This window comes from Pyrus communis, chromosome 3 (genome assembly GCF_041283825.1).
Source record: "Pyrus communis isolate YQ-2024b chromosome 3, ASM4128382v1, whole genome shotgun sequence".
Lineage (NCBI taxonomy): Eukaryota > Viridiplantae > Streptophyta > Magnoliopsida > Rosales > Rosaceae > Pyrus > Pyrus communis.
The window spans coordinates 24,332,205-24,393,152 of NC_142567.1; the positions used below are offsets into that span (position 1 = coordinate 24,332,205).

The 60,948-nt window shown below is 37.8% G+C and overlaps 4 protein-coding genes, 1 long non-coding RNA gene and 2 pseudogenes across 12 annotated transcripts in view; 3 read left to right on the plus strand and 4 right to left on the minus strand.

Annotated features, from left to right (window-relative positions):
- LOC137714267 ((R)-mandelonitrile lyase 1-like) overlaps positions 1 to 6,167 on the minus strand; it is an 18,087-nt pseudogene extending 11,920 nt beyond the window's left edge. Inside the window, exons 1-3 of the transcript XR_015960348.1 lie at positions 6,041 to 6,167; positions 5,257 to 5,917; positions 4,097 to 4,940 (exon numbers count right to left, since the gene is read on the minus strand). The product of XR_015960348.1 is annotated as a (R)-mandelonitrile lyase 1-like (transcript). The remainder of the gene's footprint in view (positions 1 to 4,096; positions 4,941 to 5,256; positions 5,918 to 6,040) is intronic.
- Positions 6,168 to 10,345: 4,178 nt separating this feature from the next.
- Positions 10,346 to 10,892, plus strand: LOC148698185 (uncharacterized). Its single transcript, XR_015960349.1, has 2 exons — positions 10,346 to 10,534; positions 10,628 to 10,892. It is a non-coding gene; the product is annotated as an uncharacterized LOC148698185 (long non-coding RNA).
- A 536-nt stretch (positions 10,893 to 11,428) lies between these two features.
- Positions 11,429 to 14,660, plus strand: LOC137716410 (protein ACCELERATED CELL DEATH 6-like). 6 transcript variants are annotated; one of them, XR_015960929.1, is made up of 6 exons: positions 11,508 to 11,779; positions 11,912 to 12,408; positions 12,534 to 12,701; positions 12,991 to 13,412; positions 13,480 to 13,541; positions 13,865 to 14,660. XR_015960929.1 is itself a non-coding variant. In XM_088691445.1 (5 exons), the coding sequence occupies exons 1-5, from the start codon at positions 11,625 to 11,627 to the stop codon at positions 13,916 to 13,918; spliced, it is 1,425 nt and encodes a 474-aa protein (XP_088547571.1). In that variant the 5' UTR covers positions 11,510 to 11,624; the 3' UTR covers positions 13,919 to 14,660. The 6 variants fall into 6 exon arrangements, 3 of the variants coding, with proteins under 3 accessions (XP_068311959.2, XP_088547571.1, XP_088547569.1); XR_015960928.1 differs by having other exon boundaries at positions 11,509 to 12,408; positions 12,564 to 12,701; XM_088691445.1 differs by having other exon boundaries at positions 11,510 to 11,779; positions 12,991 to 13,541.
- Positions 14,661 to 20,545: 5,885 nt separating this feature from the next.
- Positions 20,546 to 24,712, plus strand: LOC137716383 (uncharacterized). Of its 2 annotated transcripts, none has more exons than XM_068455830.2 (3): positions 20,546 to 21,138; positions 21,313 to 21,447; positions 24,061 to 24,712. In XM_068455830.2, exons 1-3 carry the CDS (start codon positions 21,130 to 21,132, stop codon positions 24,577 to 24,579), a joined length of 663 nt encoding a protein of 220 aa, XP_068311931.1. In that variant the 5' UTR covers positions 20,546 to 21,129; the 3' UTR covers positions 24,580 to 24,712. The 2 variants fall into 2 exon arrangements, with proteins under 2 accessions (XP_068311931.1, XP_068311930.1); XM_068455829.2 differs by having other exon boundaries at positions 20,693 to 21,138; positions 21,290 to 21,447.
- An 872-nt stretch (positions 24,713 to 25,584) lies between these two features.
- On the minus strand, positions 25,585 to 29,114 carry LOC137715531 (expansin-A6). Its single transcript, XM_068454883.2, has 3 exons — positions 28,861 to 29,114; positions 28,230 to 28,548; positions 25,585 to 26,264 (listed from the first exon to the last, which is right to left on the minus strand). The coding sequence occupies exons 1-3, from the start codon at positions 29,012 to 29,014 to the stop codon at positions 25,955 to 25,957; spliced, it is 783 nt and encodes a 260-aa protein (XP_068310984.2). The 5' UTR covers positions 29,015 to 29,114; the 3' UTR covers positions 25,585 to 25,954.
- An 18,865-nt stretch (positions 29,115 to 47,979) lies between these two features.
- On the minus strand, positions 47,980 to 50,873 carry LOC148698186 (putative LRR receptor-like serine/threonine-protein kinase At3g47570; annotated as a pseudogene).
- Positions 50,874 to 52,577: 1,704 nt separating this feature from the next.
- Positions 52,578 to 60,310, minus strand: LOC137714132 (putative receptor-like protein kinase At3g47110). The gene is made up of 3 exons (XM_088690266.1): positions 59,367 to 60,310; positions 53,265 to 54,384; positions 52,578 to 53,160 (listed from the first exon to the last, which is right to left on the minus strand). The coding sequence occupies exons 1-3, from the start codon at positions 59,919 to 59,921 to the stop codon at positions 52,793 to 52,795; spliced, it is 2,043 nt and encodes a 680-aa protein (XP_088546392.1). The 5' UTR covers positions 59,922 to 60,310; the 3' UTR covers positions 52,578 to 52,792.
- Between the last annotated feature and the right edge of the window lie 638 nt (positions 60,311 to 60,948).

Consider the following 60,948-nt stretch of genomic DNA (forward strand, 5'->3'; position numbering starts at 1 on the left):
TATCCGTTTTTCCTCGTCGGCCGTGAGGCCGAAGGGCGATACAGCCGAGAAGACTTCGAAATGATAACGTAAATGCTAAAGGTCTTCGAGCGAAAAGGGTAATTCGGCGACGTCGATATCTGTATAAGGATCGACCTCAAAACCAAGGACCCGAGCCTCCCGTATATGTTGGAACCTAGCTTTAATTGCTGGGTCAAAAGTTTTCTGGATAATTTGCTCGGCATCAGGGCAAGTTAGAGCTAAGTCAAGGGCTTCCTGACATGCCTTGGGTAGTCCGTACAAGTCATTTGCGGAGTATTTCTTATGAAACTCTTGCATGTATTCCAGAGATTCACCGAGGAATGAAAGGTGTAAGTTACGCCGTATTTTGATAAATGGCTCGCGCGATGGTAACGGAGAAAGTTTCCTTTCGGCCTCTTGTCTAAAGTGCTCTAGACGAGCTCTCGTTTCCCCAGGCCGGAGAAGGATCTTGATACGTTTCTCAGACTCCTCAATGGTGGTTTCGAAACTGGCAGCTGCTACTTTCTTCCCTTCGGCTAACTCAGTCATGATAGTCGGGGTTGGCCGTTCACTAATGTCTTCCACGGCCTTTTTTGGTTGCCAATGGTTGGCCGGGCTGGCCTGCGCTTCTCGTCGCCGAGCCATGCAATCTATCCGTTGACGACGACGTTTTTGGGATTTGGACAGCGCTGTATATAAGCCAGTCGGAGAATTGTAACTGTACCAGCGTTGATCCGATGTCCTGGGTGGTTTGAAAGTTTTGCGATCGGCTGGTGAGCCCGAACTGTTGGTATTGCGCGAGTAATAATCCTCATTGTAGAAAGGTGCGTTGAAATCCAAACGCCGCCTGACCGAGGTCTGGTCTTTCGACCGTACTTGTGGGCCGAGTCGATCAAACACTTGACGTCGTGGACCAAATCCCTTTAGTGATGTTGTAGGGGCCGTGGGTGGTGTTGAAGATGTCTTCTTCTCAGGTTCAACTGGTGTTTTACAATGGTCACATAAAACCTTTGATCCATGAGTTTCGTCGAATCTTGGCCTCGTCATATGCTCATCGGCGGGTAGCCCCGATTGTTCCGTTGGTGGTGCATTTGAAAATAAATCAAGCTTTAGTCTTGTTCGACCATTCCGTTGACGGATATGCTGCACCGGGACATATTCGGCCTTACCTTTGTTTTTAGGAAGATGAGCATCTACCATACCAATTGTTGTTGAAGGGAAGGGATTGACGTTGACCGCCATTTGCTTTTCCGGAAACTTCAACTTTCCTTTCTCGATCCAACTTTGAATTGTGTCCCGGAACACAACACAATTATTGGTTGCATGCTTATTAGAATTATGATACTTGCAGTATATCTTTCCTTTTAATTCATCGGCCTTGGGGATAGTATGTCCCGGCCGAAGCTTGATGATTTTTGCTGCCAATAATTGATCGAAGATTGCATCAGCTTTGGTGATATCGAAAGTGTATACTTTCGATGACTTACTCATTTCCTCGGCGGCTGAACGGGTTTTAGTATCTTTAGAATTTACTTGAGCCAAAGCCTTGCAAACGTAGGGTTTGTCTATTACTATCTCGGCCGCATCCACACTAGCATACTGGGGATCTTCACTCTCGGCCGATGCATAGCTAACCGTGGGATTCTTATACAATGTCCCCCGAGATGGTGACTTTGATATCTTTTCTTCTCGGAGCAGATAATCATATTGTTCAACGTGTTGAGCAAGTTCGTACATATCTCGAATATTTGCCCCCAGAAACTTCTTTTTGTACTCCACGTCTAATCCGTTGAGGGCGATCATGACGAATTCCACTTCGGGGAGTGGTACTCGGCACCAATTCCTGGCCGACTTAAACCTTGTTAAGTATTCCATAGGAGATTCGTCGGATGCTTGAGCCATCCTGGCCAACGATGATACGGACATCTCCATCCCTGGCCAATAGAATTGTTCATGGAACTTTTCGACTAACTCTTCCCAACTCTGCACGGAGTTGGGTGGAAGATTAATGTACCAGGCGAAGGCTGAGCCTGTCAGTGAAAAATTAAACAGCTGTAACTTGTAAAAGTCGCTATTGACGTCTCCACACTGCGCTGTGAACCGAGCCACATGTTCTAATGAGGATAAAGACGATTCCCCGGCGAAGAGGCTGAAATCAGGGATCTTAAATCCTCGAGGGTATTCAAACCTTTCTACATAAGCCGGGTATGGATGGATGAATTTTGGAAACTTCGGCCCTTTCTTCAGGGCCGAATCAATCATTCTTTGGACTTCGGTCACGTTTACGGAAGCGGCTTCTTCTCCCTGGCTTGGTCCCTCGGAACTATTTCCTGGTCCACATCTTCTTTCTAAGGTGATTGGTTGCGGCCGAGCGGACCCTCTCTCGGCTGGTATGGGCACATTCGTCGAAAGCTGCAGAGGTTGGCCGACCTGGCCATCTTCGAAGGCTTTACTAACCAATAGTTCAAGTATTCTGGTCTGTGTATCGTTGTTACTTCGTATTGCTTCTAGCAAATCATTCATCTTTTGACCAATCGACTGCTCGACCTGACGATATTGTTCATCCAGTCGTCTCCTAAGGAATGTCCTAGTTGGTGGATCGGAACCTTCCCCACCATCGTCGTCACAATCTTCCATTATCCCTTCCACAAACATGCCTGCCGTTTGATTCGGGACTGCTGAGTTGTGAGGTTGTCCGCCGAGACAGATTTCATTTTCTCGGCGTGTTACACTTGTGGCCTCGGGCGGCGCAACAATGATCGGATTTTTTGTAGGGTGCAAATCCTGCACAAGGCCTTGCACTGGCAAGTCAGTTGTTGACTTTCCCATGGTTGTTTTCTTCTTTGTAGACCGTGTTTCAACGGTCATGAACCCCGAAGGTTTAGCACAAAGGTCCCACCGGGCGTGCCAAAATGTTGACTCTAAAAATTACAAAACCTACGTAGCGCGCAGGCCGAGTAACTAATAAGCTAACTACGTCATTCGGTTGAATGCGGGGCGTGCCAACTCGTCGGCCGAGCTTGGCCGAGGAGCAAAATTTGTTGATGTCGCTTCGAGCGCGTCGCTGACTTCTCTATCTTGCGATTGCGACCGAGGAAGGAACACTCTCGGTCTCTGGGTTCTACAGCCTGAAGACAAGGCTACTATTTCTGCGGAGTTCACAAGTCGTCGGAGCCCGATTCGGTCACTGTGATTATATTCGTAAGAGTATAAGCACGTCGAATCGAGACCAAACTATATGGGCACAGGTACTCGAACATGATGTATGTCTTGATGGTAAACGTAGTTCGGCCGTCGGAATGCCGAACCCTGAAACTCACTTGCGAGTATCCAATCATAAAATCACTCGGCGACCAGTACGCCGAGCAGTGCAATTCGTAACACCTGACTATGCCGAGAAGGCTAGCAAGGTGACCTCTGCCAACAAAGGTTCGAAAACCCTTCTCAGCCGAGACTTAGATAGATAACCGGTCGACCACGACGCAGTGCTGTTTATCCAAATTGAAGGTGCTTCTTGGTCGGCTGATTCTGCGGCAGCAGTGCTGTTTATCCAAACTGAAGATGCTCGCCGGGTGCTTTCACAGCGCTGTTTATCCAAACTGAAGGTGTGTCGGCAGGAAAAGAAAAGGAAAAATCTCAAGGTGTTTGAGAGGTTTTGCGCAGGGCAATTGTATGCTGATTTTGGAGGGCTTTTCTGTTGCATGATTTCTTGTATTTATAGTACCCCATTCCTTGAAACCAATTCTGATTTGGATTGGGAGTCCTTGTCCCATTTCGACTCTAACTCGAACAAAACCCACTCCCACTGGGATTCTGAATTTTCCTTCTTTTCGAGACTCCATTCCTTGCCGGTCGAGAATCCTGGTCGCACCAGGACTTCCTCGACCTTTCCTATTCATCCGGACTACTTAGGATAGGATTTGGCCGACCCTGCCAGCTGGCCCAGGATTTATTATTCGGCCCATAGTATTTGTCATCACCTTGGGCCGAGTACATCCTGCTGCTCAGCCCAACAATAGTATTTTGGGCCCAAACAATTATGTACAGGCAATTTCTTGTGGTTGTGTACTTAAATGTACTTGTGTAACATGCATACCTGCCCAACATCATAAGAGTGGCTTGAGGATTGGTCCCTGGTGATAAATTGAATACAGATCCATCATCAACACGTAATGCCTTGATCCCCATGACCCGCAAATCTTCATCAACTACCTTTCCGACCAGGCATCCACCATGGTAGTGCCAAAATGTGGCTACTGTATCTCGACAAAAGGTTTCAAATGATGCATCGTCTGATTGGTTCATTGGTAAAGGCAGTCCAAAAAGGTTGAAACCTTCTAGACCTGGCAAATCTTAAGACTTATACAGTTTCAATGAGTTTGTTTTTAATAAATCACCCATTTTCCTCACAGCACTAACACAACGAGAAAGGTTTGCCTCCTGTGCGAAGTAGTTGAATTTGACATTTGGAGCAACTTTGACATCATAGGATGATTGCAGTTTAAGAGAACCATAGGACAAGGGTCCTGGAAATTTGGCAGCAATTTGCCCGAAACTTGAATTTATGGTCATGGGAATGGTTGGACTAGGGAAAAAACTAAAGGCCTGAGTAGAATATGGCAAGCCGGAGTTAGTCTCTATGTAATAATCACTTGTGATACCAACAACCTGTGTAGGAGAAGGTTCTACTTGAAACGGGGGCAAAATGGTAATGTAATTACGAGGATTATCACGCATAAACTGCCTAATGTAAGGTTGTGGGTGAACAACTGGGATTTTAAGAGATAAAAGGTAAGATTTTGGGCCAACACCACTAAGCAGTAGAAGTTGAGGACTTCCAATTGCACCTGCACTCAATATAACCTCACCCTTACCACGTATCAATGCCCGATGAGACCTCCCGTTAGAATCACTGTATATGATTCCTTTAGCTGACAAACCTACATAAAATCGATATTAGAATTGGACATATATTTAATTTACAAGTAAACAGAATAGATTCAAATCCTTCAAATGTATCAAAGATTCTTTCTTTTTAATGCCATGATAGATTCAATTTTTGTTTTATGGAAATATTGTTGAGAATAAATCATATATTGATGGAATGAGGTATTAACCAATGACACATGGCAAGCAAATATGAGTAATAAGTAAATTGAGCTACTTCCCGTATAGTCAATTGGTTTTATGGTTGAACCTCAACTTTCTTCAAATTTAAATGACCTATAATTGCATATATCAAATGTGTTTGGATACTTGATGCTTTGGAAGAGAAAATGATCCTCTCTACGGTGGCATGAATTGCAACTCTCAGGTTTTTTGGATGTCCTTTATTCAGCAGTTCCACAACTCCATGTCTTTTTCCACGATTGTCAAAGAGCGCACCCGTGACTTTACTTCCCAGAATGTGATCCAAAGTCAGTCCATTGTCTGGACGAACACCAGCTTCTAACATCGCATCTTTCACAACAGATTGCCAGTGTGCTAAATTCGGACGAAATGCTACAGTGTTTTCAACCCATTCATATGAATTATTGACTAAGTTCATGTCCAATTTAATTCCTGATTTCTCGTAGAATTCACTGTCGGCTCTTGAGTATAAACCAATATTGATCATACTTGACCCGCCTAGAACCGGTCCTCTTACATTAGCTACACCATCTTCTGATGTGAACCTCTGGACCGGCGTCTTACCGTCATCTTCTTGCATGAAATTTGCAAATGTCCCATTGACACGCAACACATTTGGATATGCTGATGGAATATTTCCCCTTTCTAGAAGGAGCACGGAGTAGTTTGCAGATAAAGTTGTTGCCAAAGGGCACCCTGCCGTGCTCCCTCCCACAACAATGTAGTCATATTCTTCTTGTAATGGTATATCAGTTGCGTTATTGTACAAATTTCAAGTAGCTAAAATCTGCATTATATGAACAAAAGAGATGAGGAAAAAAGTTTATATAAGGAGAACTGTTTTTTTATTAAATTTATTTGTCATGTAAGTTACTTTGAAAAACCAATGAGACTTTCAAACTATATTTACCAAGGTCATCGAATGGATTGGCGAATGAGGGAACCCCTGGTTGAGGGCAGAACCCAAAAAAGTACAAGAGCAATAATATAGCAGCAGTTGTTGATTTCTCCATTTTGTTTTCGAAGCTAAATATACTTCTTTCTATTTGAAAATAAAATATATACAAAAAAAAGGTTAGTTTCATGCCAGGTTTTTTCATATAGAAATAATACCATGCTTATTGATAATATCTGGTTATTGTAAAAAAAAAAAAAAAAAAGAAATTTGGAGAACAAGTAATGAAATCTTGGCCATGATTAGTTGAGAACATTTCACAATGCTCACAGATGACTCATCATTAACGGTAAGTTGTTTTAAAGCACGCACATATATCATATCATAAACAAGAGACAAGATTTACCGTAGGCCAAAATATTGCCTTTGGTTTTGAAGCTATTTCCAATAACTCCTTAATCACAATTAGGCTTGGCAATTTCTGACACTACCCCGTTAACCCGACACGACACGACACGAAATTAACAGTTGTTTGGATCGATACGATAACGAATTGGGTCGTTATCGGGTAACCCGATAAGCACCTGTTAAGATAGTGGGTTGATTCGGGTATACACGTGGGTAACACAATACACGATAAGCAGAATATTATTTTTATAATTTTATAACCCTAAAAAAATACTGTAATAATTATATATATTAATTTAACAATTTTATACCCCTAAAAACTATAATATATATATATATATATTAAATTAACTATAAAGTCTATAATAATTATATATACTATAATAATTATACCCCCAAAATATTAACTATCTATAATAATATTATATATATATATATATATATATTAAATTTTGAATTAAATTTTATAAAAACTATAATAATTATTAATTAATATGCATCCATTGATTTGATTCCATAATTGATAATTTCATTCCATTTCTGCCGCCCTTTTTGAAAAAAAAGGGAGGGAAAATGAAAATGTGAAGAAAAGTTGAAAAGGAAACAAAAAAGAGAGGGAATTAGGGAAAGATGCCGGAGGGAAAAGTGAATATTATAAGAAAAGTTAAAAAAGAAACAAAAAAGAGAGGGAAAAATGAAAATTAATAGAAGTGGTGAGAATTTTTTTTTTTTTTTAAGTTATTAACTTTTTATCACACATATGACATATCTTACTATTTTTATAATGACACACGTGATGTACTACTCCGTGTACCAGTCAATTATACATACAAAATAAATAGATTTAAATCTACTTAATAAATAAATAAATACACACACACACCGTTGGAACTTGATGGGATACGAATTCTCCGAAACTAATTTCAACGATCCCAACCGTCAAACTTGTTTGTATATGCTTTGAGATCACATCAACAAAAAATCGCAAAAAACAAACATTCAGAGATCAAGTGACGGGACAAAACTTTTCGACGGTTATAAACGAAAAATCACGATTTAACAGTTATTTTAACTTCGATTTTGATAATTTTTTATATCTACACTCCTTGACCCTATATGAATACAATGAATGAATTCGATCTTCAATTTAAAATATTTACACAAGTGAATACCACAAAATCTTATGTTATACTTGATGAAAGTATAAATAAACCCTAAGTGTTAGTTAATCTATTGTTTTTATGGGATACTAATTCTCTTAAACTAATTTCAACGATCCCAACCGTCAAACTTATTTGTATATGCTTTGAGATCACATCAACAAAAAATCACAAAAAATAAAATATTCAGAGATCAAGTAACGGGACAAAGCTTTTCGACGGTTATAAACGAAAAATCACGATTTAATGGTTATTTTAACTCTGATTTTGATGATTTTTTACAGCCACACTCCTTGACCCTATATGAATACAATGAATGAATTCGATCTTCAATTTAAAATATTTACACAAGTGGATACCACAAAATCTTATGTTATACTTAATGAAAGTATAAATAAACTCTAAGTGTTAGTCAATCTATCGTTTTAATGGGATACGAATTCTTCAAAACTAATTTCAACGATCCTAACCGTCAAACTTGTTTGTATATGCTTCGAGATCACATTAGCAAAAAATCACAAAAACAAACATTCAGAGATGAAGTAACAGGACAAAGCTTTTCGACGGTTACAAACGAAAAATCACGATTTAACGGTTATTTTAACTCCGATTTTGATGATTTTTTAAAGCTACATTCCTTGACCCTATATGAATACAATGAATGAATTCAATCTTCAATTTAAAATATTTACACAAGTGGATACCACAAAATCTTATGTTATACTTAATGAAAGTATAAATAAACTCTAAGTGTTAGTCAATCTATCGTTTTGATGGAATATGAATTCTTCGAAACTAATTTCAATGATCTAAACCGTCAAACTTGTTTCTATATGCTTCGAGATCACATCAGCAAAAAATTGCAAAAAACAAACATTCAGGGATCAAGCAACGGGACAAAATTTTTCGACGGTTATAAACGAAAAATCACGATTTAACGGTTATTTTAACTCCGATTTTGATGATTTTTTACAGCTACACTCCTTGACCCTATATGAATACAAAGAATGAATTTGATCTTCAATTTAAAATATTTACACTAGTGGATGTGGATATCTCAAAATCTTATGTTATATACTTAATAAAAGTATGAATCAACTATAATATTAATAATTATATACATTAATTTAACAATTTTATACCCCTAAAAAGTAAAAACTATAATAATTATATATATTAAATTTAATTTAAAAAATTGATGACCATTAGATCGACTGAGATTAAATCTCAGCCATCCATTTCATAATTATATATATATATATATATTTTTTTTATTAAATTTTAAAAAATTGATAACCATTGGATTGGCTGAGATTTAATCTCAGCCGTCCATTGTAGGCTATTACTCTTCTCTCTCATTAACTCAGACTCAAAATCACTCTCTGTTTCTCTCTCAAATCCTCGATCGACTTCGTCTTCGACTTCGAGACCTCACGCTGTCACGAGGGCACGGCGCCTCCCCCTCCTCACGGGCCCTCTCACCTCACCTCAGTCTCAGATCAGTGACCTCACTCTCCTCGTCATCCTCGAGTCTTGACCTTACCCAGACTATCACCCTCCTCACTCAGTCACTCAGTCAGTCTCCTCACTCCTCACCGGTTCACCCACTCTATCACCCTCCTCACTCTTCAGTCCGCACTCCTCCTCACTGCACAACATAAGAAATTCCCACAATAAACTCAAGGGTTTCTGAATTAGGGCTTTTCGAATTAGGAATTTCTGAAATTAGGGTTTCTAAATTAAGGCTTTTGGAATTAGGAATTTCTGAAATTCAGGTTTCTGAATTAGGGATTTTGAATAGGGACTCTGAATTAGGGCTTTTGGAATTCAGAATTTCTAAAATTCATGTTTCTGAATTAGGAGTTTTGAATAGGGACTCTGAATTAGGGCTTTTGGGATTTTGTTATTTCCTTCTTTGTTCTTTTTCATTTTAATGGTTTAAGATAGAAAGAGGAGATGTTAGGGACAAATTTATCGCAATTGACTCCAAGATGTCATCTCAGGTCCTCAAAGGACTCCAATACGATTTTGAACAAATATTAATCAAATTAAGGACGGCCATTACTTTTTTTTTTACCAAAAAATGTAAAGCTATGAATTCACTTTTACTCCTTGATCGATTTGTGCTTTCTGCAACAAAGAAATGGCTCAACATTTAACACCCATTTGCTTTATCTACACACTGCTATCAGCATCACTGCAAAACAAGAGTGTGTAGTGATTGTAAATGTCATCTTTCTCTTGTGCTCTTATAAGAAATGAGTGTGTGGTGATTTCTTTGGAGTGTTAGTTAAATTTGCCAATACATTCATTTACAAGTCTTATCTTAATCGTTATTACATGTGAATCGATGATGTATTGCTGGCTATGTAGCTTACCAAGTAATAGGGAATGATGATAAATGGTAGGGTAGGAAGAAAATATACTCATTATAGAAGTGGGCATGCATTTTGTATGGCCTAAGACTAACCTTTTTCGGAGTGGGAAATGAGGGAAGTGCTTACATACGCATGCATGTTTCAACAGCCCTAGTTGAAATATAATATTATTCCAAAAGTCACCACTTGCATTGCCAATCATGATGATAAAGCATCTTCTCTTGCCATCGTGGTTTATATTATAGGGCCTACTAATTTAGTCAAAATCATTCGATATTCCATTATTTGCTTACTATTTGCTTACTGTTTGAGTGCAGTTATATATGTGAAATTGAAATAGATATGTGAATTTGAAATGGATATGGTATGAAATTGGTATGAGTAAGATTTTAAAATTTTGTTTTTTTTTCTTGAAGCAATGGATGTTGTAGAGCAAGATTTTACGAATCTTAATGATGGAGGGTCAGTGGAAGTGACAATGGGAATGCAACCTCATCATGGAAGTGATAATACAAAAGATACAAATACAAGTCCGGCAAAGAAAAAGGCTAGAGTTTTATATGGTATAATATTATTATTTTATTTCTTTTCATAATTATTTTGGTAAACTTCTCATAATTTGAATGATTTTTAATGTTTGGTTTTTCTATATTTAGTTTATGCGAAAGAGAGTTCTGACGTGGAAAACCTTATCTTCAACATAACTCTTGAAGGCAATCGATCAAGCCAAAGTTCCAATGCAATTTCATGATGATCGATGTAAATTGAAGATTTTGTAAATGAAGGTGTAAACTTTTGAGAAAGACTTACAATCTTGAAAACAAAAACTCTTTCATTTTGCACATCCTTGCACATTTAATATTTGTAATAGATTAGTAGTGTATGTATTATTTTTTTATTAAGCTCTTATTTTCGAGTGTAGATATAGTACTTAAACGACAAATGTTTTAATGTTTTGAAGTAATATTTATGTGGCAATGTGTGGTATGTGCAAATTTCAAAAAAAAAAATTTTTCTTAACGGGTCATAACGGGTCAGGTCACTTTACCTGTTGGGTAAAGTGACCCGACCTGTTAAGGACCTATTAAGATAACGGGTGTGACACGACACAACCCGTTAAGATAACAGGTGTTACACGAAAACGAAACTAACACGACAGACATGACCTGTTTGCCAGGCCTAATGACACGTAACGTGACAAGATTGGTTAAAAATCCTATCTGAAATTAAAACAATTTTATTTATTTATTATTTTATAAAAAAATTAATAATATTTTAAATAGGCTGGGTGCCAGAATATTTTGTAGGGGTGGAGATCATTTGTGTCATCGCATTTTTAGACTAGGTGCCAACGCATTTGTTTAGGGGTGGAAATGCTTTGGTCTATTACTGTTCATTGGAGTATATTATTGTTCACTGAAGTGGATAAATGAGCTGGATACTCGCACAAAGTCCTTAAGAGTGAAACTGCGTTTTTGGTCGGTTCGTATATGATTGTTCCGCAACTTGCGTTGGAAGGCAACAATAGTCTTCCACATGGAGGACCCCCCTCAAAATTAAATGCGCAAGACTCAAGATTCCAGAAATCGTACAGTAAACAAAAGTCATATTTTCTCCGTGGAAAAAGCACCTATATAGCTAATCTGCAAATTAATGGCTGCTTCCAGTTTAAGACAAGGTGAAATAGCAATGGAGGATGTTGGCTGGAGTTCAAGACAAGATGATCAAATAACTGGCGAGGGTGCTCATGAGAACGCTGCAGGAGACACCGAGGCAGGCGACACGCGCATGGATCCTAAACTATACAGGTATGCAACGATGCCTAAATCAGGACGTCAAGAGTTTATATGGGCTATGCGCACAAAGTATTTTGCCAGAGCCACATGTGCAATACCTATATGTAATATTCCTGATCAAATAGTATCGCTGGTCCTAAGTAGTGAAAACAAAGTAAGCACCCGTGGGAACACGGTGCTTCACCTTGCTGCAAATACAGGCCACGTGCAGCTTATCCAACTAATTACCCTAAATTTCCCGGGGCTTCTCCGCAAACAAAATGATGATGGACAACTTCCGCTACATGTAGCCGCATCCGCTGGCCATCTATCCGCAGTTCGTTGTTTGGTAGACACGGCTCAAGGTAATACGTTTAATGAAAAGGACGGGAGAGGGAACACTGCGTTGCATGTCGCTGTGGAAAATAATCACCAAGATGTGGCTATGTTTTTGGTTGGCAAAGATGGATCCACGTCGCATTCTACAAATAACTCCGGTAAGAATCCCTTGTGCATGGCCGCTGAAACTGCCAATCTTGAACTCGTTAAAGCAATGGTAGCCAACACGCCAAATAGAACAGCAGACGCTAATTCTGGTAATTTTTGGCAAGGATCGAACGGCAACTCAATTCTTCTTAGTGCGATCATATGGAGGAAACAGGGTAAATATTAAGCATTTGCAGTTACCTTTTTCCTTTTGGGTATACTCGCGAGTACTTTTTGTTTTTGGTACATATAGCTAGTAATGAGTATTCTTTTTAAATTTTGGCATGGGGTACATATATAGCAAAAAGTGGACTCAAGAAAATTAATGCAGTGTTAGTGTTGGCCCTGCTCATGTCATGCACTCTCATCAATCCACTCTTTTTCCTGGCGGGGGTTGTATGCTTGATGTATTTTAAGCGTATAGTTTCTCAATGGTGGCTGCCCAGAATCAACAGAAAGAAGTATACAAGTATGGCTCTGTCCTTGCCATTTTCATATCATCAGCATATAATATTGAAGTAGTCAATAATATTGCTTACTTTGTGGGAATGAGCAAAATTTTCCTACTCAATTGCCCATACCATTGGAGCAGGAGCAACGTTTTATCTACGTGGCTCATCAAAATCATTTTCTTAAACTGTTGGAGATGCTCCAACTCTTTGTAATATGGCATTATGACAATTTACCTTTCGTTTATTTCTCTCTTCATATAAACTTATTCTTGACAGAGTAGCTTCTAAAATGGATATGCTATGTAGATCTCCTAGAGACGATATTGAACAAAATGGATTCAGCTGATCTAATCAATTCAACGGACCAAGAGTGGATGACTCCTCTTACACTTGCGGCTTATATAGGTAACTTTGTGGCGGTACGCGTATTGTTACACAAATTTACTGGATTGGCATACAAAGGTGAAGAAAATCAGTTCCTTCCCATACACGTGGCGTCCAAAAAAGGCCATTGGAGGGTTGTTGAAGAGTTTCTCAATCATTGCCCCGACTTGAGGGAGTCATGTGACGGTGAAGGCCGGAATATTCTTCATGTTGCGGCTGCGCATGGAAGAGTCAATGTTGTCCGATATATTATTGGAAAGCCCAATCTTCAAGTGCTTAGCAAGCAAAGAGATAAAAGTGGAAATACCCCTCTACATGAAGCCGTCCAAAACTGGCATCCTAAGGTTGTCAGAATTCTTTCCCTCTTCCATGCGTATGAGAGAGCCAATTTAAATAGTTTGAACAGTGCAGGTATGACGGCATTGGACCTTGCAGAGAAGACCGAGGTAGATAAAGAGATGTTCTTTCGGAGAGTACGTAATTTCTCAACTCATCTTTTGATTAGTTTCCTTTACCTACACAGTGTGACACTACAACTACCTACAAGTATGTCGTACATAGGAGAGAATTCTACAACGTAATTAATTAACCAGAGGTATATGTATCCCCTTCTTGCCGCTCTCATTGCATATGAGAGAGATAAAGAGGGGAGGATATCCTGATTACACACGATTTTTCCATGCAGAAGCTAAACCTTATGGCCTTTATTTTAATAATCGTTTCTCTTGTTTGTCATGCATGATCTACGTATTGATAACAACTTGGTCAAGAACTGAAACTTTCGTTTTTCTTGCAGAAACTGACACTGATGGCCTTGAACTTGGCTAATGCTCCACGATCTGAAGAATGAACAGCCTCCAAAGTAAAGCTAGTGATAGAGGATTCTGATTCGAAGTCCTTGCACAATTCTGATATCCTAATGTTTTCGAAAGAGAGTGTCAATACTCTCCTATTGGTGTCAACGCTGGTGGTTGGTATAACGTTTGCTCAAGGCTTCACAATACCAGGTGGATACAGAAGCTCTGGAAATGATGAGGGCCCCCCAATTTTTCTTACGCATTGGCTATTCAAAATTTTCTTGACATGCAATACCGTGGCGATGTGCGGCTCCATTACTGTTTCACTTGCCCTTATGTGGGCACAAACGCATGACCCTAATGTAATCTCTGCTGTCATGAGATTCACCTTACCGGTGCTAGGCGTAACGCTTATCATGATGTCCTCGTCATTCCTGGCTGGTGTTGCACTGACAGTGTATCACGTTTTATGGCTTCGCATCTTTGTTTATGCCACGGGATTTTTCTTCACGGTTTTCCTAGTAGGGCTCCTTGCTCCTCTCATGGATGGTTCAGTTTCCTGCGTACCTGGCCCAACACAAGCCTTCTTAATCTTTAGCTTTTATATATTGATGTTTGTAAGCGGATATAATTACGACGATGATTGGTCTAATAGATGGAGTTTGTAGAATTTCAATCAAGATTTGTGGTAAGTGTTGAAGATGGAACCAGTCGTTTATCCTGTATTACTGCCAACCTTTTCTTATCTTGTAATAACTACATTTCTCTAGATAATACCTCTACTTCCAACTTCCACTACATTTCATTAATTGCTGGGAATTTCTATCATGCAGCGCTTAACATTAGATTAATATTGAGCAAAGTCTCAATTATTATCATCATCATAAAAAACTCCTTGGAGGCGCTACCAATGACGATGATCAACTCTTCATGAAGCAAGCAAAGAAAAAACTGGGAGAAGGGGAACAATTCTCTGGTTTTCTATCTTTCTTGTTTGGAAAATAATTGCTCTCTAGGTTTATTTAATCCTTTATTTAAGGTATAGTTAAATAAATTCTAGAGGCAGTTGGTATTCATCACCCATAATACTTTTACTACACGTGAGCTCAAAATTCAAAGCAAACAAGGAATCCACTTTTTGCTAGCCCACTCAACTTGGGATTTCTACACCTCATGCACCTTCCATTTGTGTAAAAAATAATTAAAAAATCTTAGAGCTGACACATGAACTTTTGTTCATGATTGATGAGAATAACCTTTATTAAATTAGTAAGGCCCTCATCTGTTCCATGCATATATCAACAACCAAAAAGATACGAGCTGTTGAACACACTATCTCCAAACTCCTCTGCCCATGGCAAGAAGATAAGACAAGGGAATTAAAAGTAGAATTAATAACTAAATCCTACCTTTAAGCTTTCCTCATTAAAGACTACTTCCTCATCCAATGGATGACACAACTTGGCCAACTGAATGCTGACATGTGGTGCGAGATCCCTCACCCTATGTGCCCGGCCAAACCATATAAATACTCCTTATTCCGCACTTCTCAAGTAAGTTGAAACCTTAAACTCAAGCTCTAAACTCGCTCTTTTTAGAGAAACTTAGGCATTAGAGATCCATTGGCCAAACTCTCTCCACTCCTTGGGCGTGTGGCTTTGGTTTTTGTCCAAAGATGTTTAATTATTTGTAAGTACAATTTCAAGAGTGAAGACGATGAACTTTCACTACCACACCTAATATTTGTCAAAACTTCACATTCAGCTATGAAACTCTTCGAAGCTCCACGGCGTAACAAGTTAAACACCTTCACGGCAACAAGTTGAGCTTTATCATTATCATCGATCACTCCTTTGTACACAAACCCCAAACTATCGGCACTAATTAAATTAGCCGTTGAGAACCTGGCAGTAGCTTTAAGTAGAGTAGCATATGATGCTTGCAAAATCATGTTCTCCAAAGTGCTCAGTGAAATTTCTATCGTTCTCTTTCTTGATGAATAAAGAAAGAAATAGGAGAACACCATGGCTAGCTATTCCTAGAAGATTAAGTCGAAATACTAAAGGGCGTATTAGTTTCAAGCTATGAGACAATCTTCGTTTCTTGGTCTCTTTAGATTGTTTGAGTTCATCGGGTTGGAGAGACGATAGGTTGGAGGAGAGAGAGAACAATTTTAACATTTTTTTTTGTTATTTTAATGGACCCAAACATGAATATTAATTGTTGCGATAGAAGGGACACTTGTCCAGCAAATTGTTAGAAACTTGCTTTTGAGGCGAATCTGCCTAGCATGTCTCTTCTGCACAGCGATGCAATAAATAAGCACTCATCAAATAAGCCTTCGAAATTCTCACAAGGCCAGCCGGGAATCAGTTTAAGGTATATGAGGTCGAATAATTGAATTTGAGGGATCGAGGAGCTCACACAACAATCATTAGTATCGGAGAGAGAACAAAAAACACATTACTAACCAGGTGGAACATCATGTATTTGGTCTCATCTGACCTCAGATCTCATCCAATGTGAAGCGTCTCACTCACATCAGATCTCACGTTGGCGTCACCCAATATAAAAATTACCCTAACAGAGCAACCCTAGTTATGAATGGGAATTTGAAGTCTATAAGTTGTGAGGGGTCTTAACTGTGAACACTAATTTGGTATGTTTTAATTCATTTTAAATTGATTAACTAAGTACAAAAATATCATTCTGTTCCAGATAAATATAGTCTGTGAACGCTTCCATCCAAATATATATGTATACATATGTGCAATGGCAGATTCAGGACTCTAATCACATGGGGTTCCAATATAAGATTCAACCACGCACAACTTTTTCATTGAGAAATTTAGTCGAGCACGTGGGGGCATTTTTTCTGCCTAAAAGGTATTCATCGAACAATTTGTGGGTATACTTCACAATGGATAGATCTTGATATGGAAGGACTCCGATTCCTTCTTATATAGGTGCCCGGTAGGCACCTGAAAATATGGTTGGTGCCAAATTTTAGCTAGGCATCTGTCGTTGTCCGAATTTTATTTCTTCAGTTCTTATGAGTCCTAATTGGTTGGTTTTGAACAAACGTACAGCTGAAATATACAGTTATGTAAGACATGGAAGGGGGCGGCGATTAAATACCGACCAGGATACACAACGCTATGCATTTATCCGGTTCACCCTTAATTTGGTCATGAAGTTGGCAGGCATTTTTATTATAATAGTGGAGAAGTTACACGTGTTATAATGAGTTTGGTCAACTAAATAATTGTCTCACAAGTGTAGGAGAGGGCTCCTCTATATGAGAGGGACTGATGTAAATTAGATTGCGGAACACACTGAAAATCAAGTCGAAAGCAAATCGAGCAGCAAGAATAAAGCTTTATAGATTAATTTAAGTTTCAGTGTCTGATTCGGAATCATTACATTTTTCAAATAGACTGACGATGCACATCAAACTCATTGCTAGAAGGTATTGACGTTTCGAAGAGATTGTTGTTTTTTATTTTTATATTACTTGTTTAATTGTATTCCTATTTAGTCTCCTAGAGTTTCTAGGGCTATCTACACAAGGAGGTACCGTAGATAAAATGTTTAACATGTTATCTTATCAATTGTCATTCAATTTTGTTTGATATACTTTATGATAAATTTCAGTAATGTTTTCTTTGGTTTATGTTGTCGAATGTGGAATTGTGGTCATTCATAACTTATCCAAACATATCAAAATTAACTTATAGTATTTTAATGCTTAAGTAGCTACGTAATTGATATGTATAGCTTGATGAATGCGACATGCCGGTATCCTTCTTTTATACCGCGTTCTCTGCGACTATGAAGTTCTTTCTAGCCCCTAATGCCCTTCTGCATTTTGGTGGTGAAATCAAGTCGAAATGTGCAAATCGAGCAGCAAGAATAAAGCTTTATAGATTAATTTGAGCTTTAGTGTTTGATTTGAAATCATTATATGTCGTTTCAAAAAGACTGACGATGCACATCAAACTCATTGTTATAATGTGTTGACGTTTCAAAGAGACTGTTGTTTTTTATTTTTTTGTTACTTGTTTAATTGTATTCGTATTTAGTCTCCTAGATTTTCTAGGGCTATATATAGGAGGAGGTACCGTAGATAAAATGTTTAGCGTGTTATCTTATCAATTGTCATTTAATTTTGTTAATTGTATTCGTATTTGGTCTCCTAGAGTTTCTAGGGCTATATACAAAAGGAGGTACCGTAGATAAAATGTTTAGCCTATTATCTTATCAATTGTCATTCAATTTTGTTTGAGATTTTTTAATACTTTATGATAAATTTCAGTAAGGTTTTTTTTGGTTTATGTTCTCAAATGTGGAATTGTGGTCATTCTCATACCTATCCCAACATATCAAAACTTAATTATAGTATTTTAATGTTAAAGAAGTTACGTAGTTGAGATGTATAGCTTGATGAATGTGATACGTATCCTCTAAATCGATGTACATAATTGTTGGATTTTTGGATCCGCGAGCCCGTGGGTCCCACTCTAATACTGTCTCCAACTTTATCACCTGTCAAATCCGTCAGGTGTGAGGTTTTACCACAAAAAACCACAATGTTAATTAAAGTAGGGCAATCAATTTAAACCCATGATTTTCTTTTTCACCCACTGGGATTTCAACAATAATTCCATCTAAGAGAAAAATGGCGAGGTATATACGGAATTGTGCAAGTTCAGAGTTCAAACTAAACTCTGTTATGTATCTAAAGTGGTAGGCGGCGTCGTGTAGTTACCTTTCCACCTCTGCACTTAGACATTTGGTGGCTTGGTGGTTGCAAGTTCAACACATTTACGCATTTATTATTTGTTTATCAACTTGCCTGCATTTTTTTTTTCTTCCAAAAATAGAACTATTTGCATGTCCCGTTTGAAATAACAATTGAAACTGTGATACTATACGGCCCACTGATTGAGTTTATATTCACCATGAAGCAAATTAGGACAATAGTTAGCCTCAAGTGTCATCAAATAATCCGATGAGGTGTTAGATGACATATCCATGCTCCGCCGCACGGCCTGACCTGCAAGTTTAGACCGTGACCGTGGAATGTTTGACGCTGCATGAAAGTAGTAGATTGGTCATTAGACGGGATATGACTTGGTTTTTAGAAGCAGATGAGCTGCTGCTGGGCAAAGATGGAGGCATTGCCACCGGCCAAGTGGAAGGTGGTTATGATAGACCTGAATAGGCCGGGTTAGCTCAGGACAAGGATTACAGAAAACAATATAGCAGACGTCTGAAGTATTTAATTTAGAAAAGTATAATTTAACAGGACAGATCCTTCATTCCTTGGGGAATCTCTCGTTTCTCAGGAGGTCTGATGCCGATATGAATAACCAAAATACCATGATTTTTTAGTTTAGCTATCAATGGAAAAGTCAACCAAAACAGTTCTAGAAATATTACTAATTCAAATTAATTACATGATTATCACTTAATTCTACCATGTTTTTCGACCGAGCGACTTTTTCTTGCAACCAATTGATCAAATTTTCCGGTGACCAATATGACCTTCAAATTTTCAGGCGACTGACAACTTTTTTCAGTTTCAATGTCACTCTCTAACAATGACCTTCAAAAGAACATGCTAAGTAATGAATTTTCTCATAATTTCTCTAATTTTATTGTATTTACATATGTGAAAAAAAGTAAAACTCACACAACAAAATATAATTAAAAATGAAAAAGTTGCACGAATTTTTTTAAGTCATTGTGTAAAAGTGACTTGACAATTTTCAGCGACTAGAAAAAATTTATAACCACAAAGACTCTGACCGACAACAATTTTTGAAAGTGGCATTGGTGGTATGTGTATCGCGTGCAATGGGGACAAAAATATAAATGTTTCTATGTAAGTGTATTTATTCACAATTTTTAGAAATGATTAGTGGTATTTTTCCTTAAAATCTTTATTGAAAGGTGGTATTTCATCTGAATTTGCCTTACATTTTAACTTTTAGGGGTGTGGTGTTGTTATATGCAGCATCCTATTGCGATCAAGGAAAAGATAACTCCTATTCTTTATTTTGTCTAAAACAAATAAAACAGAAAGCCCTTCAAGTGCTATGGAATCTGTAGCATTTGTAGAATCTTCTTGCACAAGTATTGATGCAATGCAAATTTATGTTTCTTGGCTGTGTCCCAGCTGTGAACAAAAACGAGTTCCTTAACTTACCTGGAGATTAACAACTTTTAGCCGAGGGTTATTAGGCAATGACGGTCTCAGAGGATACTTCTCCTCCACATACTAATCCAAACACATTGTACTTAGAACAAAACTGACGATACAAACAAACTGATAACATCAACAACTCCTTAATCAGTGAGTCATGAGAATCACATGGACAAACATATATGGACCTCGAGTGCAACGGTAAATGCTCTTAACCAACTGAGCTACAAGCCTCTCCCTTTATCCTATCCTTTTATCATAAACTTGGCTATTGCCATACGCCTCCTGTTAGGGTAAATAGTAGAATATGAAGGTCTATGAATTCCTCCTTATGGTGTTGAATTCCCCCGCTCATGCCACTGTGTGTTGTGATAAAGAGTTGATTTAAATCACATCTATTAGTCTTTCTTCTTCAACTCATGGTGTCCTGAATTCCAACCTCTTATTCTTCTTACTGTAAAATATCGTTTGTATTAGGAAAAAACGCTAATTCAAATTGTTTTTATTTTCATGTGGCAGAGATAAAAAGTGGGTTCGGCCCACCAATATACTTGCTGGTGGGCCTGAGCAAAGTAGTCCACTTTCTTCTTCTTCGTTGAGAAATCCTCCCAAGAATTCCGAGTTCTCTGTTCTACTGTCCAGGTCAAACAAACACTTCTCAGATTTTCTTCTCTCGCAAAACCCAGCTCTCTTCTCACCCCGAAAATGGAAATTAAATAAATAAATAATAGTAAACCTGCTCTCCTTATGAATTCATGCAACAGAGCTAATTGGTCGGCTGGGGAATCGAAGCCCCCTTCACCTCACCGCCCTCAATTTCCATCACAGTCACATAGTTGACTGTAAATTCTGCTTCTTTCTTCAATCTGCTTCTGCTTTCTGCCCAATTGTCAAAAGCACTTTTTTTTGCATGTGGGATCTTCTAAGTCCCAGAAAATTGCAGTTTCAGAGATCCCCGGATTCCCCACAAGCTTAATCTGCCAGAAAACCACAAAACCCAGGTGGGTTTTTTGTGCTGGAGTTCTGAAATGGCCAACTGCTTAGAGGAATTGGATAATGCAATTGGTGAGTTTTGAGTTTTTATTAGATACCCATGTTTCCATTTGCCTTTGATAATGGCTGCATGTTTTAAATTTCATTTCTTTTTGTTACAATTTGATTGGCCTGTAGTAGCTTACTAGATTTATTTTTGTTCTTTTTTTATTCTGTTAAATAGCAAAATTGCATCAAAACTTTCAGGAATTGAGGTACCACCTTGAGAAGTCGTTCTTAGAGCAGGGCAGGGCCCTGTTGAAATTTGAAGCTCAGTGGAAAGATCTTAAGAAAGATCACAGCAGAGAAAACGAGCAGCGGCAAGTTCACCTGCAACAAATGGTATATTCTTATTGTTCTCTCAACTTAAATCAATTTAACTTTGGTTTTGCATATGTTGCATTTTTGTGCAGTTTCAATGTGATCTGAATTTTAAGTCAGTGCATTGCCATTGGGATTTTTCACATTTGTTCAAGACTTCTAGTTGTTCCAGTACTTATTTGATGTTCAACGAAAATAAAAGGATCTATCGATACTCCTCTCCTGCTTGGTTCTGCATCAAACTTGTACAAAGTAATCTTTCCAATAGAAAACTATGGTTGAACTGAGTTTTTAGAACTTTCCAAACACAAAAGAAATAAATGAACTGAGATTTTTATATAGAAATTTGATCATACACCTTGTCAATCCAAATTTTATCTGAACATATTCCAATTAAAAGACATAACTGAATATCTAGGGTTATTCTATCATATCAGGACTGTATAGGTACATCTATTGTTCGTGTTGAGGCAAATGCAGTGGTGGATTAACTTCTGTCAACCCATGGATGTTTAGTCGCTGTTGTAATCCTTGTAATTCTTGCGGTTGCATTCCCTCATCACTTAGCTTTTGGGGCGAGTGGTTATCTAACATTGTATTAGAGTCTTGTTTGCAAGAGGTATTGGGTTCAAAACTTTTAATCTCGATGCTTGCTTCTATGCTGTGTGAATGGTGCATGGTCAGGCTGCAATATTATGTTCTTTTTCTCCTTCCATCTGTTTGTACCTCCACATGCTGCCTATGCTGCATGTGAGGGAGGGTGTAAGCTTGGCATCCCTTGTTCACCCATTCCCTAACATCAAGCTTTTGGGACCAGGGCCTGTGTAATCTGTCTGTATGGTAGAAGAATCTGAATATGGCATGTTGTATGCTTTCCCAATTAAAACTTCTTGCGGGGAGATTCAATCAATGGAAGAATATTTATTAGGCTTTGTTACAGTTATGATATGCGTCTAGCTTCCCCAACCACCCCCGCTTCTCCTTCTTTCTTCCCTCCTCTTTCCCTCCTTATGATATGCCTTGTGTTTCAAAATACCCCATTCCATCAAGTCTGTTGTGTTTCTGTTAACCAAGTTGATGTGGCATTTACGTGGAAAAAATTTATGGACATTTTGTTATTATTTCATTTCCTTATTGTGTTTCTTTGTGGTATTTAATGGTGTTCAATGTACTTCCCTAAAGCATTTGAATATAACACTTTTGTCAGCATTGATTTTTCTAATATTCGATGTCATTTTCAAAGACCCCGGATATGTTTAGCTAGCTTCAAAGTTCATGTTATAGTGACAAATTCCCCTTCTACACTTTGTCGGAAAATAATCGAAGGGGCAGAAAAAGTTTATGTGGTTGCTTAAAATGGCTGAAACCCCACAAATTTAAGAGAATAAATATTTGCCTATTTATTTAGAAAATCAGACACATAAGAGAGCAGGAATGGAACGATGCATAGCCCAGGTCATCTCAGGCATAAAAAATAAAAAAAATCATTTCTGGCTGTATGTTTTAGCTTTTTAACCCAGCCTACTCCACTACCACTCCATTCTAGTGTTTTTTTCTCCCCTTGTGTAGTACTGATAGATTGACCGCCAAAGATAGCAAATGGTCTGTATTCCTTAGCTGTTAGCTTCTATACTAGTCCATAGGAAAATGAGTTTAGGGGACAAAATGAGGCATGGCTAGTCCATTGGAAAAGGGCTAAGGCATTCATTAGTCGCCAAATGCCCCAAAGGCATAATCCTTTCTGTTGTCGTGTACACCTCATCCCTAATTCTTTTAGAAAGGGTGTAAACCTCTCATGCAATGACTATTACTATTATATTTTTTCCGTGTTCCAGGCCTACACAACAGCGTTAGGTATGCACCTTCCAAATGTAAAAATAACCATAAGAAGCCAGAGGAAAACCCCATTATCCCCCAGATCGTCTGAAAACATTGGAAGAAAATTTCCTTTTAGGTGTCCTGTTGGGAATTTAGAAAGCTCTTCACTGCAACACATGATATTTCTGAAGAAAAACAGTGCCTTGGACAAGATTTTGGCACCAACACACTAGCTTGGAGGAGGTTTCAGTATCATCCCACTAGCTTAGAGGAAGCTTTATTGTTTTTACCTTTCTCTTTTCACGTTTCTTCTTCATTCTTCTAGTATTACTTGGTCTGTTTTTTTTGTGATTATTTGGAGCTTTTCTTTGCTAGTCCATTTATCAGGTCTACGGCGTTTTCACTGCTTTGATTTTGATGTGCTGATATTCTGTTCTGCTGAAAAGCTATTTGGTATGGGGTTGATCATTATGGTTCAAGGCATATGCTTTGTGTCCCCCTGCACTTCTGAAAACAGCAACTCAGATTACATTGATCACTGCATGCATTGCATATCTGTGCTGTATGCTTGTTATTTCAAAATTAATCTCAAACGGTAGACAACAGTTACGTACTGCATGTCCGCAACCTTTCAGGGTACCCATAGAGACTTTTATCCCTGCATGGTAGAAGGATCCGAAAATAGCTGTTAGCAATCAAATTCAACCGATGGGAGAATATTTATTATGGATTGAGTTTTCGTCAATCAGTGGATGCATTGCATGTGTTGTATTCAATGTATTGTTGTTCATGTCAAAGTTAATCACCTTCTGTCAGGGTTTCTCAATACCATCAAATGGGACAGATCACTATGCTTCTGCAAATCCGAATGCTGCCTCATGGAGTAACACTAGTGCTCGGCCGGCTGGAAATGCTACTCCTCGTCCTTCTGGAAACGGTACTCCGAAACTGCATTGTGAGGTATGCAATATTTATTGCGACACCAAGGATGTACTCAACAAGCATAAACAGGGAAAAAAGCACAAGATGAATTTGGATAAGTTGAAGGGCAAAAAGATCCCTGGAGAAAACAGTAAGAGGAGAGCAGCTGATCAACCTCGGGAGGATTTAGAAACTAAGAGAAGGAAGGTTCTTGAAAGCGGGGCAGCACCCGAAGCTTTAAGGACTTGCGCTTTATGTAATGTGGTCTGTCTTACTGAGACGGATTTCAATAATCATCGCTCCGGACAAAGGCATGTTGAGGCCGCTACTGCGGCGAGGAGACATGGTGCTGGAACAAGTGGAGCAAGCAGCCACTGGCAGTCGCAGTGGAGATATCAGGGTTGGAATTCATAACTAGTAGGACTGCAGTGAGGCTCTGAGCTTCATAACCAAATTATTTTTTCTTACTTTTTGTAACTAATTGCCTAAAAGATTCTAAATCTCAAACTTCAGACCCATTTGGTAATCATTTCAGTTTTCGGTTCAAGTTTTCATTTTCTCTGCTACAAATAGAGGAAAAGTATGCGGATATGGAAAATATGATGGAAGAAATGTGTCGGGAATGATGCACAAAATGACAATTAAAAACCTCACTTTCAAGGTTTGGTTTTCAACTAATCTCCTTCCTTTCTCCGTCCTCCCTCCCTCCGCCTTTGTTCGTTATAATTTCTCCCATGTACTTCCCATCTTTATCTAGCACAAAAAATGAAAACCAAAAACCAAACCGAAATGTTTATCAAACAGACGATTGAAACAAAAGGCCAAACCTTGAAGTTGAAGCTCAACCAATTTGAGAGGAGGAAATTGGCTCTTACTGCATTGTAACTTTACTTTTGGCGTTGCAATGGAATCCAAAGATGTTTGTCCTGTAAAGTACAGAAGAAGATGGAGAATAACTTCACCATACACACAGCCCCCCACCCATGTGCAGGTTTGGTATTGATTTGACCCATTTGGAGTCATGGGTTCACTAATGGGAAGCTTCCCCTTCACCATATGTTTCGCGATTCAAGCGCTCGTCTTTTAGGCTGTTTGCACTTTCAAATATAATGTTTTACTCATTCGTTGGCAAACTCTTTTTCAAATGAACCGGAAATTTCCCATTCGAGTTTTTTTTTTTTTTTTTTTTTTTTTTTTTCTAATGCAAATGTTTGTCTTTCGATTACATTGGAAAGGGAAACGAATCATCGGCCTATCATAATCCTGATTCATTTTTACAATCTCTTCGTCGTTCGGGCAAACCCTAAAGTCTTACAAATGTTTTACTTATCCATGATAAACACAATCATGTAAAGTTTGTTGAATTAAGCTAAAATTAGCAAAATGCCAACTGAAAGAAACCAAATGAACAAAACAAGATTACTACAAATACACATCTCATGCATATATAAATATATAATGATGATATGAATATATTACAACTTTAATTTTAGCAAAATATTAATATGGTGCGGGCTACAAATTCTCTGCAGCCGCCTCAACCTCTCCTCCTCCTACAAATTTAATTCCCAAATTACCCCTTGCACTTAGTTACTTTGTTATACCCATATTACTACACATCACACCCACTCAGAAAAGTCACACCAAATCCCACCGATCGAAAAGTCAAACTTGCCCCCGAAACACTCTCACATTCTCCAACACCCCCAGTCAAAAACAGCATCTAGTATAAAAAACTTTAAAGGGGCGGGAAATCATAAAAAATATGTTGACTTTTGGGGGTGTTTTTTCAGACTCTGAAGTTCTTGCCGGTGAATGTTTGACCGAACTGCCAGTTGGCCGGGACGATGTTCCAGGAGGTGGAGGTGCGTCGGTCACTGCCTGTGACCCGGAAGGACAGCGACTGACCAACCAGAACGGAGTTCGACTGCCAGTTCTGGCCCCAGTTGCGGCTCATGCTCATCCAGCCAGTCCTGGCGCCTTTCACGCTGACCCGCACGATATCCCCTGCGCCCGCGACGTTGCTGATCAGAACCAGGTTGAAGTAACGGAAGCCGTTGATCGTGAACCTGATTCCTCCCCGCTTCCGGCACGGCACCCTGCGGAAAAAAGTCAAAAAACGTGAGGGTATGTTCGGAATTCGAACTTGGGAATGTTAACGTGGATCGCGGTCCGTGTTTTATGGTGGGCGCGAATAAATGAGCCAATCAAAATTGAACACTAAATTGGTCTTTTCACATTGATCAACGAGTCTCGGACTTTTGGGGACTGCTTTGGTACGGTCTCTGGTTTTTCTACGTAGGAAACTGTGAACTATTTTAGTCGTATGATTTACTGGTCAAAAATGTACGTACGGTGCAGATCTTGTCGTAGACCAAAAAGACCATAATCCAAGGAAAAGAGGTAGGTTTGGTAGCTAATGCAAGTTTAGTGGAACTATAAGTCAAATTTTATTTATAATTTGAAATGTTAATAACAACTCTATTTTTTAAGGCATTGAACTGGACTTAAACTTGGATAACAGGGCAGACACACAACATTGACTAACAGACTTAATCGACATTTGCATAACAGCTTTCTTAAACCTCATATTACTGGGCTCATTGTTTACACAAGCGTTGTAAACATCGTTTTGCAACACAACATGTCAGACAATCTGATAAAATACGTTTAATTGCACGACTAGGACGCGCGTGTGATCTAGTGGATAAGAAAAGGCCTAGAGTTAGGCCAAAGGATGACATCATAGCAACTGAGACACTTTCTTGAAATCTAGTAGCATATGTTAAAAACTAGGGTTTTTTGGGGAGTTAAATATTCCTCATGCCATGCCCATTAATTTGCTTTCAGCATTTGGGACCAATTGGGAAAAGTTCAAACTTTTGAAAGTGACCAAAAAACGACCAAAGAGCCAAAATTAACTAACAAAATTAACTAACCGATTAACTACCATAAGAAAGAATCAACTAAAAATATCAAGAACTTGGGGCAACAAGTCAATTTCAAGTGAGCTCTTTCCACATGGTCATCAAATAGATTGATTAAATTTTCTATATAACGTTCCGAGTATCAAATAGTTCAAGTTTTTTAAGCATTTGATATTTGTTCAAAAATATAAATAAAAACGATTAAAAAGTCCAGAATATTACTCAGAATACCATAGACATTCTACAAAAGCAATTAAAAATCAGGATCCAACTCACTTGTACCACAAGTGTGACCCACAAGACTGAGAAAGGTTAAAAAAAGCTTTAAAGGAAAAAAAGAAAAGTAGTCTAATTTGTTTCATATGAAAAGAAATTTAATATCTTACTGAATGGAGTATTAGATTTTTACAAGTCACTCGGATTTGAAACTCTTATTTTTTAAGTTATTGGAAATATTTTGAACTTTTTCTCCTTCTTTTAATAATGGTAAATTTAAAAAAATGAAAAAGAAACACTCGCACTACCAATATTGGGAGTGCAAAAGTTAGTGGCAGTGATGGAAAAATAGATGGATTTCCAGTACAACTATATAGCAAAAAGTGGTCTAATTGGAAATTCCGGAAACTGCATTTTCATTGGGCTAAAAAGTTAGACGTAGTGTTTTATAATAATGACATCTAATCGCATACGCAAGTTGCACCCGGCTTCTCTACCCTCTAACTTCTCATACACTTTCATTCTCTTCTATTTTATAAAATCACGGTTAAGCTAAATTAATATTATATATATATATATATATATTTTATAAAAATAATAAGATAAAAAACAATAGTAATATAAAATAGAAGAGAATCAAATAAATAGAAGAGAATCAAAGTGTATGGAAAGTGAAAGGACAGAAAAGCTAGGTCCACGTAAGTTAGGTCAATTAGCTCTTTAAACTCACGGTCAAATCCGTTTATGTAAAAAATAGTAATTAATTTAGTAAAAAAAAGTTTCAAATACTTCCAAATCCAAGATTTTTACTCTCAAATGGTTAAACAAAATAGCCAAACCTAAAAAATAGAGCAAGAAAACAGAGAACAAAACAGAGCATAAAAAACAGAGAACAAAAACAGAGATGTGATCTTTACTAACCTACGGTAGGCAACAGGGACGATCCCAGCTCTGTACTCGGCAATCTTGAGGAACATGGGCATGGCGAGGTCGAAGTGGGGCCTAGGAGGGTTGCACCATCCGCCATTGTCACTTGGTTGGGCAAAATTGGGAGGGCAAAAGTTAGTGGCAGTGATGAAAATTGATGGACTTCCAGAGTGGCACCATCTGGGGTCGTTTGAGCACTTGATCTCAAAGCAGGCTCCGCAGCTGAGGCCATTGTTGAACAGTGCCGTGCTCAGGGCTCCGGTGTTAACTCCGTACCCTTGGCTGTATAGATTTCCATATCCACAAGCCCCACCTTAAAAACACAATATTTTTTAGTTAATTAGTTGACAATTAAGCTTGATTAATATCTTTGTCGTAGATCTTTAAAGGGTTTTGTTTGATTCTGTCAATGTGACGATATTTTAAACCAATCAGACATTATCACATGAGAATGCGATAATGCATGCAGTGCATGATAATCAGGCAGTATCACGAGAGAATGCCATAATGCATGCAGTGCATGATAAGCTTGAGATATTAGAATGCGGCATTTCTGTGAACATTGCGAAAAAAAAAAAAAAAAAAATTTTGAGGCAAAGGGCAAATGCAGGGTTTGGTGACGTACCCATGGTTCCGGAGGCGTCGGAGCCACCGTAGAAGGTGGCATGAGCGCCTTCCCATGCGCCACCGCTGTAGACGCCCGGAATTCTTGCTTCAGCCACCCACATTAGCGAGATTAGTAGAGTGGCAATGCAAGTAGAAACACTCACCACACCCATTTTCTTTTTCTAAATTTTCCCTAGAAACAAACAGAAAATAGAGAGAGAGAGAGAGAGAGAGGAGAGAGAGTCAGTGAGGTACTGATTGGGTGAGGGCTTGAAGGAGGGGGTGGTGGACTACTTATGGAGGTTGGCTCCAGACTTGGGACGTCTTCAGGGGCTAATTTTGGAATTTCAGATTAAATGAAAAAATAACAATCAACTCAATCCCATTCTCAATTTTTGGAGCGTGCATATTATCAGCCAATCGGGCTGCCTTGTACGGATAAGCGTGGGACCTGCATACGTTATTCTCCCATTTCCCAATCGGTGGGAGGTTGAGTTTGCACGCTCTTACGCGCGAGTGGTTATCTTTCTTGCTATTTTTTTCCTCTCATTTTTTTCCTGGAAAATTTATTAGGGGTTGTTCGATTTTCCTTGTTCCACACCTAAAAACTCGTTTTGCTTTGTCCTCTGTCAAAAGGCACATTCTCACCATGCACATGCTCTTCATAAGTAACCACAAAAGAAGTATATATACCTCCAAATAGAAATTAATTATGAATAGATATATATATACACACACACATGTATGTATTCTTGATTAAGAGAGAAAAAAATATTACATACTGTTTGGCTCCTCCTTGAAAATTGTAATTCTAAATTTTTTCTTATTGCAGTTTAACGAAAAAGTTTATTGTGTATCAACTCTATCGGGTACACCCGTTACTTGGCGATTACTAACATAGCAACCCACCATCATAGTTTCCAACTTAAAACTTTAGTCTCATCCAATCTGACCTATAATCTTTGGCTACACAGGGATAAGTTCGCCCTAGCCACTAGGCTACCCAAGAGTGGGTAGTATCCCTAGTCTTTGAATCGTGTACGTAATGGAACTTAAATGACATGCGAAGCAAGTATACCTAATGTGACATCACAAATGGGGAGAGAGAGAGAGAGAGAGAGAGAGAGAGAGAGAGAGAGAGAGGGATAATTAGGGCAAAGGGCAATTTGTGGAAAATAAAATTTTTGAACCTTAAATTGGGTACACTAGAAAAGTAAAAGGGTTTGTTTAGATCTGGACTCAATGGGAGAGCAACTTTGAGTCATTCTGAAGTTGAGCCGTGATCAGCGGCTGTGATTCGAGGACATTCCTTTAGCTTTGGGGGACCAATCAAAATATTTTATGGGGCATGAGAGGGATAGAAAGTTATGCAAACACAATCTAAAAGCCCCCACCCACTCAGCTAAATATTGCATTGCATATGGGTGTATCGGAAAAGAGTGGGTGCAAGGGGGTGCCCAAAGCAAAATTCACACCCCTAATGACCAACTAGAAGAAGAAACTAATGAGAGTTTAAGAGTAGAGAAATTTTGTGTGTACTTTGGATATTGTCATATGTTGATACATTCCACGTTATAATATGAGTAGACGATAAAGTTGATCTATGTCTCTTTTATGAGTGTATTATTTTCACAGTAATTCTCATTATATTGGAGATTGTGATTGGGTAAAATAGTAACACTACATGTTCGTATTTGGGAGAACAACTTACATAGAACATATTCATCACTATATCATGTTCAAATTCAATAATGCAATACATAATATTGTGCTATTGAATCAGAACTTTAAAATAGCAATATACATATTCTATATAAGTCATTCTTTTTATTGGAAAGGAAATGCTAAAGGGACTCTCTAACAAGTGAAGCTCTCCATGAACTATTCGTCACCTCACAATTTAAAGTTAATTTTTATGCCAAACATTATGAAATATTGTGCTAAAAATATGAAGGTGACAAAGAGTTTATAGAGTATCTCACTTTTAAAAGAGTCATCTCAAAATTTTTGGACGAGAACACACAGAAATTTCGTGAGATTGGAGATTGGAACTGAGAGAGCATCCAACGTGGGTTGTAGGACCCATTTAATCCCGTAATCATCGGTCCATAGACTCCGCTGGCTTTAACTGTGAGTGGGGGCTCAAGCACAATCACAAACACAATGGCATGCAGCACATAACAATAAGCTAATTAATTATAAAATAACATAATTATGCCTCTCAATCTCGAGCCACAACCCCAGCAAGCAGTAATATAGCAGACTAAACCCCATTGTTTTTGTAGAGTCGTAGACTAAACTCCATTATTTTAAATAATTACATGCAAACATGTATGTTCCCTTTAGCTTATAACTTTCTTTGGCTGAATGCAACCTAGCTACATGGGTGGCTCACGTCGGGATTAGTTGAGAGCTTAGATGTTTTAGGCTCGAATATTTATTTAACGAAAACAACATACGTGTGGTTTACATGAAATATGTGGTAAGAAAAACATTTTTAAGTTATATAGGTATTTATAGTTAACATTTTAGAAGCGAATCCCACACAAGTCACAGGTACATATCAAAATTTTAACATATTATGTGAGTTGTAGATGATTGTATGTAATCAACGTTGGCTACAGGCTACTTCAATTCGAAGGGAATGATAGATAGAATTGTAGTATTTTACGTTTTCCTTTCTTGACAAGAAATGATAGATTGATATTGTGTTAATTTGATTATCCCAACTACATATAGAGGTGCTAATTGGGTATATTGTTTTGGTGATCAAGAAAATGATCTAGAGTAAATTTGCTTAAACATACAATTATATTAAACCCTTAAACGGCTACCACATGTATGAAAAACTATAACGCCACTTATACTAATTTGTCACAAAACAATAGACGCAACAAATTTATACTAGTAGTTACAACAAATTATTATTGAAAAGCGAAGCCACGTAAAGCCATCGCAAAAGAGAGAAACGACGTAAAGTTTTACTTCTTTAGTTGCATGCATCAGTAGTGCCATTTTTTTCTCCATGCTACTATGCAAATTATTACTACATTGGATACCCGTGATATCAGAAACAAGACGGTGAAATGATTAGGATTAAGCTTACCCATTATCATTTTCCCTCCTTTGCTTTAATTAAAGGAAAATATAGGAACCTTCTGTGTTTGTCAACACATCAAAGTATCAACTGCATACATCAAAAGAAGGGGAAGGGTGGATTTTGTGGTGGACTTTGCAAGAAAATTCGAATCCCGTAGAGGCCAAATTTTGGTGGGAAGCTTACATTTACAGTGATATTTTGTCATTGTGTTATACAGCAGAGAAGTGAAGAAATGAGATGACAAAAAGTGTATCCAACAATGCAGCTTCATACATGGCCTTTGAAGAGAAAAGGGAAACCATCGATGAAAGGTACAAAGGAAACTCACCTACATATAAGTTCATAGCACCAAGTAAACGGTCATTTTCTTTAAACAAGCGATATTTGAGGAGAGATGAAAGCAGTAATGCATGTTTACTTATTGGTCTCTGGATACCAGTCACACCAGAACACTTTTTAGAGTATTTATAATTGTTATAGACAGTTGTAATCCGTTGAATTAATGTTGAGTCTGTACATTTTGAAATTAGTTAAAATCTTTATATATTTATCCTCAAATACTACGTGGAAGCTCAATTTGTTACAAGACGAAATTGAACATAAGATTTCCTATGTAGGAGTAAACGTCCTTAACTAATTAAAAAAACAACTATAAATAGAAACTATATTATCATCGCTACGAAACATATATAAAATAACATAATCTTGATTTCTATATCTTTCCTCGTGAATTTTGTCGTCGAGATTTCAATTACCTTTTTAATTGAAAAACTCTCGCTTGCAAATTACCAAAATTGTTGAGACAAATGTACCCAATATAATCACAAGGAAGTTGAATTAAAATTAAATTCTTGTTAAAAAATGTAGGAAGAATATAAAATCCTTGAACCGCCGGGCCATGGGTCACATCCATGAATTTAGCTCCCCATGTGCCTCCCACATCACTATTGATTCTGCTCTAGACAGGACCTCAAACGTGGAACCACAGGATGTTGACCACGTAGATTGTTGGGGGTTGGGATTGGATGCGTGCGGGACCAATGCATGATGATCCCTGATTAGAGCGTGCGATTCACTCGCAGCCATGTGCCTTTCATCATTGTTGCTTGATTTATAGTTCTTCAAGTCAAAAAATAATAATAAAATAAATTTAAAAGGAAAATTAGCCACCTACCATCCACGTGAATTTCAATCAGGATTTTTGCTTTTGTCTCGAGGGTTTATAGTGGGTTTGGAAATTTGGATTTAATAGTCAATTAAGCTCTGTTCATCTTGTTTAACTTGTGTGTTTGTTTGGTGGGAAGAAGATTAAAAAATGAATTTGGTATCTTTGGAGAGCGTAAATTAGTTTGAATAAGTTTTTATACCACTGGCGCACATCAATTGCGATGTGTAGTGGTAAATTTTTGAGACAAGATTGATTGATTTTAAAATTGATGAGCAAAAATGAAGAGTTTTGTTAATCTTTTAGGGAGCATTTTGATAAAAACCTTTAAAGAAACATGAATTGAGGATCAAACAGCCACACGTATCAATTTGTCTAATAAAATCTTCTATCGTTTAAGAAAAAAAAAATCAATGTTAACTTCTACCCAGTATAGATGTATATCGGGGACCAAGGTGGTCTTAGGACCATCTGTAGTCCTAAAAATATACATGTGAAGACTTTATATGGACTTTTCAACTGTTTAGTATGAGTCTTTTTTGTGTCTACCAAGTATGTGGTGTAATGTCTTCTAGACATTACTAAGCAGGTTGCGTCGAGAACACTCAACGAAATTTCTCGATAACACTTATCAAATTGCTTTAGCATATGTCGATATCTGTTAACATATGGACAACATAGTTCTGTTGACAACAATCAACCCACCAAGCGTTCGACAAAATGCATCAATGAATAACTAAAAATTTCTTTTACATGCTTCGTGCTCTATTTCTGTTGAAAGCTTAAACCTTTAACACTAAAACTCAATAATGTTCGAATCTTAACTCTGCCACTGCTTTTACCCATGGCGGTAGAACAAGCATTCAATTTATTTGATATTTGATCATGCCCTTGGTTGACTCATTTTATTTTTTCAGCCCCAATTAAGAATTCGTTGACATCTTCTTTTCGCTTCTTTAGTATTCATGTTTATGTTATGTAATATGGTGATCTCATTAAAAAATATATCAAAAAATAAACTAATCAAAGGTGATTGACCTATGCTATTGGAACGTTTCAATTTGGCTTATAATAGCTCAAGCATATCAACCAAGCAGTTCCTTTTGTTCTTTACCTTAGGCTTGTCACACTTGATTAATTTATTTACTTGCTTATCGTTTATAGTTTGAATTTGAGTCTTACAAATCATCAATAGATTATGGGTTGTTAGGAAAAAAAAAAAAAAAAAAAAAACTCACTGTGTTCTCTTGATAGTTTAGGAACTGTTTGATAATTACTTCATTTTCAACTTTTACTTTTCTTTCTTTTCTTTTTTTTTTTTAAATTCAAAGGGGCTGCTATTCACACTTTTTTTTACCTCTCACACACCCTTGTTAATTTTTGTCCATTTATATTTATCAATTCATTCGATCAAACAGTCGAAACTTAGAAGGAGTGTGTGAGACATAACATAGGTGTGTAGCATGCACCACACATTAAAAAATATAATCTTGTTTCATAACTACTTTCAATTTAAAAAATAAATAAAATAAAAATAAAAATGAATACATAAAAGTGAAAACTCAAGGCCAAATCTTGAAAACTCAAGAAAATAGTTTACAATTTGGATTTTTTTTTTCAAAAACTGAAAGTAATTACCAAACAACATTTTAGTTTCATAAATAATAAAAACAAAAGAAAAAACAAAATAATTATCCGACGACTCCTTAGTTAAAATCTAATGTAATCACAGAATGAAGCTACTCGTAACATTTAATTGTTATGAAATCATTTCTATTTGTTTTAAGTGTATTTTTTAAGTTTCACTAATGTCACTTGATACATAAAAAATGATTAACCTCTAAATTCAGAAATGAGAAAAGGAAAAAAGGCCAAATTAAATTGTAGTCCTTCCAGTTTCACATTTATTTAACATAGGGTCTTGTAGTTTCAACAATGGCAGATGAGGCCTTGTAGACTTGTAGTAAGTTTACGATTTCAATTAAGAAGGGAATAGGATCCTATTCGGATTCTCTTTGTGAGGATCCCAGAGATCACTTCATCGTGTTCATTCATCTGTCATTATGCGGTTAGAAATCATTTTGAGTTTTTTTTTTTAATTTAAAATTGAACACAAATAATACCTAAAGAAAACTAACCGCACGATATACGATGAACATAAATGATGAAGTGATCCCTGAAATCCTCACAAAGAAGATTCGGAGAGTATCCTTGTCCATTAAGAAGAATCAGTTATGCCCTTCCAAAATAGTATTCATGTACTTACCATGCTCTAATTAATTAATGGTCAATTTGCCATTCCATATTGAAATTTCGATGTCTACAATACGTTTTTTTTATCTTGTGACCAAAACATCAAATCTCGTTTCATGTATGTGGTTCAATATTCTAGTGGACAGGGTGTTGGACTTGTACTCATGCATCCCGGGTTTGAAACTCTCATCTCCTATGATTATAATAGTTTCGAACTCTCTCTCTCTCTCTCTTAATAATAATAAATCTAAAATAAATAAAAATATCTCGTTTCATGATATAGCAAATTGTCCTTAATTGAAATCTTCCGAAAATTACATGACTTCAATTCCAAATCTGTAACTAACTATCCCTTTGAAGTGAATGATGCAACTCAATATTATAGAATCCGTTTGGTATCCAATTTCGATTCTCTATTAAGGACTACATACAACCTATGGTTGGCTTCTGAATATGTCATAAAACTCGCAATCAATTATGCAATTACCGTTAATTCATTGGTAGATATTAAATTTTGAATTTTTTTTTTTAACAAACGATATTATCTACACCAAAGGGAAGGGGTGGGCATAGCCTCACAATAAGCTAACAATAATGTGGTTCAAATTTTCCTTTGGCGAGAATTGAACCTAAGACCTTTCGCTTACAAGTTAAGAGGAATACCATATTATCCACACCAAAGGGAGGGGGTGGGCTTAGCCTCACAATAGGCTAACAATAATATGATTCAAATTTTCCTTTGGCGAGAATTGAACCTAAATTGAACCTAAGACCTCTCACTTACAAGTTAAAAGAAATACCACTAGACCATAGTACTAAGTGGCATTAAATCTTGAATATTGGAAGGCTCTCATTTCAGATAATGACTTACATGACACGGGTATACTGTTATGGTGACGTCTCATGCCAATGAAATAAAAAGAAGTGTAAGTTTTTATCCATGCATCCTTATTTGTTATTTCATTGATACGAAATGTCATATGACGGCGTATCTATGTCATGCATTCAGTTGTTCTCTCCTCGTTCCAACACAATTCCAAGCAAATGATGTTGTCCCTCATGGTTTGTAGACAATTATGGGAGAATATGGCTTGGTGATATGGACAATTCCGATCGCGACTCCAATTTAGCCTTGATTGTGGGATTAATTGGAAGTGAAGAATCCAGTCATACTTGTAAACTGCAATTTGTTGAGACAAAATGCAATTGCATGGCCTACAATATGTAGGCGGAGTACATCAAGAATGTTGACCTCATATATGATATTTGGTTGGTGGTCTCTAACTCATGAAGGCATGCAAAATGTTGAATGTCGTAGTTGTGGATAAACGAACATGTAGCATATTTATCGATCACATTTTATTTAAAATCTAGTTGTGTAAGTGAATGTTGTGCAAATTTTATCTAATACATACAAAACGTAGCCTAATGCGGTTATTATAAATAGTTTTCATCGTAAGCGAAATTATTACCGTAGATGAAACATTTTCCCTTTGAGCTCAAAAAAAGAACATGACACTCTTGAAGTCAATAGGTTGTTAAACTTTTTTCCTACACTAACTAGCTCCTAGTTTATTAGTTATTTCTTCTCATATTAAAAGATAAACTCAATTTAACTCCTTTCACTTATACACCGGTCATATAATATCCAGGTGTTAATCCAAATTACGGGCCTAAAAACTTTAAACAAGTAATATACAATCAATATATAAAATATATAAGAGATAAATAGTGATAACTTATTCTATTATTGCTACAGTAGAATGAGATTCCTAATGTACGTAACATTTTCTCACGTAGAAATCGAAATTGTGATAACCAAATGGGAATGGGATGTGGTTCAATTCCTTATTGGATATCTTCGACTTGGTTTGAAAGGAGCTTCAAAGGGACACTATCACTTGCAATGTCACATTAAAAGATGGGTAAGAATTCAAGTACGATAACCACATCTTCCAGATTAATGGAGTACTAGCACTCCATGTGGGATAATTAAAGAAAGATAAATATGTATACCCATATATCCATGTGCGTAGGAGGAGAAAATAGATCAGGGAAGAAACTTGGCAGAAGGAACAACTGAAATATGTCCCTACAAAATATTTAGTGATTGCACACATATACATCTCCTATCCGTATCTGCCATCTTCCTCCATATGATCTTAATCTAAACAGATCCTTCATACGACATCTTGTTTGTCAAAATTTGAGGCTTATGTGACCCATGAGTGTGACCCCGAAAAATAAATGAAGAAAATAATTTGCAACGTCATGCATACTCGTTATCTACAACCCAATTTTCTTCGGATTTATTCATTTATTTAATTATTATTATTTGTTTAGATCATGTGTAGGGTTGATTTGCATGTGTACTGACATGAAGGTTCTCATCGATGCAGTAAAGCAGCAGAAGGGTTGCAAAAGCTTAATAGAATAACTGAATAATTTTCTGGAACAAAGTCTTGCACTTGGGAATGAGTGGACCGGGGATTTGTGGTTGGGGGGGGGGGGGGGGGGGTGGGTGGGGCGGTGTGGTGGGGTGGGTGGTGGTGGTGAGGGACATGGGACTGTAAGGCAGTTTGACTGGAGGGAGAGGAGGAGGACAAGGCTTCCAGTGAAGCAGGGAAGCAGGGCTGCATTTTGTAGAAATCAACATGATATGTCGAAAGTGAGAGGAAATAGATTTGGTGCGATGGGTGATTTTCTAGTATCTTTCAGTATACTTATTCAACGAGTTTTTGGCGTTTAGATGTTTGGTCAAGGATCTTAGTCAAAAAAATTGATGAACATAATAGAATTTTCAACAATGGGGTGTATACGCCTAAATCAATTGTGAAGAAGTTGTATAGTGTCCTGAGTTCGAACTTTACTGTTTGTACAGCTAATTTGATCAATGGCCACTATGTATATGTACAAATTTCGTCAATTTAAGTTTAAGTATAAATGTTTAATAATAAAGTAACGTTATATTGTTAGCCAGTTTTGGGGAACCAGTTTTTTTTTTCTTTCTACGAATCTCGTTGAAGTAAAAAACACTATTGTCAAACAGTTTTTAATTAATTCATGGGGCAACCGTATTTAAGATTGAGGTTTCAATTTTAGAGCAACCCCTCATAAAAGCTTTGGTTATAGTTGTACTTAAGGTAGAGCATTCACAATAGAAAAGCTACCCTATTTGGTGAGCTTTTAATCAAAATAGTCTCTGAGATTTGCATCAATCTTCACTTTAGTTCATGAGATTTGCATAACTCTTCACTTTTGTTCCTAAGATTGAGAATCATTACAAGTGGTCCCTGAGATTGTCCACCGTTAATCATTTTGATTCTTCCGTAATAATCTCCATTAAATTGATAGTATTTTTGTTAAATTTCAGGGACCAAAATGAAGAGTTATGAAAATCTCAGGGACCAAAGTGAGAAGTTATGACAATCTCAAATATCATTTTTGCTAAAAAGCCTATTTTGTGCAATTCATTTAAAAGGGAAGTTTCATTGAATCGCAATAATATGCAGGGGTACAAAATGATTTAAAGGAGCTCTCTCAATTGGCCTTTTGCCCTAATTTTATGAGGGTGGTTGTGGTGGTTAGAATTCAATAATACTACGTATGTTTAGGAGGTTTCCATTTAATCTTGGAAAACATGCATATTTAAGCAAAATTCCAGTAAAACTAAGTTATTTTTAGCTTTGATAAAGCGATATTAAATTAATTTACGGAAGAAGAATCTAAATTTGAATGCAAAAAGCAAACACATTGTCCTCACCAACCAACCTAACTTTGATCCAAGCAAAATCATGAACATTATAAAGCTCAAGTTCGCATGCATTGGATCGTCAAAAACCTTATTATTTGGTTGGACGTAGGGACCATAATTTTCCCAAATATGAAATATATTTTGCACAATCACTCTTTATGCTTATACTAAACAAAACGAATTGTTTGCACCTTTACGCAATCCCCATTAAAAAAGCCACAAGTTTCTCAACCAAGCAAATTGGCATCATAATGTCCAAAGAGAGCAATTTACGTACCCTTTTCTCACTCTTTTATTTTCTTTTAAAATACCAACATGCAGGTGCAGCTAGCACCATCACGATGTCTGTCCAAATATCAAATGGTCATTCCTTTCTTTTTCTTCTGCAAAACGGCCAAAACCCTAATGACCAACCACCACAGCAACTAACTTAACTGCCCCTTAAATTATTGTACACAAAAGGGTCAAGAATCCTATTTCCAAAAGCAAAATAGAGAGGTAATAATTAAAGAGTTTTAGTAATTAATAGTGTTTAATTTGCTTGTTGATAAGAATTATTTGGGAGTCACCTACCGCATGCATGCAAATTGCACAAGGCAATTCATGGACCAAATTACACCACCGTATCCTTTGCAACTTAACGGCTGATAGCTGGCCACTCAGTACTACGGTATTGTGCTATCCATCTTCGCTTCGAAGGGAGAGATTTTGGGTTCAAATCTGGTGGATGACAAATTCGATACCAAATTAGGTTGCTCATTGTGTGGCTTAGCTGAACTCTCCCTCCTCCAAGTATAAAAATATCAATGTATTAAAAAAAAAAACAGCTAGTCCCTTGGTTCATTCTGAAGGCAGGAAAATAATGAACAAAATTGATTCATCTCCTAACCATACCAACTGGGTCTCGATAAATTTATAAATTAATCAAGTTTATTTACTTTCATAATTAATATTTTGGTAACAATTTATGATGAAATTCATTAAGTACTAATAATAAGTAGACGACATTAATTGGTGTGCGGTAAAGATAGAGCAGTAAGTTGAAAGATTATTAACACATGGTACCTTTGTTGTAAAAACATATTTGTTAGTATACCGATTGTCCAAAAACAAATCATTATCAATTGTAACAAATCTGAATTAAGATAAATTAATGAATGGCTAAGATTTTTCATTTTTTGCGGGTTTATTAGGACTCTTCCATTCGTCAAGATTGGTAGAACAACTCGTAAACCATTCGACCAGAATTCAGAATACACATGGGAGAATAAACAATGCTAGAAAACCTTGATTTGTGATAGCCCATGGGCTTTAAAATGGCCGTCAGTAACCATACCAACGAACTTGAACCCCATCCCCTTAAAACTCGTTTCGGATATGAAATTTTGAGTATTTAGAGATGCTTTCGTTATTTCTAATAATATGGCTCGGTAACACTTTATGGAGGAGTTCATATAAATAAGTCTGAGATTAGTCTACTTTCAATAAACATGTCCAGTCAACTCGGTGTTTAGAAGATCATTGCTTGGCTTGAGATCACAATGAATTATCAGTGTTTCGCTATAAAAAGGGCGATTCCAAACTAACAAGGCTCCACGATTTGCAAGGGTCAGGGTTGGGGGGAGGGACGCGAATGTCCATCATATGCAAACTCCCCTTGCTTTTTGAAAAAATGCTATTTTCACGACTCGAACCTATGATCTTTCGGTCACAAATAATCAAATGATCAACCTTTTCGTTTCACTATGATTGAGGAAATAATCCAGTGCACAATAACAATATCAATAGCAATCTCTAGCCTTTGAAGAACATTTAATTCTTGGGTGGATGCAACCAATGGCAATATCTTACCTCTTTCATTACAGGAGGTGGATGCAACCAGCTTCTTTTTTGCATGAACTCATAAACTAGAGCCTTTAAATCATCACCTCGAAAATCAACACTTGAACATGCAGATATGACCTTGACAAGATTTTGATATGCTTGATATTTCTCAAAGCCTCACATTCGGCTATGTAACTCTTTGGCGCTCCGTGGCATAACGTGTTAAACACCTTCACAGCTACAAGTACAAGCCGATCTCTATTGTCAGTATAAAGAACCCATTTGTACACAAACTCGAAACTGCCAACACCAATCAAATTAATTGAAGAAAACCCATTAGTGGCTTTTGAGAAAGTAGCTATGCCACTTGCAAAATAGAGGAAGTACCCGGATACTAAAAGGGATTATTAATTTCAAGCTATGAACTAATCTAATTGCTCTGAGCAAGAAGGAAGTAACTTACTTTGTAGTTGATGACTAAATCATAGGGTCTTGGTTCTTTATGACCGTCTTGTGCTGGTTTGGAGAGTAAGACTACTTTGGTAGACTAATGACCAAGCCTTATGTGAAACACGACTAGCCTAAACCATTATCATCCTATTAAAAAAATTTGGAAAGAAAGAAAGAAAGAGAAGGGCTATGAGTTAATCTTCTTTTATTGGACCTCTATAGACTTGGAATCGGGCAGCTTGAGATTAGGAATTCCATCGCAGAATCTAGTGTTGTCAACAATTGAAATTGCACTTTGATTTTGGAAAACACCTTAAACTGGTACTGGTCAAGTCTGATAGGAAACTCAAATCACCATCTTTACCACTTCCAAGAATTTTGTTGAATGTTGAGGGTCATGAGGTTATGAATCTTTCAAAAATTTGGAATCTGTCAATGTGAATATTCAACAAATTCGTGGCACGAACTAGACTTTAATCAATGTGAATATTGCACAAATATCCAAGTACAACAAGTAGTAATACAAACTGAAACACTCTGATCCCGATATCCACGAGGACAATGAAAATCAAGGTATGTTGGTTGACATTAGGAAGTTGACGAAACCATAACATGTAGTGAAGTGTAAAAGTACGAATAAATTGAAGTCTGAAATTAAATTTAACCACGAGTGTGCAGTGTTGGTGATACCCTTATGATAATGCATGTAATGTCAGAGTAGATAAAAGTGCAGCGAAAGTACAGAATATTGTCATCCTAGGTATGATAGATATTAATAAAAACTAATAGAGATAAAGCTTCCTATATTATCGGAAATGGATGTCAGAACTGTTAATGACCCTCATCTCTGCCAGAGTACACTATTCTAAAAGTCCCTGCATAGCGCCACCTAGGCACTAGACGACTGACCACTGCTCCAAATAATACCTATGCGTTTGAAATTAGGAAAAGGCGCCTAGACATGCCTAGGCACCGGTCTAGGCCCCCAAGGCACCCCTCTAACTTGACTAGCTGGCCTTGACCCCCATCTAGGTCGCGACTCTTACTTAGATAGGAAATAGATAATTTCATTTTATATTTTATTTTTTCAATAAATGGTAAGAGACTTGTTAAATACTTGGATGAACATTCATTATATGCAGTTCCTCATGTTTTCAATATGTTCTAATACTTTGTAATCTATGTCATTCTATTTTGTAATTTGTGTATTCCAATATAATTATGTATTTTTTAAGAATAATTAGACATTTATTTATATGTTATATATTAAATATAATTAAAATTTAAAAAAATCGTCTAGGTGTTAGGTCGCTACCCGCCGCCCGACTAGTGTCTAGTACACCTTTTAAAAGCTTGAGAACACATCTATCAAGTCCTAAAAGAACACAAAACAGAAAGTGTGGCAATGAACATAATTGGTCATTATTTACATTGCAAACTTCTACATCTACTATGGTAACAAAAACGCTAAGACTTCACAAGCAGTATATGAAAATTTCTATCCAAGAAACGTATTGGAATGAAGTTAAGATGCAACATCATTTGATATTCTTTAGACGATCTGTTGCAGATTCAGCATTTAACAAGCCATTTCAATTCTTTCTCTCTTTTTTTTTTTTTTTGGTTCAAACCATAAGCCATTCCAATTCTAAATATCAAATTTAAGCACACCTCAACTTTATGAACTCTAGCACTGCATTCTTTCTCTTTTTTTTTTTTTTTTTTGTAATCTCCTGTAATTATTCTTCCCAATTTAATTAGGCTTAGGATTGTATATTATATCTCTTCCTGAGAAGAATAAACATATCATTCAAAACATTCTCTTCTTGGCACCAAAGCTTAGGTTAGGAAAAAAAAAAAAAAAAAAAAAACAAACAAACAATGCGCTGTGCGCAGAACCACAACCATCAGCTGCACAGCCAGTTGTGCAGAGCTGTCTAACCAGCGAGTAACGCCGTCGTTGCTGACCCGAGAACCACCAGCCGGGTAGCCAGTTGTGCATCGCGCCTGTTCAACCAGCAAGCGACTCCGTCGTTGCTGACCCCGAGTTCACTTCATCGACCTGTGCCCGCTACTGCATCACGGGGACATATTCGACTGCCCAGATCGAAATTAGCTTGACCAGCAACCCACAAACATATACGTTGCCGCTGCAACTATTCTCTGAATCTGCTGCACTCCCTGTACCCGCATCCTTGCCGTCGCTTTGATCCAAACTTCACTTTGATCCAATCTTCACCGCTGCTGCTATCTCATCGCATCCAGAATCCCAGAATTGAGATCCCAGACCTGCACTCGGACTTGTTTTCTCTGGAGAACACTGCCCAGAAATAGAACCAGGATCCTCGCCGGATCCATTCCCTAGGACCCTATGGATTACGCAATCGTGTCCGTTCATCGTATATCGTGCGATCATAAATCATTTAAAATTCAAATATAAATAGTACCTAACGAAAACTGACCACACGATATACGATAAACGGACACGATTACATGATCCTTACGATTCCTAGGGAATGCATCCGGCGAGGATTCCTAGAAATAGAGATTGAAAGGAATGAGAAAAGAAAAGAAAAGAAAAGAAGAAAAAAAAGGAAATAAGGAAAAGAAAATAAGAAAAAGAAAAAGAAAAAGACATTATTTTTTGGCAATTTGTTTAAGGACCACACGGCAAGGAAAAAAAATTGCGGTTTTTGAGATTATTATTATTTTTAATTGTTGTTGGGCTATCCTTCTTGGTGGCCCTTGCAAATTGAAGCTTCTTGGGCTTGGTTTGCTTGGAAATTTGGGCTTTACCGATCATCGAGTGACATATTGATTAAAGTTGTTTGGGAATGGCAGACTGGACTTGTACGTCTCCAAATCGATCCGATCAACTCGAACATGAGAATACGACCACTCGTACCTCGTTTGTTGATGCAAAGGTAGATTCTGGAAATATAGTTACAGAAGTGTTTGCCTCTACTAATACATGTAACAATGGTGAGGCTTTAAAGGTTTCTGCCTCTAATACGAATAACACGTGGATAATTGATTCTAGTGCTAATGAACATTTGACTTGTGATTCTAGACAGGTAGAAACCCTAAAACCATCCACCAAAACTGTCGTGAGTGTCGCCAACGATAATCCTGCCCCTATTATCAAGGAAGGAATCATCTCCCTTTCAGATACCCTTAGTCTTGATACCGTGCTTGTTGTTCCTTCTCTTGACTATAATTTATTATCTGTTGCTCAAATAACTGTCACCCTACATTGTCTTGTGATTTTTTTGGCCTTTTTTTTTGTGTTTTTAAGGACATTCGAACTCGTAAGACGATTGGTTATGGTATTAGGAAAGGGAAACTCTACTACTTGGAGCTGACATCAAACAATTCCCGAATGTTGACTCAAGCTCTTGTTGTGGAAGGAAATCTAGGGGATAGGAATAAAGCTTCGAAGATTTGGTTGTGGCATCATCGACTTGGACATGCTTCGTTCGGTTATCTGTGGAGGTTGTTTCCTAGCTTGTTTGGTAAGCATGATATTTCTAACTTTACATGTGGTGTTTGTGAAATGGTTAAAAGTCATCGTACTTTGTTTCCGCCTAGTTTGAATAAAAGTTCAATCTCATTTATGATCATTCATTATGATGTTTGGGGACTATCTAAAACTGTTACACTTAGTGGTGCTCATTGGTTTGTTACTTTTATTGATGACTGCACACATATGACTTGGGTTTGTGTGATGAAGTCCAAAAGTGAAGTCACTTCTTTGTTTCAGCGGTTTTACAAAATGGTACAAGTACAATATAAGTCACAAATACAGGTTCTCATGAGTGACTATAGCGGCGAACATGTAAACTCTAAACTTCATGCCTTTCTTGATTGAGGCGAGTCTCCTGTTATCTTTTTGGGGAGAAGTTCTCACCTCAGCTGCGTATTTCATGGATCGTGTTCCATCCCGATCAGTCGAATTTCAAACACTGCTTTAGACTCTTTCTTCATATGTTGATGTTACTACAGTTCCTAATCTTCTCCCTCACGTGTTTGGTTATATGGCCTTAGTTCACCTGCATAAACAGCAGGGAAGTAAGCTTAAGCCTTGGGCCTTATTGTGTGTGTTTGTGGGGTATGCCTCAAATCAAAAAGGGTATCGTTGTTATCACCCTCCGACGAAAAAAATGTTTGTCACTATGGATGTTGCATTTCATGATGATGATATGTATTTTGCCAATCTCAAGTCTTCACTTCAGGGGGAGAATTAGACAGAAGTTTAAACTCTTAATTATACTATTCCAAATATAGATACTGTGAATGATTTGGATTTAAGTGGTGATGTCTTGGAGACAAGTGGTGATCATTCACAAGAAAACAATGATGTGAATGAATTGGAACTAAGTGGTAATGTCTTGGAGACAAGTGGTGATCATTCACATGGAAATAATGTTGAAAACCTTGAAAGGGACGAGTCAACATCTCCAGATAACTCACTACCAGTTTCCTCACCACCGGACAGTCCTATGTCGCCAACTATCTCATAGTCGATCTTGAGTCCCAATAACCATATTCAATCGTCTTCAATCCCGGATGCACCACCACCATGTCGTCTCTCTGATCGCGTCAACTGAGGTATTTCTAAACTTATTTATGAAGTCGACCGTAAATGCAAAACTAGGTATCTGATGAGTAAGCCCAACCCTAAGTCTAATGTGTTATACCCGTTAAGTAATTATGTGTAAACTAGTCACCTATCAGAATCAAATAAGTCATTTGTGCATCAATTATCTACTGTATATATTCCTAACAATGTGCAAGAGGTTTTAGTTGATCCACGTTGGCAAGCAGCAATGAATGAAGAGTTGAAGTCATTGAAGAAGAATGCTACCTGGGAGATCATAGACTTGCCAGTCGGCAAGAAACTTATGGGATGCAAATGGGTCTATACAGTGAAGTACAAAGCTGATGGGACAGTGGATTGCTTCAAGGCAAGGCTAATAGCAAAAGGATACACTCAAAAATATGGAATTGACTATACATATACATTTGGCCCTGTGGCCAAGATCAATACAGTCCATGTTTTGTTGTCCTTGGCTGCAAATCTTAATTGGCCATTACAGCAGTTCAATCTGAATAATGCCTTCTTGCATGGGGACTTGACAGAAGTGATTTACATGGAACTCCCACCAGGGAGTAACGTTCCAAAGATGCATAGACAAAAGGTGTGCAGACTTCGAAAATCATTGTATTGGTTGAAGCAGTCTCCAAGAGCGTGGTTCGGTAGATTTACTAAGTCTATGAAAGCATTTGGATATAAGCAAAGCAACTGTGATCACATGTTATTCTTGAAACGTTGGAACGGAAAGCTTACAGCACTCATTGTATATGTGGATGACATGGTAGTTACCGGTAATGATCCGGATGAGTGTGCAGCCTTACAGAAATATTTAAGTACATAACTCGAGATGAAGGATCTTGGGTCTTTGAAATATTTTCTTAGAATTGAGGTTTCAAGGAGCAAGTCAAGAATCTTCCTGTCACAAAGAAAGTATATTCTTGACCTGTTAAAAGAAACTGCCATGTCAGCTTGCAAACCTGTGACTACTCCGTTGGTAGAAGGAATGAAGTTAAGCATTGATTTAAACCAAGTACCGGTAAATAAAGGGAGGTATCAACGGTTAGTGGGAAGATTAATGTATTTGGCACATACTAGACCAGACATTACTCATGCCTTGAGTGTTGTTAGTCAATACATGCATAATCCAGGAGAACAACACATGAATGCAATTATAAGGATATTGAGTTATTTAAAAGGAAGTTCGGGGAAAATGGATTTTGTTTAAGAAGAATGGTCATTTTAGTATTGAAGGTTATATATATGCTGACTGGGCCGGTTCGAGTAATGATAGGTGTTCAACATCAAGTTACTTTACCTTTGTTGGTGGAAATCTAGTTACTTGGAAAAGCAAGAAGCAGGGAGTAGTAGCAAGATCAAGTGCAAAAGCAGAATACAGAAGTATGGTCCTTGGTATTTGTGAGATTTTATGGCTTAAACTACTACTACGAGATTTAGGTGTCAAACATAATCAACCGATGAAGTTGTTTTGTGATAATAAAGCTGCTCGCGATATTGCTCATAATCCGGTGCAGATAGAGATTGACAGATTCTTTATTAAAGAAAAGCCAGAGGGTAAAATAATTGAAATGCCTTTAATCAGAACGGAAGATCAAATAGCTGACATTCTCACCAAAGCAGTTTCTAGTGAAAAGTTTTCCAAGTTTTTGGACAAGTTGGGCATGTGTAACATATATGCACCAACTTGAGGGGGAGTGTTGACTTGTATAGTTTCCTATAATTTAGGATTTCCTAGTTTATGATGGATCCCATGTAATCTGGGAGAAATCTCTTTGTAATCTCCTGTAATTATTCTTCCCTATTTGATTAGGCTTAGGATTGTATATTATACCTTTTCTTGAGAAGAATAAACATATCATTCAAAACATTCTCTTCTAATAGCTCAGTTTGAATTTTGTAAAGTCAATACTCCAAAATAAAAGAGGAAATATAATGAAGTATATATCTAAGATATTTACCTAGAGCTGCATAACCAACCATTCATCTTATTCCAACGAAACTTGTCTGACTTTGAATTGCTGAAACATTTCTCGTTACTTGTGAGAGAAACCTTGCTAATCCAGTTAGACACATGTCCAATCAATTCGTTGTTCAAGAGAACGTTGTTTGGCTTGAGATCACAAGGAACTATCCGCGTTTCACAATAATTATGAAGTTACTCCAATGCACAAGCAACACCAATGGAAATTTCTAGCCTCTGAAGAAGATTTAAATTCTTGGGTACATGACTCTTCAAAATAAAATTTCCACCAGTCAATCATGTTATTTGGCCTCTTAACTCTTTAGTTCCAAAACGTGGATACAGCCACTACTCTAAGCTGCCGTCGTCCGTGAACTCGTAAACTAGAGCCTTGAAATCATTACCCTGAAAATCAACATTTGAACACAGAATTATAATATGATCATTTAGGCTTTGGTCCCTAGTCAACCTTATTGTTAGAATTAAACTCTTTCATGCCTGATATTTATCAAAACCTCACACTCGGCTATGAAACTCTTTGATGTTCCACGGCAGAACAAATCAATCACCTTAACTGCAACATATTGAGCTCTATTATTATCATCATCATCAAAAACTCCTTGGAGGCGCTACCAATGACGATGATCAACTCTTCATGAAGCAAGCAAAGAAAAAACTGGGAGAGGGGGAACAATTCTCTGGTTTTCTATCTTTCGTGTTTGGAAAATAATTGCTCTCTAGGTTTATTTAATCCTTTATTTAAGGTATAGTTAAATAAATTCTAGAGGCAGTTGGTATTCATCACCCATAATACTTTACTACACGTGAGCTCAAAATTCAAAGCAGACAAGGAATCCACTTTTTGTTAGCCCACTCAACTTGGGATTTCTACACCTCATGCACCTTCCATTTGTGGAGTAAAAAATAATTAAAAAATCTTAGAGCTGACACATGGACTTTTGTTCATGATTGATGAGAATAACCTTTATTAAATTGGTAAGGCCCTCATCTGTTCCATGCATATATCAACAACCAAAAAGACACGAGCTGTTGAACACACTATCTCCAAACTCCTCTGCCCATGGCAAGGAGATAAGACAAGGGAATGAAAAGTAGAATTAATAACTAAATCCTACCTTTAAGCTTTCCTCATGAAAGACTACTTCCTTATCCAATGGATGACACAACTTGGCCAACTGAATGCTGATATGTGGCGCGAGATCCCTCACCCTGTGTGCCCGGCCAAACCATATAAATACTCCTTATTCCGCACTTCTCAAGTAAGTTGAAACCATGAACTCAAGCTCTAAACTCGCTCTTTTTAGAGAAACTTAGGCATCAGGGATCCATTGGCCAAACTCTCTCCACTCCTTGGGCGTGTGGCTTTGGTTTTTGTCCAAAGATGTTTAATTACTTGTAAGTACAATTTCAAGAGTGAAGACGATGAACTTTTACTACCACACCTAATATTTGTCAAAACTTCACATTCAGCTATGAAACTCTTTAAAGCTCCACGGCGTAACAAGTTAAACACCTTCACGGCAACAAGTTGAGCTTTATCATTATCATCGATCACTCCTTTGTACACAGACCCCAAACTATCATGAGCATTATCATTATTATCAAGAACTCCTTTGTACACAGACCCCAAACTATCGGCACCAATTAAATTAGCCGTTGAGAACCTGTCAATAGCTTTAAGTAGAGTAGTATATGACGCTTGCAAAATAATGTTCTCCAAAGTGCTCAGTGAAATTTCTATCGTTTTTTTTTCTTGACGAATAAAGAAAGAAATAGGAGAACACCATGGCTAGCTATTCCTAGAAGATTAAGTCCAAATACTAAAGGGCGTATTAGTTTCAAGCTATGAGACAATCTTCGTTTCTTGGTCTCTTTAGATTGTTTGAGTTCATCGGGTTGGAGAGACGATAGGTTGGAGGAGAGAGAGAACAATTTTAACATTTTTTTATTTTTATTTTAATGGACCCAAACATGAATATTAATTGTTGCGATATAAGGGACACTTGTCCAGCAAATTGTTAGAAACTTGCTTTTGAGGCAAATCTGCCTAGCATATCTCTTCTGCACAGCGATGCAATAAATAAGCACTCATCAAATAAGCCTTCGAAATTCTCACAAGGCCGGCCGGGAATCAATTTAAGGTATATGAGGTCAAATAATTGAATTTGAGGGATCGAGAAGCTCACACAACAATCATTAGTATCGGAGAGAGAACAAAAAAACACATTACTAACCAGGTAGAAGATCATGTATTTGGCCTCATCTGACCTCAGATCTCATCCAATGTGAAGCATCTCACTCACATCAGATCTCACGTTGGCATCACCCAATATAAAAATTACCCTAACAGAGCAACCCTAGTTATGAATGGGAATTTGAAGTCTGTAAGTTGTGAGGGGTCGTAACTGTGAACACTAATTTGGCATGTTTTAATTCATTTTAAATTGATTAACTATGTACAAAAATATCATTCTGTTCCAGATAAATATAGTCTGTGAACACTTCCATCCAAATGTATGTGTATACATATGCAATGGCAGATTCAAGACTCTAATCACATGGGGTTCCAATTTAAGATTCAAGCACGCACAGCCTTTTCATCGAGAAATTTAGTCGAGCACGTGGGGGCATTTTTTCTGCCTAAAAGGTATTCATCGAACAATTTGTGAGTATACTCAGGTCTCATACCAGATGGTCATAGGGTCCTTTGACGACTTTCTTCGTAGGGTCCCAGGGAACCAAGAGGATCCCTGGATACATCACTGATAAACTTTGTCGACTTAGCATGGTCCACCATCAATATCACCGATATTGTCCTAACTTAACCTCATATTGCTAGATGTTGAGTTTTATCACAACAAACCTTGATAATATTAGGGTTGGAATATCCCATGTATAAGTTGTATATTATTTTGTCATATTTCACAATGGAAACCCTCATTTCTGAATTGGATTGTGAAATTGGTAAGTTTCATTTGAGATGCAAATGACAAGAAAAGTTTGTAGAAAGATAAGAGGAACCTACATTGCAGTTTCTGGTTCGTGAAAATTCAAATGACAACCACTTTGACTTGTTCTTCCGTAGACGAAACTTAAATGCATGCTTACAATGTTGACAACAGCAGGTCCGAATTTTCTATAAACTCCAAGGACCGAGATGTATTATTCCAAAACGGGACAAGGAAGCAAATTGACTCCAGAAATTAACCAAACATAATATCATCCTGGAAAATAGATGTCAAGCAAGTCGGCCCTGAACATTGAACAACTACTACAAAAAACACTTTCAGATTGAAAATATATAAGATGAGAGAAAATCGGTTAAGGTGGTTTTGGACATGTGAAACAAAGAGCTACAGATGCTCTGGTAATAAAATACAATTATGAGATAAAGACTCAAGAGAAAAGGAGTTGAGGAAGATTTAGGAAGACTTGGATAGAAGTTTTAATAAAAGACATGGAGTACTTGAAGTTAACGAAAGATTTGGCACAAAACCGAAGGCATATGACATTTTAGTATTCATATAGTCGACTTCACTTATTAGAATAAGACTTTGCTGCTGTTGTTGTATAAAAGGGGCTATTCTAGCTAAAATCCCAATCATTAAAGGTTCGACTGGTGCTGCTTTCAAGGATTAACTTGAAGAGAAATGCAAGTGGTAATAAATTTGAAGGGAGTGGGATCATGTAGATTTTGAAGAAAGGAGAAAATGGAAGGAAATGACAGGGGAGAGAATTTTAGTTCAATTTGAAGACCATGTAGATTTTGAGGGCCAGAGAGTCAATATCGAAAGAGTGAATAGGAATAATCAATTGGTTTTAAATTTAATCAACAAATTCGTGGCACGAACTAAACTTTGAGTCTTTGACATTTCTATCCAACGACTACTGTCCCTTACTGCCAAGAAAGTGAATAAAGAAAATGTTTATAAACTAAGTTAAATTTATTTATATTATTACAAGAACAATATTTGGTTACAGATGAGTATGAATTCTTATTCAAAAACTCTTCGTGTTCGAATTACAGAGTTTGTGCTTATGATCAGAACCGTTCATATTAAAAATCACATTGTAAAAACCATTTCTGTAAAAAATGAATTAAAACTAAAGTTGTTTAGTTAATCTATTCTAGCAAATACATACACTGTTTGTAATGCTTTCACCAATTCCGTTCATTTGTTTTTATACAGTTCGATGACTAAACAACCTTAGTTTTAATTGATTTTTTACAAAGGGAATCTTTATAGAGTGATTTATAATATAAACGGTTCTGATTATAAAAATGGAGTTCTATAAATCGACAATGAATAATTTTAAGTAAAAATTCTTACTCATTATTTGAATAGCTAAGTATTGTTCTTATTACAAAACTATTGTCCTTTAGAATTCATCGCTTCTGTGACATAAAAAAGGACGCAATAACCTATAAAAACATACTGTTTGTATGACGACATTACGAACTCTCCATGAAATAATCCAGAAGCTTCCCAACCAAGCAAATTATTATGTTTATGTATAAGCCTCGGTTAGAGTCGAGATTTGGATTGAATTGGATAACAAATTAGATGCAATGTTATGTAGAATATATACATAATAGAACAAGAAGTGATAGACTTTTCTTTTCCTTTTAAGTAACATAGGGGGATCTAGGCAATACAAGAAATAGTGTAGTTTTCACACAAGAACCTTATCGAGTCGTTGTTCATTATTCACTATGCAAATTACCACATCTACTGTAGCTCCAACAAGATAGAATACTTCACACGCAGCACATGACCATTTCCCTCTCACAAAACCTCGTAAAAGAAGTTTCTATGCAAGACGAGTGTTCCTAATGGATTGGAGTTCAGATGCAGCATCATTGATATTCTGTAGTCGATTCCTTGGGGATTCAACAGAACATGCAATTCCAATTTTGTATATGGAGCTCAAGCATGTCTCAATTTTTTGAACATTCGAGCTGCTTTGATTGGGAGTCTCATTTGTGTATCCTTGAAGAAGTGGTGCATCTGTAATCTCAGAAACTTGTCCAAGGACAGCCATCTTGACAAAATTATGGAGGTTCAGGTTGTCACTAAACATGTTGTCAGTGGGTCTCTTCCCTATAAAAATTTCCAATAGGAGAATGCCAAAGCTGTAGACATCTCCATTTGTTGAGACCCCACTTCCCATAGCATACTCTACATACAAATATAAGAAAACAACAATGTGACCACAATTGTAAATATATGAAAACAAAAATATCTTCACTTGTATTATGCATATAGGATATGAGGATACGGACCTTGAGCAGCATAACCAACTGTTCCTCGTATTCCAATTGAACTTGTCTGGGTTTGATTTGCTGAGACATTACTTGATAGTGGTGGGAGAAACCTTGCTAATCCAATGTCAGAAACATGTCCTGTCAACTCGGCGTTTAGAAAAACATTGTTTGGCTTGAGGTCACAATGAACTGTTGGTGTTTCACAATGATTATGAAGATAATCTACTGCAAAAGCAACATCTATAGCAATGTCTAGCCTCTGAAGAAGATTTAAATTCTTGGGTGTATGATCTCCTATCGCTTCAATATCAGTAGGTGGATGCAACCACTCCTCTGAGCTCCCATTTTCCATGAACTCATAAACTAGAGCCTTGAAATCATTGCCATGATTATCAATACTTGAGCATGCAGTTATAATCTTGACGAGATTTCGATGCCTGATATTTCTTAGAGTCTCACATTCAACTATGAAACTCTTTGATGCTCCATGGCGTAACAGGTCAAACACTTTCACAGTAACAAGTTGATCAGTTTTATCATCCTTATCAGTAAGAACTCCTTTGTATACAGACCTAAAACCACCCACACCAATCAAATTAGTCGAAGAGAATCCACCAGTAGCTTGTTGGAGGGTAGAATACGACACTTGCAAATAAGTGTTCGTCAAAGTCCTCCCCGGAGTTTCTTCAATGTTTTTTCTTGGCGAGCAAAGAAAGAAATAGGACAGCGCCATTGCTATTCCTAGAAATGCAAGTCCGGATACTAGTGGGACTATTAATTTAAGGTTACGAGATGATCCTCCTTTTGTGGACCCTTTAGAGTTGCATTTAGGCAACTGAAGATTAGCAATCCCTCCACAGAGCCCTGTATTTCCAACAATTGAAATTGAAGAAGCATTTTTTAATACACCTTCAGTTGGTACGGACCCCCAAAACTCGTTGAATGACAGGTTCAGATTCACCAAGAATACAAGATCATCTGAAAATTGTGGAATTTCACCTGAAAGATTGTTACGAGAAAGGTCTAAATCTCGAATAGCTCTCAACGCTGCCATAGATGAAGGGATAGACCCCTTAAACAAGTTTCCTTGCAAGTGTAGAACTTCTAAACTCTCGCAATTACCAAGGCTGCTCGGAAGCTCTTATTGAACTATCTGATTTGAATTGTCATACATTTTCATTATTTGAAAGCCTTATGGGAAGGCATACTTATACACAATAAGATCAAAGCTTTTCACCAATGCCACATGAGGAGAAAGCTTTACACCGATGCCACATGCAGCAACAGCACACATGCAGCAATCGGATGCAACAATAATAAAAAGCACAGCTATATTAAACTATCCTTCTTGCTGTCTAGATGCAACAGCTCAGCAACCACATGCAACAGACTATCCTCCTTGCTGTCCAGATGCAACAGCACAGCAACCACATGCAACAGCACAGCAACCACATGCAACATTCCTTTCCAGAAATGCATTCCAATAACTAGGATTCTGTACTGCATGTGGAGCATCAAATCATGGAGTGGATGAAACGGCAGATTGACTTGGGTTAACAGCCCCCCGCAAGCGAACAGGTGGGGGAACAACTGGAAGCTTAGAGACAAGAAACTTAAATCGTGAAGAAGAGAGGCCTTTAGTAAAAATGTCAGCAAGCTGGTCTTGAGAACACACATAACTTACTACAAGCTGTTGTCGAACCACCTTTTCACGAACATAATGGTAGTCGACCTCCAGATGCTTAGTGCGCGAGTGGAAGACTGGATTGGACGCCAGGGCAATTAAGGAAATGTTGTCACACCAAATTGTTGGTGGAACCAAATTTAAATGAAGATCTTTGTAGAGAGACCTTAACCATGATAATTCTGCAGCAGTATAAGCTAACTGGCGATACTCCGCTTCTGCACTCGAACGTGAAACGGTCTTCTGCTTCTTTGAACTCCGGGAGACAAGATTAGAACCCAAATAAACGCAGAAACCACCTGTAGAATGACGAGTATCAGGGTTGCCAGCGTAATCTGCATCCGAATAAGCTGTCAACGTAGCAGTTCCTGGTTGATACAGTAAGCCATGATTATATGTAGTCTTTAGATACCGAAGAATTCTCTTGACTGCCATCCAGTGTGTGTTTTTCGGGGAATGCATAAACTGGCACACTTGATTCACAGCGTAGGACAGATCAGGTCGTGTGATGGTGAGGTACTGGAGCGCCCCCACAACAATGCGATACATCTCTGGTTTGACGTAAGGATCGCCAATATGAGTACTCAGTTTCTGACCAGACGACACAGGAGTAGAAATAGGTTTGGCATCTGTGAATTTTGTGCGAGTGAGGAGATCCAGTGCATATTTAGACTGACAAAGATGCATGGCATTACCATTATACTTCACTTCAATGCCTAAGAAATAACCGAGCGGTCCCAAATCTTTCATTAGAAACAAACTACCAAGTTTCTGAATCAAATGAGCAACCTGGCTTGGATTGTTCCCTGTTATAAGAATGTCGTCGACATAAATTAATAGAATAATATATACACCCTGCTTGTCAAACACAAAAAGGCTGTAATCACACGTAGATTCCTCAAACCCTAGTTGAAACAAGAAATCAGAGAACCGTTGAAACCAAGCCCTAGGCGCTTGTTTGAGACCATAAAGAGATCGATGTAGCTTACATACATGATGAGGAAACTGGTTGTCAATGAAGCCTGATGGTTGTCTCATGTAAACGTGTTCATTTAAGTATCCATGCAAAAACGCATTCTGCACATCAAGTTGGCGTACAGGCCACTTCTTTGACACAGCAAGACTCAACACGAGTCGAATGGTGTTATGCTTTACCATAGGGCTGAAAGTTTCGGTGTAATCCACACCTGCTTTCTGATGAAAACCATTGGCAACTAATCGAGCTTTATGACGCTCAAGAGTGCCATCAGCGTGATGTTTAATTTTAAACACCCATTTGTTGGGTAGCACATTCATTGTAGATTTGTACGGAACTAAGCTCCAAGTTCCATTTCTTTGTAGTGCATTAAACTCCTGCGCCATAGCTTCTCTCCACACCTGATGTTTGACTGCCTGACTGAAACAGGTAGGCTCAACAAGAGAGTTATCAAGTGCAACATGCATAGCATATTTTGGATTTGGTTTGAGAACCCCTAATTTAGACCGTGTAGTCATAGAATGTCCAGTATCACTAGGGACAGTGGGTTGCACACTATGTTCAGTTACTAAAGCTTGCTCATTTGATGATAGTGAGGGTCCTAAAGGTTGGTTGAGCTGGGATACAGGTTCAACCATGGATGGTGGAGTAGTGGGTAATGGAAAGTTAGGTAAGATATGAGGGAAAAAATTGTTACCTTGTTCGTCGACACTGTCAGAAGGAGATGTGAGTCCCTTAAAAGGGAATGTGTCCTCGTCGAATAGAACATGGCGAGACAAATAAACTCGTCTTGTGGTCATGTCCAAGCATCTGTATCCTTGATGGTTCAAAGAATATCCAAGAAAAACACAGGACTTTGATTTTGGTTGTAACTTGTTTTGCGTGTATGGTGTTAGCCATGGAAAGCAACGGCAACCAAACACCTTCAAAAACTCATAATTGGGTTTTTTTTGAAATAATTTCTCAAACGGAGATGTATCAAATAATACACGAGTAGGTAATCGGTTTATTAGATATGTGGCAGTTGAGCATGCATCAAACCAAAACGTAGTTGATATAAAAGACTGAGCAAGCATAACCATGGCAGTTTCGACAATATGTCGATGTTTTCGTTCAGCTAAACCATTTTGTTCAGGATGTTTAGGGCAAGAAAATCGTTGAGAAATACCATGAATATCAAGAAACCTTTGAAAAGAGTGATTCTTATATTCACCACCTTCATCACATTGAAGAGTTTTTATGGATTGGTTAAACATATTTTCAACTTTGGCTTTAAACTTCACAAATATCGGAAAAACTTCAGATTTTTGTTTCAAGGGAAAAATCCATGAATATCGTGAATAATCATCCACAAACAACAAATAATAACGAAAACCTTCGTTAGAAGGAATTGGAGAACACCACACATCTGAATGAATAAGTTGCAAAGGAAATTGAGACCTAGACTCGGACAATTGGAAAGGTAATTTAGTACTTTTACCTAGAGGACATGACTCACAAAAGCGTACATCAGAGGTACCATGAATTGGTACCAATTTTTTTGAAATTAAAAACTTGATTATTGGTTTTGCAGGATGGCCAAGACGTGCATGCCACTTTTGAACCGACACTCGAACTCCCACACATGCAGTAACAGAATGCTTGAGACAGCCACTGCCATTTGGAAATGGGTACAACCCATTCTCACATCTCCCTCGGAAAAGCGTCTTCCGTGTCTTGATGTCCTTTACAAGGAAAACATGGGGAAAAATGAGTAAGTAACAATCATTATCTAGGGTAAACTGATGAGCAGAAAGGATATTAGTGGAGGCAGTTGGGCAATGAAGAATGTCACGTAAAACAAATGAGCAAGATTTAGTTTGAAGTTTACTGGAACCATAATGTGCAATTGAGATGCCCGTGTGATTACCTACACCTCCTACTCCTTCATTCCCATGATACTCTTTGGGATTAGCCAGATTCTGAAAGTCAGGAGTAATGTGTGCATTGGCTCCTGTGTCTAGGAGCCAAGAACCATTCTGCTGTTTGTTAAGAGTAATTGGTGAAGAAGTCATGGCCGAGAGTCGTTTGGCCGGAATTCGTCCTTCAAAGGCAGTGTTCATGCGCTGGTAGCAATCCAACGCAGGATGACCTGGTTTACCACATATCTAACAGACAATTCTATCACCACTAGAAACAAACCTTTCGCCAGTACCTTGATTATTCTGCGAAGCATTGTAATGGCGAGGATTGGGACCTCGTTGAGCACCACCACGATGTGAGTAGTTCCCGCGTCCACCACCACGAGAACGACCACCCCCACGTCCTCAAGAAGCCACGAAGGCATTAACAGTGGCTCCTTCAACCAACGGAACATTGTGTTCCACCATTCTCCTTTCTGTTGTCAGCAGCAAGGATTCAAGGGCAGGATAAGTGATAGGGTTGTCACGAGCTTGTGCTGCGCTCACAGTTATCTCATACGCTGGTCCAAGATTATTCAACACAATCTGGACCAGTTCATCATCACTCACAGGTTGCCCAGCAAGAGCAAGATTGTCAGCAATGGCATTCATGCGATCAAGGTAATCCGCCACAGAGAGATCACCTTTTTTGGTCTGCAACAATTCATTCCTTAGAAACAAAATACGATTCTGAGACGTGGATGCATACCTTTGCTCCAGAGCTTCCCAAGTAGCTCGAGCAGTTCTTTTGCTTGCCACCACAGACAAGACAGACGCAGTCAGGGATCCATTAATCCAGCTAAGGATCATTTGATCCTGTTGCACCCACGTTGTGTACGCAGGATTCACGGTTGTCAAACCAGCAACATGTTTTGGGGGACACACCAAGGTGCCATCAACATACCCCATCAAGTCCCGGCTTTTTAAAATAGGGAGAATTTGAGCCAACCACAGTGGGTAGTTGGTTCTATCAAGTTTGATATTGATGATAATGGAAAAAGGTTGAAAGGTGGTGGTTTGGGGGTTAGGGTTGATAGCAGGGACATTGTTTCCAGCCATGGAAGCGATGATGGACAGAAAAAAAAAACAACAGGTTAGGATCTTTGTCGTTAGACAGCAAAGGCTCTAGATACCATATTGAACTATCTGATTTGAATTGTCATACATTTTCATTATTTGAAAGCCTTATGGGAAGGCATACTTATACACAATAAGATCAAAGCTTTTCACCAATGCCACATGAGGAGAAAGCTTTACACCGATGCCACATGCAGCAACAGCACACATGCAGCAATCGGATGCAACAATAATAAAAAGCACAGCTATATTAAACTATCCTCCTTGCTGTCCAGATGCAACAGCTCAGCAACCACATGCAACAGACTATCCTCCTTGCTGTCCAGATGCAACAGCACAGCAACCACATGCAACATTCCTTTCCAGAAATGCATTCCAATAACTAGGATTCTGTACTGCATGTGGAGCATCAAATCATGGAGTGGATGAAACGGCAGATTGACTTGGGTTAACAGCTCTCCGGTTAACATGTTATCAGAAATGTCCAGCTCACCTAGACTGGTCATCTTTCCAACCTCCATGGGAAGGAAACCTGTAAAATGGTTTGCAGACAAGTTCAAATATATTGATAAGGAGGAGAGGCTGAGAACTTTTGGAGGTATTGTGCCACTAAGGTTATTATATGAAAGATCCCAATTCCGCTGGATTTCGCCTAGGCTTGAAGGGATGATTCCCTGAAGATTATTTCTTTGCAAGAAGAGTCTGCCTAACTTGGTTAAGTTCCCAAGAGAGGACGGAATGCTTCCAGTTAATTCATTTGCTGAAAAGTCTAATTCTGCAAGTCTCGAAAGCTCCCCAATGTCCGAGGGGATATCACCTGTGAAGCTATTGTCCTCCATAGCAAACGATTGCAGGTTGATCCATTTCCCCATGCCAACTGGGATGCTTCCATCTAGTTGGTTTGTGTAAACCCAAAATCTTTCAATCGTGGTTGATAGATTGGATATTGATGTGGGAAGCGTTCCTCTGAAGTTGTTCACAGGAATAATCAGCCACATTAGCTCTGTGGCATTCGTCAAGTCCGAGAGAAAATTCAAGTCACCTTCCTTGCCGCTTCCGAGATGAGTATTTTGAATATTAAAATGTTGGAGGTTATGAAGCTTCTGGAGGTTGGGTACTTGCCCAGTTAGATTGTTGAAGCCAACATGAAAGGTCGGTACACTTGTAGCATTGGATATTGAGAGAGGAATGGATCCGGTAAATTGATATTGGGCAATGTTAAGAACTTGGATATTAGGAAGAGTTTCTCCCAAGTCCGAGGGAAGAGTCCCTTGAATTCGGTTAAATACTACGTGTAAAGCTTGGAGAGTAGAAAGGTTATATATGGAGGGAGGGATGACACCAGACAAGTTGTTTATGCCCAATGACAAAAATGTTAACCTTTTCAATTGGCCTAGAGAAATAGGGATGCTTCCCATCAAGTTATTACCATAGGCAGCAAATGCCTCGAGAGACGAAAGGGTACCCAAGGAAGGAGAGATCTCTGCTGTTAAATTGTTACTTTGTAAAACCAATTCTTGAAGCTTCGACAAGGACCCAATCTCTGGAGGAATTGTTCCACAACCAGTCTGTTGAAACCCAAATCAAAAAGACAAGGTTGGAGCAATATGATATGTTGCTTGGAATAGAGCCAGTGAATGAGTTATTGAATATATATATAGTGCCTGCAATCTGTGCAAATGCACAATTTCTAAAGGAATGAAAGCTATTGTTTTGCAGCTGTAGTATCCTTGGGAAACTCAGATTACCTATGTGTGGGGATTGGGATCCCACCAAATTTTGACCTTGAAGCTCCAGCCTTGTCACCCTCTGTTGATGCCGTCGACCGCATGTGACACCACGCCACATGCAGAAGTGAATGGATTCGTTCCAGGAGCTCATGATTTGATGAGGATCCTCCATGATTTGATCCTTGAGGCTAGCCATGCACGCCTGTCCGTCTCATTGGCACTCCCGCGCACAGCATACAAGAGTCACTGCACTGCAAACTGATAAGTAAGCTAGGATAAATTTCACAACCAGAAT

Coding starts and splice junctions, on each gene's coding strand:
- LOC137716410 (XM_068455858.2), top strand. CDS start 11,625: ATGGCTGCTTCCAGTTTAAGACAAGGTGAAATAGCAATGGAGGATGTT. Junction 12,702..12,990: donor CAACAGAAAGAAGTATACAA/GTATGGCTCTGT, acceptor TATGCTATGTAG/ATCTCCTAGAGACGATATTG. Junction 13,542..13,864: donor AAGAGATGTTCTTTCGGAGA/GTACGTAATTTC, acceptor TTTTTCTTGCAG/AAACTGACACTGATGGCCTT.
- LOC137716383 (XM_068455829.2), top strand. CDS start 21,102: ATGGCCAACTGCTTAGAGGAATTGGATAATGCAATTG. Junction 21,139..21,289: donor GGAATTGGATAATGCAATTG/GTGAGTTTTGAG, acceptor TCTGTTAAATAG/CAAAATTGCATCAAAACTTT. Junction 21,448..24,060: donor AAGTTCACCTGCAACAAATG/GTATATTCTTAT, acceptor ACCTTCTGTCAG/GGTTTCTCAATACCATCAAA.
- LOC137715531 (XM_068454883.2), bottom strand. CDS start 29,014: ATGGGTGTGGTGAGTGTTTCTACTTGCATTGCCACTCTACTAATCTCG. Junction 28,549..28,860: donor CGACGCCTCCGGAACCATGG/GTACGTCACCAA, acceptor TGTGTTTTTAAG/GTGGGGCTTGTGGATATGGA. Junction 26,265..28,229: donor GTCCCTGTTGCCTACCGTAG/GTTAGTAAAGAT, acceptor TTTTTTCCGCAG/GGTGCCGTGCCGGAAGCGGG.
- LOC137714132 (XM_088690266.1), bottom strand. CDS start 59,921: ATGTGGCTGATTATTCCTGTGAACAACTTCAGAGGAACGCTTCCCACA. Junction 54,385..59,366: donor CCGGAGAGCTGTTAACCCAA/GTCAATCTGCCG, acceptor GTTCAATAAGAG/CTTCCGAGCAGCCTTGGTAA. Junction 53,161..53,264: donor AGTTGGTTATGCTGCTCAAG/GTCCGTATCCTC, acceptor ATTTGTATGTAG/AGTATGCTATGGGAAGTGGG.